This window comes from Amphiura filiformis, chromosome 19 (assembly GCF_039555335.1).
Source record: "Amphiura filiformis chromosome 19, Afil_fr2py, whole genome shotgun sequence".
Lineage (NCBI taxonomy): Eukaryota > Metazoa > Echinodermata > Ophiuroidea > Amphilepidida > Amphiuridae > Amphiura > Amphiura filiformis.
The window spans coordinates 54373635-54445723 of NC_092646.1; the positions used below are offsets into that span (position 1 = coordinate 54373635).

General features: G+C 36.8%; 2 protein-coding genes across 2 annotated transcripts; both read left to right on the forward strand.

Annotated features, from left to right (window-relative positions):
- The first annotated feature begins 22168 nt into the window (after positions 1–22168).
- Positions 22169–51474, forward strand: LOC140141498 (G-protein coupled receptor-associated protein LMBRD2-like). Its single transcript, XM_072163383.1, is given in 14 exon segments — positions 22169–22231; positions 31047–31417; positions 32128–32420; positions 33460–33627; positions 35637–35847; positions 38113–38271; positions 38743–38895; positions 39568–39816; positions 40696–40829; positions 41842–41950; positions 42734–42938; positions 45325–45371; positions 45373–45502; positions 50463–51474. Coding segments are annotated over 13 exon segments (2277 nt in total). The 5' UTR covers positions 22169–22231; positions 31047–31243; the 3' UTR covers positions 50708–51474.
- An 11503-nt stretch (positions 51475–62977) lies between these two features.
- Positions 62978–69062, forward strand: LOC140141499 (patched domain-containing protein 3-like). The gene is made up of 4 exons (XM_072163384.1): positions 62978–63092; positions 65180–66140; positions 66274–66436; positions 67151–69062. The coding sequence occupies exons 1-4, from the start codon at positions 62992–62994 to the stop codon at positions 68224–68226; spliced, it is 2301 nt and encodes a 766-aa protein (XP_072019485.1). The 5' UTR covers positions 62978–62991; the 3' UTR covers positions 68227–69062.
- Positions 69063–72089: the final 3027 nt, after the last annotated feature.

Sequence of the window (72089 nt, forward strand, 5' to 3'; positions counted from 1 at the left end):
GAAGCGTAAATGATGAGAAATATGTGAAAAATGGATATACGATTTCCTCGGAAACAACAATAGAGTTCAACAAAGATTTACAGGATTATACCGAATATAGTTTCAATGTAAGCGCTCATACAGAAGTCGGGACGGGACCAAATGCCAGTATCATCGTTAGGACTGCAGAAGGAAGTATGTATTTTATATCGAAAGTGTGTTTTGAAACATAAAAAACAGAGATATCTGCTGTTAAACAGCTCTTGTATATATAAACAGTAGATGGCTATTAACTCCATCATAAAATGTGACGTGTCATGTCAAAAGGAGACACTTTTGGGCAGGTTATCAATTTTGAGAGTAGGAATTAGGCCTACCTTGAAAAATATCTCAAAAAATACAAGATGGCAGTTATATTCCGGTCTGAAACTATCAGACAAAATTTTTTTAACATTAATAACATCACAAATTTGCAACAAACAATTGTGAAAAAAAATCACCCCGGGCAGATTTTTGGCTATTTCTCCATTTACGATCCTGCCCAAAAGTGTCTCCTTTTGACACGACACGTCACAAATATCAAATATCTGTATTAGACATAGGTATAACATTCTAATGTTGTAGCTTGTATAATGCCGAAAGTACTAACCTCAGCACTGATGCCTCTTCATAAAAACGACTAATAATACTTCATCAATATCAAAAATCGGTATAGACATACAGGCCTAGGTACAAGTACAACATTTTATTGTCGTAGCTTTTATAATGCCAAGAAAACCAACCTTAACTTCATTAGACAGAATCAAACTCCCTACGACCCTTGATTGGTTAGTTGCGCGTAAAATGAAGGCTGATTCATCTGGTCCCGATCGGAGAATAGGAATCGCAGAAAATGAAGAAAAATTACGGTACTTTCACAAGACAATCAGCTACTTTTCTACACATTGTTGACACGGTGCCTTCATGAAAGAAAGTTTCCTATTAAGACCCAACTTATGCGCCGGTTTGTATATTTGAAGGTACAAAATTAACCATAAGGCACGCTGTTTTACCGCCGCGTTCAAGAACGCAATCATCACGACACTCGTAAACAAACCGTGTCCGAGTTTGATTAAAAGATCACGTAAGACGCAAACTATCCGTTTTAATTCTGTCTTTGATAACAATCAATAATATCTGTAACCGATGAAGCGTTCCCAAAAAGTCCAACGTCAAAGATACCACTCGTAAAGAAAACAAGGTGCACCATTTTGTTCCGCAGAGAGGCAAGCGTTCTTTATAGGTTCATTATAAGACGGTTAGACCAATTTTGAGAACTTTTAATGGTTCTTTGAAGAACCTTTAAAAATAACCCCTGGATGACTGCCGAAGAACCATTACCACCCTTTTTCTAACGGGTCCCCGATATTTCATCAACAATATGTTTTTCGCTACTCCCTTTTAGCATTTTGACCTCTCCATCTTTCCAGAATCAGCAGCCCCTACAGGATTCACAGCGGACGTGAACTTCAACATGATCTCTCTAAAATGGGATCCACTGCAGGATGTACCTGGCAATATTGTGTCATATTATATCTATCATAAGACAGCCGATGACTTGTACGAGACACATACACGGATAACTGAAAGTAACCTGACGAAATTTGAACTTAAACAGTTGAAGGGAAGGACAACGTATATGCTTAAGGTAGGTGCACCGTATTCAGAAAGAACACATGATCAAAATACAGTTATAACATTATACACCAATCCGAGAAGCGTTTATTGTATTTGGCGTTTTATTCACGGCAACACAGATCTACCAGAGCGGGAGATTTAATTCGTAATTCAATACCATTGTTTATGTATTGAATATCACTGCTGTGTATAATTCCCGGGTACAATTCTGTATAGCACACAATAAATAATTGATGGAATCCCCGACTTCGGGACACCGCAGTTTTACATCGGGGACACCGCAGTAATGGCAAAGTCGGATAGGTGGCATGTATAACTGAAACTTTGATAACTGGAATCGTTCTTCCATACACTTTACCATATTTACCAACACAACTCTAGTTTTTGCTCTAGTACCCTTAACATGCTTATGGTTTGTTTGTCTTTTGTTTAAAAGATCGCTTCGTGCGGAACTACGCTTGGGTCGTGATGGGACCAGGCTGAAACAAAATGCTCAAGAAACAAAATGCTCAAGCCATTCTAAAAAGTCTATTTATAAGCATGCTGCAGCCCATATGGAAAGAAAAGAGAGAAGCAGATTAAGATTAAGGGAAAGCAGGTCACTGCTAACAAATCAAATGAACAATTTGACTGGTAGCCTCTAGATAAAGAGAGGAAATTGTAATCCAATCGCAGGGGCGGATTTAGAGGTGGGCGAACACCCCCTAATTTTTGCAGAGCGGCGCCTGCCTTTGTGTGGGCGTCGAGCTTGGATTCGCGCCTGAATCACTACCGTAACTGCCATTGGGGTTATATAATACGGTTATTCAATTATGCACTTTGTTGACCAAATAAATGGTTGAAGAGAAACGTGTTGTTATTTTGAAACTTCCTGGGGTGAAATATAAGTACATGATTCATAAATTTAGCATAAAATTTAAATCATAGTGTATATTTTTTCATTTTACAGATCAGGGTAGAAACCGGAGGTGGAATGGGGGACTGGTCTGATGAAATAAAGGTCACTACTAAATATAGTAAGTCAATGGGTCCCAAAAAGACAAGCAATCTTTTCACATGAAATTAATACTCTCAATATGTGAACTATAATTACTTATTAAGAAATGAAAGGGTAATGTTAAATAATAATAATCCCAAGTAATGTACCCGAGGCAGTAAAAACGTACTGCCGAGGACATATTGGGTGTAAAGGATAAAGCAGTAACTCTTTCAGATATTCAAAGATTAGATTCCCATAACGACAAAACAGTTATCTTTAGTGGGAACCTATGTAATTTTTAGATAGAATTTTCATAATCTTTTCGTCATTTATTTTTATTAAATTCAGAAAATATTTTGGCGTATATGAAATCGAAATAAAATTCTATTTTCCCTTCTTTATTTGTGCTTTATGTGCATATTATTATAGCGCCCTCAATATTTTGATCTTTTTTTGGGGGGGGTGAACTGGTATCGGAGTGAAACGTCTCGAATACACCGATTTCATTCATTGGCTACCCATAATTCCCGGGCGTGTGCAATTTCGCTAAAATTGGTAACAACAACTCGCCTGTTTTTTTCATATTTTCTGGGAATACATCGGATTTGGAGCGTCACATTTCAGGATGGTAAATGAGAAAAATATGATCTATTATATGATACCAAAAACTCATCAACAACGAGAAAATTTGGGGAGGGCGGTGAGGCTGTCGATCGGGTTAAGAACCTTTAACAATAAACAACATTAACGGCGGCGGACACGTCACCGTACAGTGATCCCTGTATTGGTACAAAGGTAATACAGCGGTAAAGTGACGGATAACGGCACGATATGCCTTGGTGCCCACAAATTTGCGATTCCGTGTTCGATAAAGATTAATTAACCCTAACAGTCATAGTCATAAGACATTATATATAAAAAAGCGATTAAAAAAAAACCCGCACACACAACACATTACTGATAAAGGTACATACAACTACGCGTTTTGCGCGAAAAAGAAAACAAACTAAAAATGATCGTGTGCTTGGCATGCAGGAGGTCTAAGGTTCGAATCCCGGGGGTGCCAAGTGACTTCTTTCTCTCCTTTTTTTCGTTTCTTCTTTAACTTCCGATAGCAAAAAGCATGGTTGGGTGTTAGGGTTGAAGGGACCAGGGCAAAAATGATACAGGTTGCTGCGATAACGGCATTCTTCCTTATTATCTCGTTCATGGTTATGTGTTTTATTTTCAGCTATTGCAGCAGTGATAAGCTTTAGCATTATCTTAGCATGTTTGGTCATAGTAGTTGTTGCTATTATTATGGTAATAGTGTATAAACGTAAAGTGGCTCCGTTACCTTTGACTATTCTGGACGGTTCTGGGCGATATAATCCGGTAGGTATACAATTTAAGGTTTGCCTGTTTGTGGTTGTGATTTGCAACCAAGGGTTACTCTCGCAATGTAAAGGATTGAAAATCAATCTTAAAGGAAGTCTCCGGCAATCACAACATTATGCCTTATGTTTATGCCAATCCATAACTTCGAAGATATGTTGTCCTCTCCTCTGACGCCCTCTGTCTCTCTTTCCATTAATATTCCCAGTAAGAAACGAAACAAAAACTTCAGATCTTCTTTCCTCATACAGTGGCCTAGGAAATCAAGTCGCAGATTCCGGCTCTTCTTCAGGAGCATACGTTGAATGACAGCTCTATTTGTCTCATTTGTGGTGTGCCTTGTCCAAGGGATCATCAACATTCGCCTGAGGAACCACATCTCAGTTGCTTGCAATCGATCTTCCATTGCCTTTAAAACTAACCAGCTCTCGCAACCATTTTTCAGAATTGGTAGTACATAGCAATCTAAGACCCTGATTCTTGTACTCATGATGATATTCAAATTAATAAGGAGGTTACTAATTCTTGTGAAAGTCTCTTTTGTCTTTGCAATAATTCTCCTATTGATTTCTCTGTCGCACCTCCCATCTCATGTGATCCAGTTTCGCAAATAACCCATCAACTTGTTTCGGACACTCAGTTTTCTTGCAGTTGAAGAAGAGTCCTTTCTTCTCACTTTCTGACACAACATTGTTGACTATTTGTTGAAAGTCTGACTCAGATGTAGCTATCAGGACAGTGTTATCTGCATACCTTAGATTGTTAATATTCTTCACAGCAATCTTCACTCCATGTAAATCCTCCAGTTCTCTCGGTATCCATTCTTTCTACAAATGGAATAAATCCAGCGAAAAAATACACCCTTCCCGCACACCTTTCTTGATTTCAACAAACTCCCCTACATTATTACCCACTCTGATTGCTGATGTCTGGTTCCAATACAAATTTCTGGTAATTCTCAGGTCTTTACCATTAATATTAATCTCACTCAAAATATTCAACAGTTCCTCACGTTTTACGGTGTCGAATGCCTTGGTGTTATCAATAAAACATTATAGATCTTGCTTCATTTCTATTGCCCTCTTAGATAACATTCTCAGCATAAAAAATTGAATTCCTGGTTCCACAATCCACCACAATGCAGATTTCACCATAATAACGAGTAAAAACAGTCTTCTCTCAACACGCGATATTCCAAATTGTCGGGCACCTAAATTGTCTTGGGCAATGACGTCGCGGTATTACAATGAAGGCTGGCGACAATTGAGCACAGATAATCATGACGTCATTGCCCTAGATAATTTCAGCGCACGGGACTTTTGAATATCGCGTGTTGAGATCCGGCTGTTTTATTGGTTTCTATGGTCAATAATATGAGTTTATTTTAAATAAAACCACGTGATTCGTGCTTGATAATTATTTTGTAACATACAAGGCATAATGTTTTGATTGCTGGAGACTTCCTCTATTAAAATAGTCATATGAGCGACCAAATCAGGTTTCGCAAAGATACAAAAAAGTATAAATAGCCATAATCATGGCAATGGGTTTGATGTGAAACACGCCTATATTTTCTTACAAAATATGATTTTTCATACATTTTCTAATTTAGGGTCCTAGTAAATTGCATTTAGATCCTTTTGCTACGAATATATGATTTTTTTTTTGCACAAAATGACTGTCAATAAACGTGTTGTGATTCTTTCTATTTTACTTTAAAAGAAGGAATAGAATTTTTATTGAAGACATTTTTGAAAATATCAAAACCCTATTCGTATGATGAGGTGGTGATATATCGCTTTCTCCTGTAGTATGGTATCGGTGTTCCCGGTGAAATAGCATGGAATAAACTGTCCCTGGGTCAAGAGATTGGTGAAGGACGTTTTGGCAAGACATATGACACGATGTTAGTCATGGGTGATGGGGACGACAGGCATCAAGTTGTGTGCAAACAATTCACATGTAAGTTGCAGAAGTGTCTTTTATTTCGTGACTCCGCTTATGCTTCAATAAAGTCCAAACGTCCAAACCTTCAAATCTTTATTGCAAGACGACTAGTTTCTGCGAGTGATGTCAGGTGCATGTGTGGTGACCCAACAAGTGCAAGAAATAACTGAATAAATTCACTATGTAGGCTTACGATATGATAACCACTTGTAAGAATGGAAACTCGTTTAACTTTTGCTGCTGCGACATAAACTGAGCTCAAAAAGAAACTTATAATTTGCACAACTTGTGAATCACAAGGTCATATCTTAAAATCCTGTCCATCAAAATGAACCAAAATTACACACAACAGCAAAAAGCACTAACACGGAATAGATTCCTGGACCACTTTCACCAACCAATATTTGGCACCCAGCACAAGAAATCTGCACAGATGATGAAACGGCGCTGGTTTCTGCTTTTCACGCACTTTCGTCAAGAAACAGGTCTTGTTTTACACTATTACACTTTGGGAATTGTGCAAGGATCTAAAAACTGCCGCACTGACAACATGACGAACGGAAGTCTTGAAAAAAGCTATTAACAATTGCAATTGATAAATAAAAATAGCACCGTGAACGGAAATGACATCGTTTGTCGCAACAAAAAATGCGCGTGCAAGCAGGTCATAATCATAATAATACTGGCCCTTGATCTTTTTCTTAACTATTTTTCTTATGTTTATGTACTTATTTTTATTTATTTATTTTGTCCTTGAATTTACAGTCAAGATCGACGCCGATAAAGACGAAACTTGTCGTCAAGTATCGCGACTTTGTCAGGTGACCAGACACTCACATGTGCTAAGAACAATGGGTTTTTGTCAAAGAAAAAGTACGTATTCTAGTATGGCTTTAAAAAAGCGTGATCCGATTTTCATGTTCTGCTTTCCATCATACATTGAGGCCTACCATTAAAACAATAATCGTTAAATTGTGACATTTCTATTGCTCCAGCGGGTTTGATATGAAAAGCGAAAACGTGTATTCCCCACAAATCACTAGGTTTGTGTTCACACTATAAAACGAAAAAACATCTCGGACGTTAAATTTCACTTGGATAATGAGAATAATATGAGCTTTCTTCTGATATCAAAATCTCAATTTTGATGAAGAAAATGGGGACGAGGCTGTCGGGTCGGGTCAGGAACCTTTTAATGTGAAGTAATATATCACCCCACCATTGCGTTCGTGTTAATAACGAATCACGTTACACGAAATTGGACACTAAATTTTAACGTGTGTGGACTCCTCGAGCTGTATCAAAAGCTTTAAATCAATCAATCAATTTTATTTGCAGATAGTCTCTATGTTTTAAAGGTGCATGCTAACAAGGGCAACCTATACTCATACGTACACCGTGATCGTCCGTATGGAATACCGGAGCTGTTCAAATTACGGGTATCAGTCGCAGTGGCTCACGGGATGCAACATCTAGCTACTCATATGGTAAATGTACTAAATAGGCAACATGAATCTTGAACGTGCCTCGTCCTTTGGAGGATTCATGGGGTTTATGCGTAGAGTCCATGCCCCTCGTGCCGGGCAAGGAACAATGGGAATTGCCGACAAACTGACAGGCAATGACGTCACAAGTCGAATCATCTAATAGATGAGTTGGTTTATGACGTCATTACAATTTCCAGTATCATCACAATCTCCATTGTTTTTTGCCTATATTTTGTTTAGGACCCGTGATTTTAAAACTCCCGCTAATATCACAATAAAACCATTGAACAGTTTAGTGGTTATATGCAGTTCACTCAAGCATATCGATAAACCAGTCCCTTGCCTTTGTTAATAAACATTGAGGTCAAGCCTACATGGCTACTGTCCTCATTCTATTTAATGATGTAATAATCGATGTTTTTAAACACCGTTTCAGGTGGTACATGGTGATCTCTGCTTGAAGAAGGTTTTACTCACAGATAATGGTCGAGAATGGGAGCCGAAAATTTCAGGGTACGGCATGTCAGAGTGCTCTAATGAATTCCAGATATCTGAAGACGAATCAGCTTCTTCGAGCTATATCAGCGCATGGCCGGTACATCAATATCCCCCGGAGAAGATTGAGAGGAATATCTTCGACACTAAAGGAGACGTGTAAGAAGAAACTTCCAAACATCATCCCAATTATTAATTAAAATACTACATATCATTATGTTTTAGATACAGTGACAGGGATCGACACCACTAGGATTAGGGTACCGGGTTCGAGCCCCGGCAGTTCCCGACGACTCAAGTTATAGTGTAATTGGTTTCCAGCCCATACACGCTTCCGCAAGTTTTATCCGGATTCTCTGATTTTCCTCTGATTCTAAAACTGGACTTTCTTCCATGATTGTAAAGTTTCCTATTGAATATGATTGAAGGTACCATCATATTTTGTATATCAGAACAGAAGGACATTCCTCGTATTCAGAATGCAATTTGGTGTGTCTGATGTGCTGTCATGCCCCACAAAATATACTGTGCAAACGTTGCTATCCGATCACTTTAAAAAGTGTCATACATATTGATTTTAATTCCACAGGTGGTCCTTCGGTGTTCTTCTTTGGGAATTTTTTCACAGAAAGTAAGTATGCATGTATTATCTGATGTAATAATAACCCATTTTAATATAAAATAAATCCAGAAAAATATTGCATACAAAGAAACCAAATATATCTGCGTAAACAGAGAGAAAGAGAGAGTACAAGAACAGAGGAGTAGGGGATGGTGAGAAGAGAGTGGGGGATAAAGGAGTGTGAGATAGGGTAAGGGTTGAAACACAGAGTATAGAAACTAGTGGGGGAGAGCGAGGGGAGGGGAGAGGGAGTGAGAGGAGGGAAGAATAGGGAGAGGAAGATAGTAAATAAATAAATAAATTTCGGAATTTATATAGCGCTTTTCCCAGAGGATTCAAAGCGCTGTAATTTCGCTGCGTGGTGAATCATCACATTCAGATCGCATCAACTAGGCTAGTTGCAGCCGAACCCGGCGCAAACCTATCCGCACTTAGATTGTAACATCCACCCATTTTCAAATTCCATTGGGTGAAGGAAGTTTTTGATAACGAAACAACTAATCACCGATTTTGAAAGCAGGAGGAAACCGGAGATCCCGGAGAAAACCTGCGAGAGCGAGCATGAACCTCGGGACCTCAGTGGTGCAAAGCGCGGGAATTACCGCTGCGCTAACTCGCCCTCCCTAACAAATACAATACAAATTGTCATGGTTTACCAATTCAATAAGGTGTGAAACAATCACATTATTCAGAGGTTTACAGCAATATAACAAATAAACTACAACATTATAAAATGAATGTAGTAAGTTTTATACGGTGTGTTCGTGAAATTCCATTTCTGTACCAAGTTTATATTCAGTTACACGTTATAATTTGTATAGGTCCTGCTCCTTCAATCTTGAAAACGGGACGTATCATGAAATGTCCGGTTACCATTGACGACAGACTGTAAGTGAATTTAGTTGTGAATATTCATTTTGTTACGAGTCGTACTTGACTCGAAGGCCAAAATCACCATTTACCCAAATTCACACGAATGCACAACACAAATACACTGTTTGATTAAGCTAACAAAACCTAAGTCTTTAATTGAAAGCACGTTATGATTGGTACAATATATGACAACAAATGCACATACACATAATCAAATATAATCACTCTTTATCTATTTAGTACTTAGCCAGCATTCTTCTTCTTGGTGATCATAAAGTTCTTGCAATGTTCTGGACGACTGATGTAATATATCCTTATTCACTTGTCCTGCGAAAATCAGCAAAGTCCTTTGTACACTTGCATTGATAAATATCCTTTCGAATAAAATCCTCACACAAAACTCTTATCTCCTTGCGCCGTTCTCCAAACGCCTAAATCCTTGCGCTGCTTTCTTCAAACTTGGTGCTATTTCCACCTTTCACACAATATCTTCAGGAAGCAGGACTGCGATGCAGTTGTCCCCACTTATATTGACAGTTGCGTTGAATCAAAACACCAGACTTCAGCAAGTCGACAGAAGAATATATATTCCTTACTTTGAAGAATAACGTTCTTTGACGTATTCTAGATCTTCTCCGACAACACTGGTAAATAGTAGTACTTTGACTACATAAAATATATCTGGTTTGCAATTTCCTTTCTTTGAAGGAATTGGACTGTCAGCATATTAGCTAGCTAGCCCAGATCAACACTATAAACTGTGTTAATAATTGTGTTTACATTTTCTTATATGTCAAGCACTGGAAAACCCCCCATTCTATCAATAGGCTATTACTACCTTCACACTATTCTGCAGTCTGGGAAATTCCCAAGTCTTAATTCGTCGGACGCATCACATACTGGTATATCTCTAAAAACACGCATTTCGAGAAAATCGCAATTGAAAATCTTCGTATTATTACTTTTCTATTATTTAATAAGACTATGGATTTTCACGAAAGTGGTTTTAAATTAAATCATACACTTAAAAGATTTATTTAAGTGGAATCTTGAATTATATTTACGTATGCAATATTGCTTAAAACTACACTAAAGTTGTAGTTCTGTATGTGAAATAGTTAATTTCCCTATATCGTATTTAAAGTGCATCACATACTGGTCTATTCTTGTGGGCTATCTCGAGTTCGCGAACAGTGACGTGGCTTTAGACGCATCACATACTGGTCTATCTCGAGATAGACCAGTATGTAATGCACTTTAAATACGATATCGGGAAATTAACTATTTCACATACAGAACTACAACTTACGTGTAGTTTTAAGCAATACTGCATACGTAAATATAATTAAAGATTCCACTTAAATAAATCTGTTAAGTATATGCTTTAATTTAAAACCACATCCATGAAAATCCATAATCTAATTAAATTATAGAAAGGTAAACTTAATACGCAGATTTTCAATTGAGATTTTCTATAAATGCGTGTTTTTTTCGAGATAGATCAGTATGTGAAAACCGTATTTTGTAAAAATCATAGATAGTTCAAATTTAATATTTTATAACTAATTATTTAGGAAAAATTGAGGTCTGTAATTTGTTGAATTGGAAGAGCTTCGTAAAAAAGAACTATATACCAATTTTCTCAGAAAAGTCAAAAATTCAAGATAGACCAGTATGTGATGCACCCGACGAATTATACCATTAACCTTTCACATTTCATCACTTCCTGAGGGGAATCCCCTGACATCACTTCCTGAGGGGAGTCCCGTGACATCATCTTCATTTACAATCTCTAGGGGTATTCCCATATGATCCAAAATTAGAAATGATTCAATTTGTTTTTGATCAAGTTGATGCAAGAAAGGGGAATCCCTAAAATGTCTCATGACATAGATTTTAATAATATTGTAAACAAAGATGAATAATCAAATCAAATTACTCAGGGCACATCACAATTGGGGCTGTCGACAAAGCAATTTGTCTGATTAAGATAAGCTTAACGTCGCCATCATTATTTACCATGAAATAACTGCATCAGTCTTCTATTTTCATTCGTAAGTGATTATCTTTCCATTACAATCCCAATATTCTGATGCTTATTACATGTATATGTAGTTGAAGCCATATTATAACATTTGCTGAGAAGGACGCCCTCAATATTTTTCAAAATTCTGTTTTTAGACGATTATATTGTAGCCTACTTTATTCAACCAACATTCCGAGATTTTGAATAAAACACAGGAACCGTCATTTTATTATTACGATGGAAATATTAGTCGAACGCATACGCGATGTTCATAACACAGTACGTGCATGGCGTGCGGGGGGACGGGGGTCTACACAACAAAGGATCAGAGAAAGGATCGTACAGTAACAAGCCCGAAGGAGTGATACGTATTGGCGACATCGGCGCTGGTAGTAAATTCCAGTTTTCTTTGCTTTGCCTTAGTTGTTCAGCTCAAAATTAAAAGGGGATATATCTGACAGTTATGGCAAAGAAATGCAAATCTATTTTGTATGAAAATGTTATAATATGGCTTTAACGGTAATATTTTGATATAAATAAACGACGCATAACGTGATCTCTAGACTTTATTGATGTATTGCTTTGTCGACAACTTGTCGACGTCAGATTTTGAGCTATGACTATTCTTTGATAATCAATGGTGCCATGCATGCAGAGTTACAGCATACGTCGAGTGCATGGCAAATTTGGCAATATATTCAAAAATTGTTTTCACGTATCGCTATGGTAATTAATCCAGCCATTACTGGGTCCCGCACCAAACTGTTGGTGTGACTGCCCAATTGTTTGGATAAAAATCGCTTAAGAATCGATCTTATATTTAATTGTGTTGTAAACCTTCATCATGCTTTTTTGTCTACGTGTATAACACGGGTGGAGGAATTGAATGCAGTCTAAAATCACCACCAATACTGCATCATTTCACAGTTCAGGTGGGATGGAACCCTACAATGTCTGCCTTGCGGTGTAAGATATCGTGAAATTGGATTCATCTAGTGTTGCATACTTTGCTGTCTGTTGTAGATATACACTAGTTAGCTAGTACCGGCTCTAATTATACAGTAGCCATTCTGCTATCCACCGTAGATAGCATTATGTGACTTCCACCTACTCCTATAGCAAATATATAATATTAAAGCTCCTTGTTTAAGCATAGCATTTTAATTTTCTTTCACGTACAGGTACAATATTATGAAGCATTGCTGGTTGGCAGATCCCAGAAAGCGCCCACAGTTTTTCGATTTGGCAGATGCACTGGCGGCTTTCCTTACAGCGGACAACAATGTAAGCGGGAATGTAAGAAAGAAATGGTTTGACAGTATTATACTATAGCTCGAAACCATCTTGCAAGATCGATGACCAAAATTGCTCAAATATATACACAATTAACACACTAAACAAAACAATCACTTATTTCTGCATGGTCACTGGTCAGTGCTTGTACCATATACACTAAGCAAAAAAAGAAACGATTCTCACAGATTTCTTGCGCTGGGTGCCAATTATTGGACTGTGAATGTGGTCCAGGAAGCTGTTCCATGTCAGTGCATTTTGCCGTTGTGTCGGTTGGACAACTGCTTGGTTACTGACATGTGTTTAGAAAAGAGTATTGAAGTAATCCTGTGTATAATTTTGGTTAATTTTGATGGACAGGATTTTAAGATATGACCTTGTGAAAAATTATGTTTCTTTTTTGGCTTAGTGGAAAATCATACAACAAAATTACGACTTTCTGAAGTAATGTCTATAGTTCAAACGATATTAAACATTCTTATGGCACTTAAAATGATGTTACTTTCACCAGAGTTATTACCCGGCGTCTTGTTCTCGGTATAATGTTTTGTTGCACTCAAAGTTTCAAACGATATTACATATCATAGGGCCCCTAGGGATATGTAATATCGTTTGTTATTAGGCAATGATCACACTCAATATGATTTACGTTACCTTACACCAGAATCACCCCTTACTCTTCAGGAACAGTTTGTTTGTCCATTCTCTTGCACTTGAATCCTTATTTCGGAATACCTGCGCACTTTGGCGAAATCCAAAGTCTCCTTCTTTCAGTGGCTGAATATATCAGTACCATCTTGGTTAAATTCAATTTGACTGATTCCATGTTTTCAACTGTGTGAACACGTTGGTGTACTTGCTGTCTGATGAGCTCTCATGTCCCACAAAAAGTACCTTCCAAACGTTCATACCACACCCTTTAACTAAAAAGATATTTTTTCTTATCGCACCATGATTTATAGGATGACGAACACCCATATGATATCTTGAAACCCTTAGAGCGTCGACGATCATCGAGCTATCGAAGCAGTAGTACTTTCAGCCAGCCGCGGGTCTCCATATCAACAACCGAATTACCGCGTAGTTTTATCACCTCACGTCGCATCCCTAGCATACCTAGTATGCCACATGAAGATGAGATGAGGTTGATGCAAGAAGATGAGGGAAGGGATGATATGGGAGTAGAGGGACCCGGAAGCCGTAACCTGTCGGAAAGGGTGGAGGAGAATAGGTATTCGTGTAGAATGGATAGCATCATACCCGGGCATCATTTATCTCTCCCGACTGTACAAACTATTGAGGAGGAAGAGGAGGAGGAGGAGGAAGAAGAAGAAGGGCAGGAAGAGGAAGGGGAGGAGGAAGGGGGAGAGGAAGGAGAAGAGGAAAAAGACTCGGAGGAAGATGATGACACAAAGGTGTAAGTTGAAAAGTCGAGAGGATACTCAGAACAGATGTTCGTGTCAAATGAATGCCATCGTCATTGATCATGTAGATAGATCATTGATCTACTCCACAACTATATGCATCTAAACTTCTCAAAAAAGTTTGGAAACTTTCCAAAACGGCTATATTTGCTTTATATTATTTTATATCAATACAAACATCGTTCTTTCCTATCAAAAATGACAACAAATTTGTGACCAAAACTTATTCCATGGTTGAGTAACTGTCTTTGAAAGACAAGGAGGTCTCAAACAAAATGTGCCAAATCTGCCATTTGTCTGCGCGGCATTTGCATCAGTAAACATGAGTAAGGAATATCACACTGTTTCAATAAAAACAGTTTCGAAGTGTGCCTGCCTGATGTACCGGTCTTCTGCAGCAGTTGTTTTTCTTGGGCGGCCACTTCTGGGTCTGTCTTTGACATCTCCAGTCTGACGAAACTTGGCTTTTAGCTTGGATGTCATACTGCGGGCCTTATCGAGCCTTATCCAGATCTGATAATTGAACCATGGTTATTTTCTTGCAAATGACCACTATGAAGATGTGACCAGCAAGAGAGATCGACTTGTGTGGATCCATTTGAATCCACCTAGTAGAAATCCCATCCTAGCACTAGCACTTTCCAATGAGATGAGCGCGGATGGTGGTCAGTTTGGCACATTTTCTCTGTCTTTCAAAGAAAGTTACTCAGCCGTGGAATTGATTATCGTCACAAATGAGGTGTCATTGTTGACAGGAAAGGGCAATGTTTTCACTGATATGAAACAATCTGGAGATAGATTTCAAACATTTACTGATATAAAGCCGTTTTTGAAAGTTTCCAAACTGTTTTTGAGGGGTTTCATTAATAAATTGAAGCATGGAGTAGACGCGAATGAAATCCTACTAGTAAGGAATATTTCTGCTCTTGATTTACTTTAAACTTGTACAGTTGTGCAAAACAAAAGGTGAACATGGTGAAATAATGTTGTGCTTTCGATTAACATGATTGTTTGATTAATCAGGTAAGGTGAAAGGCACAGAAGAAATTAACAATTAAACGTAAACCAATGGAATATTTATATATATATCGTTATGAATTCGGTGAGCATGCAAGGGATTTTAAAACGCTTTAGCTCAAGAGGGCAGCATATCAATTGGGTGATAAGCCAATAATCGTTGACCGTACTGAGGTGCACCGTGCCGCTCTCTTTCGTAACATGCTGAACACCGTTGCAAAATTGATATACTGCCATCTAGAGCTAGAAGTGCTCGATCCCTTGTTCTCTATTAAAAAGAATTTATGATGAGTTTAGGATCCTGACTTAAATTAATCATAATCAAGTTTTTAATGTTATACAGGATTTCGAATAACATGGACATAATAAACACGTGTAAAAAATGGAGGCATCCATACTATATAAAAATTATTGACAAGTTGCCTGGTGTTACAAGTTACTGTGGGAAATATCTGGCAAATATGTCTGCCTGTATGATTGCACATCTAGTTGTCATAATACAGACTTGATATTTAGCATGGAATATTTTTTCACAAAATTCCAAGACTGGTCTGGAAAGGGTCTGCATAAACCGCACGGGGTAAATATCAATTGGGGTGTGTCGGAAGATGGTTTGACAGAAAATGTGCTTTCCATTTGTTTACATAGTTTTGTAGTGAAATAGCCTAAAATGGCGCATTTAAGGAGACTGGATTTGATTGGGGTAAAATTTCTTAATTTGAGCAGCATTATTCTGATATTATCAAATTTATCGAGTTTTGAGGTGAAATTTATTTACTGAACCTAAATACCAATAAGTGTTCATCAGACCTGAAGTGCACTTGTCGTCTATAAGTTTTGAAAGTGGGAGGAGATAAAATATGGCTCTAAAAAGTGGTAGGCCTACGCACTCAGAAAGCTTGAATGGTCCCCTGGGGCCAAACGTTGTAAGCTTACTGTACATAAAGAACATAGGGCCTGCACTTTGGCTCGACATTTGAAAGGGGCGTGAAATCATTTTTGGATACGCCCCTATTATAATTAGGTAATACTCGACTCACACACATTCCCTATATGTATATACATGTACCACATGTAGTCAATCTGTCTGCTTTATCTGTATTGTGCCGTTCTTAAGCAAATACGGTAGTTAAACACGATTTCATCAAACATTATAACAATAGCTCTTTTACAGTGTGCAATCATCCCGGGCAATAATTGGGCAATAATAGAGGATGTGCGTGAAATTATTGATTGGCTCCATACAAAGGAATTGAACCGGTGTCCTTCACCGTAATCATGGCACAAGGCAGTGCATTCAATCAAACGTTGTCGTCAACCTATTTGATCGTATTTGTGCATTTGTTATGTGTGTGAGACGAGCTGTCGCGGTAGATTGCAATAGCTTGTAATCATGCTTTTGTTGAATGAATTTGAGTACTCCGCCATATTTACGGTATGATACGTCATAATCTAGGTGATTATTTGCATTGGATGTCTTGAATACGCTGGCGAGGTTGTGTAATAATCGGATTAATGCTATAACAGTAGGTGAATACAAGTTTTGAATATATCGCGTTGCAAAGCCCCATTCAGTGATCCCAGCGAAAGTGAAAAAAAAATCAAATTGTTACTTTTATAAAAAAAATTTAATGAAAAAAATTGCCACAAAACCCAAACGGCACTATTGACGAAGTTGAAGCCCCATTCAAATACATGTAGCTAATTTATATATACTGTCAGTATATAAATTACAGATTCACGTAAATGCATTATTTTTGTCTTAAATGGGCCTACACGGCTTAGGGCTGAACCACTAGCAGAAGACACCAAGTTGATGTTTTATGACCTTTGACATTCTTTTGTGGCGAGTGACATGGTCAGTTCAATTCACGCCGAGTGTCCTTGACAGGTTTAACTCTGCTTCGGTGGTCATGAAAGAATTCAAAAGATAACCTCTGCCCCAACAATCCCAAGCAATTGTCTAAAACTGCTCTTCGGATGATGTATCATAAGAACTCAGTCGTCAAATGATGAGTCATATAATGACCAAAAGATTATTACTGACTATATCATTGAAGACTGAGTTCCGCATCTTGTACAAAATCTGAATTTTGATGATTTTTACGATCGTCCGGATGAAAACAAATCACTGAATGGGCCGTTAGTTCCCTCCTCTCCTTACACTGGCAATATGGATCAAAGAAAAATAAAGAAAAAAATAAAGAAAACAAGGGGAAAAAAAGAAAGAAAAGAAACAATAAAAGAAAAACAAATATGAAAAGTTCGAACAATATTTGGTTTATAAAATTAATGTGACCGTGATGAGGCTCGAACTCACCACCTTCCGATATAAAGTTCGAAGCGCTAGTGTACCAAATTCTGATGCCTTACCAAGTGAGCTGTGCTCCTGAGATACGAAATAAAAATAAAATAATACACTGTATACCTGCTTGTGTCGGTAATTGATTTGCTCAAATTCTATAATGGTACAGTGCAACAGAGCAAAAATGCCCAAAATTTAAAAGCTATATAATTTATGACCACTATACACTACACATAAAAATACTAATACAAGGGAATTTCAACGTAAGAATCCAAACAATTAAGTACCAACATGCACAGCTTTGTCCTTATATCACATTTGGGTTTTTAACAAAATGTTATCAAACCTCTACTGTGATTGGCAGCTGCACAAGGCATCTCTTTGATAGCTGATCATGGCCATCCATTCAGCAAGTGGCTACTAACTGACCTTGACAGGCTTGAATGAGCACTGTCATCTGCTACAAAACCACCACACTCTAGGACCTGGTCACTCCATAATGCTACAGGGAGCACAGTACTTTGACAATGGAGTGAAAGACTATTATTATTGATTAGGCGCGGATTTTAAAAGTACAGCTCCTATGCGTGTATAGCAAAAAATTGGAATAGAATGTTTGGAATCATGTAACTAAAGTACTAAATGCATTCTGCAAAATGCGCTCTGACCAATTTATAAAGCATTTCGTTAGCTTTAATTTGACATATTGTTTGACATATTTGGAATTATGGTAAATCATTAAATAAAATATTTATTAATTAATCAATTATGTCAATTAATTAAAAATTTAATGCAAATATGCATATTTTCTCTGACAGAATTGTAGGATTTGACAAGAGCCACCTTTCTTGTAAGTTTGATTCTTATAACATACCGGTATCGTATTGCGTCCCGTTATAGTTGCAGAAAAAAAATACGCGTGCAGGACACACATACGCACACACCCCCACACACCCAGAGGATCGTACCGTTTTACAATCGTATAACATTCATTGGCGCTAGTAGTAGTAAATTTCAATTTTCTTTGCTTTACCTCACTTGTTCTTCTCAAAATTAAAGGGACATATCTGACAGTAAAAGCTTACATTTTATGGAAATTATGTTTAACTATTTGCTTAAACAGCACAAAACAGATAAAGCAGACAAATTTACTATACATGGCCTGCCTATACATGTATGGTATCTGTATGCCAGGGACTGTTTAAGAATATAACGCGCCGTGTGTCTAAGACAAAAAAATAATGCATTTACGTGAGTCTGTAATTTATATACCGGTACTGACAGTATATAAATTAGCTACATGTATTTGAATGGGGCTTCAACTTCGTCAATACTGTCGTTTTCCTGTTTTGTTTTTTTGCCATTTGTTTTTCATTAAAAAATTTATAAACGTAACAATGTGAGGTTTTTTTTTCACTTTCGCTGGGATCACTGAATGTGACTTTATAGCGCGGATTATTCAAAACTTGTTTTTACCTACTGCTATATAGTATTAATCCGATTATTACATAACTTTGCCAGCGTATTCAAGACATAGGTTATGTAGGGATAAACTGTACATGGGTATAGAAGCCCTGCATGCTTTTATCGATTGGCTCCAAACAAAGGATTTGAACCGGTGTCCTTCACCGTAATCACGGCGCAGTAGCCTACAGTCCATTCAATCAAATGTTGTCAGTGTGCGAGAAGAACGATGTATAAATCTGGAGGTCACATCATCACTTATCATGCTTATTGCAAAAAGTTTGTCCAATGCATAATACTGTGTGTATTGTTCCCGGGTATTGTCAATACAGTCAAGCAAACAGGTATTATATTTTGAAAAGGCCGCTATAGTATATTCACATGGGTGTCTTGAATGGCCAATCATATGGGACATAATCAAATTGCAGTGACTGCTTCCTTTGTTACCACATGTCAGTCATCTTGTGATTATTGGACCATGTAAACCTGCAAAAAACGAGCCAAAGTGCAGGCCCTATGAACAGCGTTAGTTCGTTGGACAAGCGTATTTCAGCTGTGACGAATGCCAATCGGCTGACGAAATTTAGGAAATATCACCTCAAACTCCTATAAATTTGATAATAACAGAACAATGGTGCGCATAAAGTCCGAAATGGTGTCCCCATCAAAGCTCAAATTCAGCCGCCCTAAATCCGCCATTTTAGGCAAATTCGCTACATTATGAGAACCATAATGTAAACTCATGGAAAGCACATTTTCTATCAAACAATTATTTTACACCATCTCCCGACACGCCCCAATTTTGCGAAAAAATATTCCATGATACTAAAGGTCAAGTCTGTAGTTATAGCTTATTATACCCGGTCATGTAGTAAATCTGAATAAATCACAATCTGTGGTCACCACAGTGACATACAGAAAACCTCATGGGAACACAAGTGAAGTGAAAATGACCATTAGTTTAAGAGATTTTTAACGTAATAACTTCTAGCGCCCATACTGCTGCAGCTCATCCTCATTTCTCAAATTCGGCGCCACAAAAAACAACTCACTGAAATATTCATAGCCAGGGGCCAGTTTAAACAGGTGTCCCCTGGTTACAGGTATTTAGGGTAAGTGGGACAATTAAGGACAGGGCCGTTCCGACCATTAGGCCAGGTAAGGCGGTCGCCTAGGGCGGCAAACGTACATGTAGAGGGGCGCAAAAAAGGCGAAAAAAAAACGGGAATGGAGAAAGAAAAGGGAAGAATAAATGAGGGCGGATAAAAGAAAAAGTGCGAAAACAGTGGCGAAAACAGTGCGAAAAAACCCAGTGGCGTAGCGATGGGGGAGGTGGGGGCACGTGCACCCACGTGCACCACCCTTATAGGGTGGCACCCTTGAGGGGCGCCGAATTGACCAATTCAGGATTGATTCTGCGCCCCTCCAAGTGATGAAAGTCCAGATTTTCGCGCGCTTCGCGCGCATTTCGTACAAAATCATTTGAAATATCATTTTAAGACAGATATTCAATTTCATTATAGCCAAAATTTATTAGTGGTAAGCCCTATTTGTGCAAATTTTTGCTCGCTCCGCGCGCAATTGTTTCAAGAATTGGGGGGGGGGGGGGCGTCAGTATGTATCCTTAGCCCGGGAGTTTTCAATTCAGGGGATAACCCCCTTAACACTTTTTGATATGCTTTGGTGGGGCGGCAGGGAGAGGCTTTGCCTAGGGTGGCAAAATCCCTAGGAACGGCCCTGATTAAGGATATTATTGGATATAAAACTTAAGTTATTTTTTTATAATTCAAGTATAATCCTAGGATAATGTCTGGTGTAGTTTTGGGGCGATACTCCAATTCAGTGCAAAATGGCGGGGCCAATTATGCAATGACTCAACTGCCCCACTTCAACCCCAACACTTTGGGGTTAGTGGGACACATAATGGGTAGGGGTAAATTTGACACATATATGATCGGTATACCCAATGATCGTAAGTGAGGGTATGCTGAGGTCTATACTTTGAATTTGTTTCTTACGCTCACCTGTAATGGGTTTGAGCACTTTTAATTCCAAAGTTAGTCACCTGAAAAACAATACTTGTTATATGATATTATTACATTAAAAGAACATATTTCACAGCAATACATATTTATATTGGAGCATTTGGGCATTATTAACATAATTATACCAAATAAATAGTAATAGGCCTACTATACTATCACTATGTTTATTAATTTCATCTGAATACAAGAGCCTTTTTTTTTCTTGGTTTTGGTGACAACCCCCCAAAAAAAAAAACACGATTTGCGATTTTCAGCCACAATGAATCAATAATCAAGTCATTTAAAGGAGTATTTCGTGATCCTAGCATCCTCCATTTATGTCATTTTTCATTAGATATCCACGAAAAAAACCTATTCCCAAAATTTCAGTTGATTCCGATTTTGCGTTCGCGAGTTATGCATGATTACACTGCTCCATAGATGCGTTGTAATTTCGTTCTGGTGCACCAGAACGAAATTCAAATTTCACGATATCTTTGCTATCTGCAAGAAATATTTTGTACATAAACATTACCGTATGTAGCCAGAGGTTTCCAGTGATATAAAAATCTCAACTTTTTTTGAGAAAAGTGGGGGAATGAGGCTGTGGATCACGAAATGCCCTTAGGCGTTTTCAGTATTAATTTAATTTTTGAGCTTGTTGTATGCAATTTAACTTAGTAAGTTTGTTATTTTTTGCAGCGCACGAAAATTTTGAGTCACCAGCCCTTAATAATTCTATAACCCCTATTTTGGGTGTTAAAAATTATAATCCCCATATATTTGGTCTAAAAATTCTATGACCCCCCCCGTATATTCATAACCCCCCCCCCCTTCCGAAGAAAATGACAGCGCCTTCTGCAATGAAGATCTAGTATAGTAAGTCCCACTTACCCCATCTTACCCTACTTGAGAACCAGGGACCTTTTGGGGCTTTACGAGAACCAAATGGTCGGTGGTCCTGGTCCCCACTTATTTCCCAGCCTGCCTTTCAAGGAGCTTGGCGAGCTGAATGAGCTCTTTCACAAAGTTTAGTTGGTAATCTGTTTGACAGCGTACAGTGTCTTCATCGTACATGTAATTTTAACTTCCATTGGGAAATCGTATATCGTAGTCATTGCAGTACTGTATCAGAGACTGTTAAATCTAGCTTGAAGAGGTCAGAGTTCACTCCACTTTGGTTTTCTCAGTCCGATTTTTGAGCGTTTAGCATATTTACTTGACAGCTTTTATCGAATTTACCAGGTAAGAAACATGGTTTTCTTTAATTAATTTGCTAACATATTGAGGAGAGTGTACACTATAATAGTGTAAATGGTAGTGTTGATAAATCTTGCGTAATGATGATTTTTGCCTCATGAAAAAAGGCGACTACGTGGCCGAAAATGACATTCATGAATACACAGACAGATAGGTAACCCAGGCAAACCTTAGTTAACACATTTGCTGGTCAGCCAAATTCGCCGACAATGTCAATGCATTTTTACATAGAAATTTAAAACTTGTGCCCGAAGAAAGAAACCTACATAAATATGTTTCCTATACTTCACTTGACCCAAATATATGATTTTTTATGGTGATAAGTCACCCGCATGCCGCATGGAATTTTAGAGGGATTTTGATAGCAGTTCCATTAAAAAAAGCTGCTATCGCCATGAGACTAAGATCTAGAAACACCCCTGAAATGCCGTTTTGGGGAATTTTGCTAGCTGAATCTTTTTGATGAAAGTCAGTCTTTGACAAGATGTAACTTTGCTACGGAAAGTGCTATGAAAAAAAGGTTTTCAGTTTTGGCTTTGTTTACTCAAGGAAGGGCTTTAATTTGATATATAAAATGATGCAGTTTGATGGCAAATTTGAATTCACCTAGCATACCTAGATATTGTATGTAGATACATAGCATTGTCATGATATTGCTCGAGAAATCTAGCCAAGAATTTGCCACCGACAGCTTCACATTCTAGGCTAGAGACCTTTGCATTCAAAATCTAGTCGGATTCGCTGAAACATGACACCGTGTGAAGCAATGGAAGTTCAGAAGTAAACACAGCCGACCACGACAGGCGATTGCATCAAAAATGTATGTTGCTATAATTACACAAAATGGCCATCTTCTCTTAATGTGCCTCCGCTAAAAAAAAACCCCTAGCTTACTGAAAAAAGTTCTTACAGACTACGCTAAAATGCGTGATGGGTTTTAACATAAAATACCAAGTACCGGTATGATGCTAAAATGAGTGACAACAAAAATATTAAGTATACCGTACAGTAGTCCGAATAATCAGACCCAGAACAAAATATTAATTTCTGACATGAGGTCGTGTGTCTTGAGCTCGCCACCAAAAAAAGGTGGCGACGTTACATTTTGCCCAAGTCGACTCAAAACAAATGATGATATCTCTGTCAAGCAAGAAGGTATTGTCATGCTTGTGGTCTCATTTTATTGCTAAATAAAATCCACTTTCAACCCTGTAAAAAGAAATACTTGAACCTTTTTAATACTGACACTGTGCTTCATAGAATTCAGAATGGGCAGGGTGGCGGTTAGCTCGAGATACTCTAGCTAAAATACAGGTTTACATAAACTATCTTACATTATCTTGCTGTATTTCAGCTAGAGCTCCAAACGACAAGCTTCCGGGTTTTTTTGCAGAACAATACTGTTACGTAAGATGAAGAAGAAACCCGCCTCGGATCCCGCCCTACTCATTATTTCATTGTACTTATTGCAATTTGCCTCCACACATTACGTAATCAACACAAAGCTTTTGTAAGGATTAGTGAGTGGATAAGAAATTGACAGTGGAGGATACGAAGGACACGCCGATTGTTAGTTGTCAATTATACCTGGTCTCATGTACCCATACCTAGTGTATGGGTACATGGTATAACCAGGCATTCAAACAGGCACGGAGAGAGCTGTCAAAGAGTGTATATTTCAAAACGTGATAACTGCACCAGTTATAAAAATTCCCACACACATACCACTTTCAAAATGCACTCAAAGTCCTTATTCCATATCTGAAAAATATGATCCCCAATTTGTACTTACTTTATTGATTAAAAGTCTAAATATCCACATGACAAATTCAGCTGTACATGTCCATTGTATATGTTCACAACATGACCCAAAATCATAACCTTTCAGACCTTAGACACATGCACAAAGCCTGCCATGTGTAGTCAATAGCCCAATTCATGCTGAACAAGAGACTGGTTGAGAGTCCACATGTTCATTCACCTGCACATGGTCAGCACATGCTTCAACTGCTGATGTGTCATTAGTGATGTCATGATATCAACCTCATAGTCACAGTCTCTGTTCTGTGGGGTATTGGTAGAATAACACATGTCTTTATGAAAGGTCAAAAGTTAGGGATTGTTTTGTCAGACATTTTGAGAGCTAGATTTGATCAACACCATTTGAAGCATGGTGTAGCTTACAAGCAGGACACATAATTTCAGGATATTGACTACAAATTTGGACCAATAAATTTCCAGAGACATAATACAACCAAGGAAGCTTACTTCAAAGATGTTTAGGGCAACAGTGACATGGTAAGTGAAATAGTTAGGGAAGAATACCTTGGTGTACATTTGAAATGTAATTCTGGTCTTTGTACATGGACTTCATGTCTCCCTATTCCACACATATAGTTGTCAATCATGAATTGCCGCAACATATTAATATTTTACTGCATGGCATTCCACAAACACCAAGACAAATTATGCCATATTTTCTCAGATCATCTCATATGAAGTAAGCTGAATGCGATCTGTACTTTTGTAACATTCCGATCACTTTTGATCACCTATTATCGGCGAATTTGCTCGAAAACACGTGAGTTCATGTTGCGTAAACATAATTAGCATCTACACAAATGAAATTACGATGCAATACAATGCAATTTGAATGCGCAGCAGATCTATAGAAATAACGTTGCCCGGTTTTATGCAGAATTAGACCCTGTCTGGTGGCGGTGGTGGGGGGATGTGGTGGTGGCCGGGGGATGTGGTACACTGTAAACTCTATGGGATTGGTATTTTAGTGCGTAATCTGCTTCTGTAAAGGCTGTAAATTGGATTTGGACTCTATTTAGCATCTGAAACACTCATGGCCTTACAGCTAAACAATTCTACTAATTGTTTTTAATAATTTATGATTGGTTTAGTCTAGAAAATACAAATTTTTCCATACAAAACTACCCGTTGTCATATTAGACACTAGCTAAGTAATGCAGATGTCTTCAAAATCTAAAAGTTACTGTAAAATTTTAATTACTTATCCTATCATAGTCAAAGTATAGATTTTCTGAAGGGAAATTTGACGAGGAATCTATATGGACATATTTTTTCTGTATGGGTTAGGGGGAAATATTTAGGTTCAAAATATGTTGAATTGTAAACAAATCTAACATACTTTGGGACACCCTATATTCCTAGATTACCAAACAGCTGTGATTTTGGTTTCTTCAAAGTCAGTTGGCTCTCCATATCCTCTAAACCAAATGAATGTTGTTTACTTCCAGTTTATTACTGTAAGTTGGTAATAAGCAATGCATTGAGTGACCCATTTTTTATCAAAATCTTTTTTATTCCACCCTGTATAACTTGCAGGTCACCCTGTATAATGAATTGAAATGTATATATTTGAATTGCTTATGCCTTCAGCTTTCCAAAAATGTATACTTTTCCTAGTTTAGGGTTGATGATTGTCGAGATAATCTAATTAGAAACCCGGTTACCGTAGTGTAAAAATTCATAATATTTGTCATGTAACGCTAAGGATGGCGAGTTCAGGACACACGGCCGTGATCTTTTACTGGGTCTGAACTGTTTCCATGAAATCTTGATGGCAAATTGGACAATAGAAGCACATGGTTCTACAATGTACGTGACAGCTTTTTAATCCCTATTCAGGTCAATCACGCTATTGTGGACCATCCTTCTGATACTTAAGTGTTTGGACACGCGAGCGCTTTTTTTTTGTCTACCTCTCTGTTTGTAAACAAACCAGGAGGTCGAAATAAATCCTCCTCGCCGAATCGAAAGTCAGCGTAATAGTACGGCACTACCGTACAGTAAACATTTATATTACGAACTGTAAATGCCGAAAAATTGTTACATAAAAAAATAAATTCTTGGCGGTGCTGTGTATAATAATTTAAATTAAACCTTGTTAAGGGTTAGTACTACACCCCTGTCCAATTTTATGCCTATTTTTGCATTTTTCTCAAAAATTATAGCACATTGGTGACAAGTAAGATATGTATATTATAGGGGCAAGGACTACCAACTACTGTACTGAAAAGTCAGCAACTCAAAGCAAGTAGTTATTGATTTATTGATCAAATATTGGTTTTCCCTCATTTTTGACTGTAACTCCACAACTATTGTCTGTGCTGAAATAAAAATTTCCAGTGCAGTAGTTGTAATCCTTGCCCCCATATCTTACTTGCCCCCAATGCGCTATAATTTTTGAGAAAAATGCAAAAATGGGCACAAATTTGGGCAGGGGTGTAGTACATTTGTACCCCCTTAAACATTGTATTTATTGCATAGTGAACTGTCTATATACTAGCTCTCTAATTAATATAATGCCTATAAAATCACCAAACATTTGGCTTGCAGGTGATTTTAATCTGGCCGGAGTAAATTGGGCTACTCAGTCAACTTTACCACTCTGCCCCAAACCCGGGCTCTGCTGGCAGTTGATAAACATAGCAAATGATTATGGTTTGGAACAAATTGTGACCAAACCCACAAGAAGGGAGCTCTTATTTACTAATAACAGCACCCTTGTAGAAAAGAATACAGTTGTGCCTGGTATCAGCGACCATGACGGTATTCCGTCTGTGACCATAAATATAAAACCAAAAGTCAACAAAAGTAAACCTAGAAAGGTCTTCCTGTACCACAAGGCAAACCAAGATCAGATCAAAAGTGATCTGACCCAGCTCAGTCAGGATTTTGAAAGCATGGATGTGGATCAACAAACGGTTGATCAGTTATGGTCCGATTTTTGCGATTCAATAAATGAAACAATGGATAAAAACATCCCATCCAAGTTTGTGTCTGGTAGTAAGATCTCTCCATGGATAAATGGTAGGATCAAGCGTAGACTGAAACAAAAACAAAGAGCATACAATCATGCAAATAAAACTGAAAATCCTGACGACTGGGATAGGTTCCGCTCCCTCCGAAGAGAGGTTTCCAAAGAAACAAGACAAGTTTCCAGAGGCGATTTTACCGTGTTAAAGGTATGGGAGGGAGGCATATTAGAGAGCTTATATAGCGTCTTCCAAAAGATATCGACACTATACTAACTCTCTAATATGCCTCCAGATTCTGATTTTACCGTGTTAAAGGTATGGGAGGGAGGCATATTAGAGAGCTAGTATATGGTCATTTTCACAGTAAAGGGTGTAACTTTTGAATTTTTGGGTCAAAATTTCAAACCACTATGTTTCTGTTTACTGAAATCATGCATAGAAGCAACTTAAATTCCAGTAAAATAATGTTTCAAGGCTTAAACCTTAAAAAAATTTGACATTTCCATAACATTTTGGTTAAAATCTAAGAAAAAATGTATTTTACATAACCTCAGAAAATTATGACATGAAAGCTGGAATACATGTGAAATCCCATTCCAAAGTAAGTCAACAGGTATAAGTTAAATTTTATACCATGTTTTGCTATATGTTTGTAATTGCAGTTTTGAAATTTTTAACATCAAGTGTCATTTACAATGGAAATTTCCAAACCTTAAACATATTTTTAAGTTTTAATTGGGTTCCTAAAATAATTTGAATGTCTAACTTCATGTACAAATACTACTTGATGAAAGGAACCTCCCAGCCAAGTTTCACAGAAATTGGAGTTATTTTTAGAATTGGCAATTCAAGCGATTTGTGTTTCGGAGGCTTCAGTTAACAACACAGGTGATCATAAAAGTAAAATATTTGGCTAACCACTACAAGTTGACATAAAAAAATAGGTAAAAATATCACAATTACCAATTTTCATGCTTTGCTTCTAAGTATTGAATTTCAGTTGTGACAAAATTAAATTATCACAGCAAGTCATTTTTTTTTGTCTTGGAGGCTTCATGTTAACAATTGTTAAACATTGCAGAAGTAGTTTTTTTGAAAACAACAGTGTTGGGCTCATCTAAGCTGTTATTTTCTTGTGTATATTGAATCAATGATTCTATGCGGCAGATATTGTAAATTTATCACATGTTAATTTTTTCACCCATTTGTTAAGTATGGTGTTTTTTGCATGTGAAGCCTCCGAAACAGGATTTTTTGGATATCAGTATATTTTTCAAACATTAACCATAATGTCAATTTTTTTTTAAATTTATGACATTCTGCACATATCAAGTAATAATTACAATGCAGATATCAGTATGAAACACACCAATTTAGATATGCATAGATGATAATTAATCTTATTGTTGTTTGGAGGCTTCATTTGTTTCGGAGGCTTCAATTGTTAACGGAAAGTTTGTATTGGGTCCCATTTTCAAACGGTGATATATATCTCCACGATTTAAAAACATGTGACTTGAGGATCTACTTTGCTACATTTTGATAAATAGATTTGATGAGCTCTTTTATTTATATTTGCACAAGCTTGCTGAACAGTTTGTTTCGGAGGCTTCAAAAATGTTAACGGAAAAACGGCCCTTTGAAGTCAAGATTTTGTAAAAAATTTAAAAGCTTGCAAATCGACTAATTTTTGTTACCCATTTCAAGTTAAGATAACAACTGTTATGAATCAAGAAGAAGTGAAGAAATAACCAAGAATTATGAACCAAAGCTACACCCACAAAGTTTGTTTTAAAACAATTGTTAACGGAAAATGAAGCCTCCGAAACGACAAATATCGAAGTCCGGTTCTCAAAAATACAGGGCTGTTCACAATTAAATCTAATGTGGCAGTGTTTACTGAACATATGACTGTACTTTCAGGATAAGAAAAATTATCCATGAACTAACTGAAGAAAACACAGGGTTTTACAAAAATGTTACTGTTTTTTATAGTTTTTCAAAATGGCAATATTAAGTACATTTAAGCCTGCTAAAACTGACACAGTAACTCCCAAAGGTAGCTGCTAACTAGATGATTTACATGTATGTGGCCAAAAATCATGGAATTCTGTGGCTTTATTAGAACACTACGGATTAAAATGTTAAAAATCCAAAGTTACACCCTTTACCGTGAAAATGACCATATAGAGAGAGTCCAAATTAATACCCGCCCGGAGGGTGAGAAAAGGGGATTTCTTTTGGGGGATAATCTAAGCTGAAAGAGGGGCTTGGTTTGTTTTGGGGGGCAACTGCAAAGAAGGGTGATCTACTCGCAAGAAGATTTTTTTTGCCCGAACTAATATGCCTCCAAAAGTCCAAACTAATATGCCTCCAAAAGTCCAAACTAATATGCCTCCAAAAGTCCAAACTAATATGCCTCCAAAAGTCCTAACTAATATGCCTCCAGATGCAATTTTACTGTGTTAAAGGTATGGGAAGGAGGCATATTAGAGAGCTAGTATATAGGCCTAGCGTCTTCCAAAATATATCGACACTCTATACTAACTCTCTAATATGCCTCCAGAGGCGATTTTACCGTGTTTAAGGTATGGGAGGGAGGCATATGAGAGAGCTAGTATATAGCGTCTTCCAAAAGATATCGACACTATATACTAACTCTCTACATGTAATATGCCTCCAGACACGATTTTACCGTGTTTAAGGTATGGGAGGGAGGTATATTAGAGAGCTACATAGTATATAGAGAGAGTCCAAATTAATACCCGCCCGGAGGGTGAGAAAAGGGGATTTCTTTTGGAAGATAATCTAAAGCTGAAAGAGGGGCTTGGTTTGTTTTGGGGGGCAACTACAAAGAAGGGTGATCTACTACTTAAGAAGAATTTTTTGCCCGAACTAATATGCCTCCAAAAGTCCAAACTAATATGCCTCCAGACGCAATTTTGCCGTGTTAAAGGTATGGGAGGGAGGCATATTAGTTTGGACTTTTGGAGGCATATTAGTTTGGGCAAAAAAATTCTTCTTAGAGCAGATCTCCTTCTTTGTTGTTGCCCCCCCAAAAACAACAACAAACCAAGCCCTCTTTGGCTTTGATTATCCCCAAAGAAATCCTTTTTTCCCTCGGCGTGGTATTATTTGTACTCTCTATACTCTCTAATATGCCTCCAGAGCTTTTACCGTGTTAAAGGTATGGGAGGAGGCATATTAGAGAGCTAGTATATAGAGAGAGTCAAATTAATACCCGCCGGATGAAAAGGGATTTCTTTTGGGGATAATCTAAGCTGAAAGAGGGGTTTGGTTTTGTTTTGGGGGGGCAACTACAAAGAAGGGTGATCTACTTGCAAGAAGAATTTTTTTTGCCTGAACTAATATGCCTCCAAAAGTCCAAACTAATATGCCTCCAGGCGCAATTTTACCGTGTTAAAGGTATGGGAGGGAGTTTGGACTTTGGAGGCATATTAGTTTGGGCAAAAAATTCTTCTTAGAGCAGATCTCCTTCTTTGTAGTTACCCCAAAACAAACCAAGCCCTTCAGCTTTGATTATCCCCAAAAGAAATCCTTCTCATCCTCGGCGGGTATTAATTTGTACTCTATATACTAGCTCTCTTTTCCAAATATTAAGTTTTTTCTTAATATCTCAAAAACAGTTTTGATGGAGTTGGGCCCTTCTTACAATCAGGTATTCAATTGTCAGAAGGAGATGGAAAATGCTGTCGCAGTCGGTCAGTCAGCATTTTGATATCACTAATAGGCTATGATGTCATTAATAGAGTATGAATGATTCTAGCATTTACAATGTAGGTCTAGGTCCAGGGACACTAGAAAACCGGGAAAAAAAAAAGATTGGTGTTTTTTGTTTTTTGGTGTGTTTTTCGGGTACCTGGGCAGGGAATTTCCTGCCCGGGTAATAGGATTCTTGGGCAGGACTCACTCACACCCTTAGTTTATACTAACTAGTTTGTTATCTATTTTTTGTAACAAGATGCATATTTTTCAATATTTTACAGGTTATTAACAAACAGATCAGATATTCATCATGTTGTGGATTGGAGTTGCTGATTGAAGAAAGTGCAATGTATCAGAATATTAATGTTTACAAACACTGAACACAATGAAGCCATTAATCCAATGAAAGGACCTAATAATTTTTGTATGTAGAGAGCATAAATTTACATGACGCAAGTCTCACAACTGTCCAGTCAAAATGAGTGTGGGACCATTGATAGCGGATATCCTGTGTGTGTTCCTACTCTCTGTCTACCTCCTGCATAAATATGGCGACTGGCGCAAGCAGCATTTGTTGGTGACGCTCACAACATTTGTGTCATGGTACTTCTGTCTTGTCATCGTTTTCATGATACCACTTGATGTGTCTTCGGTAAGTTCATGGGCTTGATAAAAATTTATTTTGTAAATGGTAGCATGTCATGGTGGTCCAATTTCCAGAACATGGTAAAAATCATTTAAAATGTATTTTTTGATGTCGTAGGATATGGCACCTATAATATAACTTATGGGTCCATTTCTGGCTGGTCGAAAAGGGTATGTGGCCAAGCAATGTTTGGCACACATTATTGCGGTACCTTTTATGCACTAAAAAGGCTTGGAAAAAACAAGAAAAACGTTCTAATATATGCAAAATGTCCTGCTCGCTGTACTTGTATCACATGATAGAACCAGCCAGTGACATTGAAGATGATATAGTGCATGTGATATTTATTTACATGTCTACATGTAAATTTTATCTTGATTTTTGTTTTTAAAATGGAGCGCACTTGCTTCCCAGTTCTTTCATAATATCATCATAACCTAATTGCCCAGTCATTTTTTGAGGTTTTTGAGTTTTAAAACTCAATCTTAATGACAATTGCCACCTTGCTGAACTTCAAGCTCTATTATTATCACCCAATGTTGTTAGCTGTGAAGGTTTCTTTGAAATGGTTTTGGACCAACATAATCAGATAACGTCACACTAGGTGATGTTACAGAAGTGATGTCACAAAGAAACTATCAGAGCTATACATGTAAACATCGGCTTACTATTTGGAATTTGTTGCCAACTATTAAATATCTTAATTTCGTTCACAGACATTCTACAGACAGTGTTGCGAAGAAAATCAACTGCCAACTGTTAATTCTCCTTCTGCTACCGATGCATCCCCATCTGGTAATGCAACATTCTCACCGGCGGCCACACCTAGTAACCTACTTAGCAACAAGACCACAACGCCCTCTAGAAATCTTACTACTAGATCAGTGCAGTCACTTGAGTTACATGTATTATCGGATTGCCCTTGCGAGCAGCCATGGAGTTATGTACCAGCGAACATACTACCAGATATCTGGCAAATCATATATTGGACCACTTTTGTTTTAACATGGTATGACAATATTTTGTAATTATGTGTAAATATGTAAGAAGATCCTTTCATACACTCCTAGACAGAGAACCAATCAGAGCAAATGTTAGGAAGATACAAAGCATTGATTTGTCTTGCAGGTTGATGCATTTATATTTGCTTGTATTTTCCAACATTTTTAGCGACAATAATTTTGTTATAAAAATTCATGGCTGAGATGTACTGAGATGTAGATGCGTCTAATGTACCCATAGCGCATGCTGCATCATCATCTCATTATGCATGCATTTTGTACAATTTCACTCCCAATAAGTGATATGCAGAAAGGTAATCAACAAAAATGTGTGTTTCTTTTTTAGTAAAATAAGCTTTAACTAGAAATATGCGGTTCGTAATTAAGGTGGCTCCCACACAAAAGTGTGTAAATAACAAAGGTTTGTAAATACAAATAACATGCAATATGCAAATAAACTCATTAGTATTCATAAATATGCAAATAATATGACAAAAACTATACAGCATTTCAGGGCTATAATATGCTTTCACAATACCAAGTTGAAATCGGTTATTGCGTTTAAGCTGCAGAGTGGATTAATGAAAATGTAAGCAAAATATGCAAATTAGCTCATTAATATTCATAAGAAGCATATAAATCAAAAACATGTCAGGTGACTTTTTCTGGGTTTTGTTGGAGTGGGTCACATGTATGTAAAATGAACATATCTGCTACTTTTGATCATAGTTTCCAATATCTACCTTGAATTTTTTTAAGTAGCATGTCAATTTCAAGCTAACATTATAGGGCAGATAATGCAGGCCGAAATTTAACTCAAAAAGTAAGTAAATATGACGTTTATCGGCTTTTGTATCAGAATTCTTGAATGTATAGTCCATGTGGCTTTGCAAGAAAACAAAATCAATGTTTTTTTGTGTACTAACCCATCACATCTGTGGATCAATGAGTGGACTGTATATGAAAGCAGGCGTGTAAAAAAGAAAAGAAAAAAGTATACATACATTTGTATTCATTTGTTAATCAATTGTTTTGTTCACCTGACAGGGTCATCATGCCTATCATGAAATCTTACAGCAATGCAGGAGACTTTACAGTACGGGGTAAATTAAAATCAGCTCTAATAGAGAATGCTATTTGGTATGGTAGCTACTTGCTTATCTTTGGTGTATTGCTGATATATGTAGCTGCAAACCCACATCTCAAAATTGATGGGTGAGTATTGGTCATCAGAGGACATTCTGGTGTGGAGTATTTTAAAATCAGCTCTAAATATTGGCCATTAGAGGACTTATGAGCCTTTCCGCGATTTCAGAAATCTCGGACTGCACATCAACATCCGGGTCTGTTTGAGAGATAAATAACACAATCTTCTGCATTTTCATGATTTTACTTTCCTAGTTTCACACTAGCAGTTTCTAGCTAGCTCATCAATACTTTCCTTGTCTTGAACAAAGTGTTCAGAATTAAGACGTCAACACCAAAAAAATATGTGTTTCATACAAAGTGCAAAGTTCACCCTCATTGAAATACTGAGTCCTCAATGTTTATCTCTTAAAAGTCTCATGGATACCCACAATGTATTTTGATTGGAAACTGCAAAAGGGCTTATTAATCATGAATAAACTGCTATTTCATGGGTTTCCAGTGCACCAGACTTATTCATTATAAGACTGCTTTGCAAAATTGAAGTGCTGATTTGACAAAGCAACTTTTCAATTTTGAAAAGCAGTCTGAAAATAAATAAGTCTGGTGCACTGAAAACCCACTTGATTATAGAATATTATACCCAAATAAAGACTGCATCATCAATGGGCTATTCCAGTTGAAATACCTATACCCCCTATGGAGGACATGATCTTAATCTCCTACATGTGTGAAAGATTAAGGTCATGTCTTCCATATGGGATGTATGGATTTCAACTGAAATAACCCAATATCTCAAAGCAATAGAGTGTGATGCAATCGAGCAAAACAAGTAGCTTGTCAAGCAAATCAAATTCACTTTTCAATTTCATTTCATATGGCATTTTCAGAGGTGAAAACTTAATTGAACTTGGACTTATTGTTATTGTTTCAGAGATATAGTTATTTCAGTGTTGCTCAGAACAATAAAATACAAAGGAAGTTGAAGACTATATCTCAAAATCAGTATTGGCAACAAACAACTCATTTAACTGGATCCAATTACATATATGTGAGTGGACGCGGGCGAATCAGCCGTAAACTCGGCAAATTGTATTCTGAGTTAAAGTGTAAAATGTATGTGAAGGTCGTATTCATATGTGTATCAATTCGTTGTGACAAGTATCTTATCAAACGCTGTTTAAATCAATCAATAATACTACTGCTGAAGAGGATAATAAGCTTCTACCTATTTCTATAGAATAGTTCTTGTCTTTGGTTCCTTTGGCTAAATCCTGTTCAAGTGGTAGATAACAAAGCATTGTATTTTGTCTAGGTATGTATAATCAACAATGAACAATGAGAGGATATTACTGAAGCTCGTTGACTTGGGGATGATTTGAAATGACCGCCAATTATGACTGTTGGATATTTATTACCAGAAATGTAGAAAAAGAGACACATGTATAACCGATAAAAAATACAATTTTGTCGAAGGAACAGAGTTCAACAAATCATAACCCCGCTTTTGGATATCGTTTGAAGTCAAATGATATACCATTTTAAAGCTTATGGTATATATTTTCTAAACACGAAATAAAACAAAATTGACGGGGGCCGACTTTACGGCTGATTCGCCGCGTCCAGTCACATATGACCAGCGTTTCTTAGACAACACAGAATGTCAAGCAAAACCTTTTTGTGCCATTTGCAATGCTTTCTAATCCTAAATACAAACTGCATCATTGTTCTTTGCAGATAAAACTTTTAACTTCCTATTTTTAAAAGTTACAATACATCGGGTTCATCACATAGTGATGTAAAATGTATCGTATACAATACGCCACCATGTGATGTACTTTTTCCGATGTTTACAGAAAAGTGCATCACATAGTGGCATATCACACCTATTTAATGACTAATTAATTACTTAATTTTCAGCTTTGTGACTTGGCGTAATTGAAGAGAACGATCGATATCTAAAACCAAATATTGCCAAAATTACCAAAAATCATGATACGTAACTATGTTATGAACCCGATAAAAATATTAACTCCATCTTTATCTTAAAAGAGTGACTACATCTTTGTTCTTTGCAGTGAAAAACTTCAGATCATCGGTATCACAGCCAGCAATACATGGGGTTTATTTCTTCTGGTTCTCCTTCTCGGTTATGGCTTGGTAGAGGTACCCAGAAAGTTTTGGGCAGAGTCTAAGAAAGGATTCTTGCTATCATACACATACTTCCAATTAGCCAAACTGAGCACAGAGAAGTCGGAAGCAGAGGAATATCTGGAAGATATATTAGAGGTGAGAGGTTTGTTTCAAATGCGTGCTTACATATTGCCTTTGGGCTATTCCAGTTGAAATCCATACACCCCCAATGGAAGACATGACCTTAATTTTCCACACACGGAGTGTAAATTTTAAATGGGATTAACTGAATCAAGGTGTTGTTTTCCATAGGGGGTGTATGGAATTCAACTGCAATAGCCCATTAAATTTTGTGGTGTAAAAGTTCAGGAGGATCATATGGACTCAAAGTGACTACCGACCACTGCAAAATCCAACATGGTGTTACTCAACTTGAGACGAGACAGACTATAGTTAGACAATGACCAAAACTCAGGTATTCGGTCCTGACCTGTTGATGTTATACCTGGGCAGGAACGGGCTACCCAAGGATCATTATTTGAATATGTTGACAAGACAAGCCTTGCCATAGTTCTTTAAGCTTGAAAGAAAATTTCAATGGCACCAATGAGGTGGTCTCTAGCCACAAAATCCAATTCCAAGAGGCCAGAGTTCAATTCCTGGTATAAGTAAACTACTAGGTCAAACAGTATCTGCACAAGCTGTTATAACATGAAATATTTTGCAGGTACATATTTCACTAGACTTCTCCGTAGTCCGCTTGCCCATTTTGCATACTCTGGCTATTACATGTAAGCATAAAACGCTGATTTGTATTAATTTGCATCCCAGATTTGCGTGCAATTGATAGATTTTTACATCTCAGCGACATCTGATATTTTCAATCACCGAACTCCCTCTGTTTGTTAGCTTCCCATGTGGACTACTTACTTTGACTTGCGGTTAAGATTCTTAACACAGGACTCTATGGAGAGTTAGGCCAGAACTAAAATTGGCCATGATGTAATGCATCTTTAAATGGATCTGGCTTGTGATTGGTCGCCCAGATCTCGCTATGGTTTAAATCCTCTGGGCACGAGCCATTACCATTAACTACATCGTACACAGCAATCTATGGAATTTGCAGCACGTTTGATCTGGCGCGAAAGTTAAACTCTCAGTGGTGTGTATGGACGTACATTTAGCGCGTCTTACTACCATGCTTGGTACTTGGTGTTTTAGAGACCAAAGTTCTGCTTAAAAGTCAAAGTACATCTAGTCGGATTTTTTACTCGGGCTTTCGCGATCAATAAACTGGTAGATTCCAAAATCAGAATTGCTCCATATTGAGTGAGCAATTATAATTATGCAAGATATGTTGCATTCAATATAACTTTTATTGTCACTAATCATCTAATTTATCATAAACCTCTTTATGACCATTTTACTATTGAACACTTTAATTCTAATAAACATCAGTATAATTTTGAGTTGAACGGAATGCGTTCATCATGATTAATAATAACATATTTTTTATCAAAATTCGACTATGGCAAAGTCTAATATTTCACCAAATACCATTGCTACTGACTCACAAATGTTTGGAGACAATTTATTAAAAAATGTGAGTGCAAATGTCTCACACTACTATGACTTAATCCATCACCACGGGTACTGGCCCGTGAATTACATAGCATATCCGGGCAGTGAATATTTACTAATTACAACCATATTGGGCTGCATAATGCTAAACACTAATCCTATCAGGTTTTCAGGTTGCAAAAAGAAATAATGCTCCTTGGCACATAATTACCTGTGAAGTCACACCCCTACTTTTCTAGTATTGTACCCATAGACCTGCTGAAACTGCAAACTCCATGAAAGTAAGGATAATATAATTATAATATACATTTGTCCTGTACGTGTAATATCCAATTCTCGATCATGAGAGCCAACTTGGGCACGCAGTTGCATCGAGCATACTACGCAAAGACCACACACTTATGGCGCAAGCACATCTTTTGATAATTGTACAATCACTGTCTTTGGTTATGTTGTTTCACGAAAAGTAGACTGACACAACAGCACACAGCAGACCTGTACATCCTCTCATGATCAGGAGTTATATATTTTGCCTATTGTCTTAATTGATTATTCCTTCTCCTTTTGTCCAAGTGTTGGTTATTCCTTTTAATTATACACATAATTAGGGTTAGGTTAGGGATATGATTAGGGTTTGGATTGGGGTTAGGATTAGGCATAATGTTAGGGTAAGCTTGCACGAAAAAATTACATGAAGGATTGACCAGAGTCTTACGGTGAAAGGCGATAGCATATTGCTTGGAATGGCTATCAAAGTTATGAAACAAAGGCAGGTTTTGTGAACCAAAAGAACAATTGCCAAGTATTATTGTGTTTGTTTTAATTGGTTTTGTGTTTCAGGATATCAGGAGAGCATCGGATGGAGTACGATACAATCACCCATTGCGTAAACATGTCAATACCATCATAGATAAATGCCCTACAACATTCCAAGACTCACTCACAAAACACTTAGATGACTTCCAGGATTACGACACTAAAAGTGGTAATACTCTTATGGTAAGTAAATTAAAAAAGAGTCCGAATGATTTCATTAAATGTAAATCACATGTACACTTGCATGATTAAGACTCCAAAAGTAACAGTAAAGAAAGCATGTAACTTGAGACACCATCATGGCATCTTCATTCAGCTGCATTATAGTGTTATCCTTGTGTCACATGACCACCTGATGAGTGGGTCAAATGTCAGTAGATCATCGTAGATGGCGGACAGGTTGTATCTGGCATCCCTGTTGACTGACAGTAGGTGGATTGTGACCAGAGAATTGTAAACACTACGCTCAATGAAGACACTGGCGTCGCAAGCTACATCACTGCCAAACCAAGACTCTAAAAAAGGTAACTTTTTTGGCACATTATAAGTCTAATATTAGTTTACATGTTATGAAACATGTTTTTGTTTTGCCTTTTAAAAAGTTTTCCTCAAGTTATTACACTTGTTGCTTTTTATCTTTTGTGAACATTACAGGTACCGAGTGATAAAGAGTTAATCCGACTGCATAAGAAGGTGATCTTTGCCCTACAAGCCAAGAAACGTACAGACACACAGTGGGATGTACTCTTAACTAAAGCTTATCATCTGGAAGATTTACAAGAGAATGAAAACGATCATAAAAAGTAAGTGTTATACTCCATCGCTAAGTGACAAGCGATTGGTATTTGACCAATGAGGTCGTGCACTCGTCCCAACGGAACAAAAAAAGCTCTATCTCATTTGCTAAAAACTAATCGCTATTGCGATCAATTCAGCTTTAGGCAAAAAAAAAAAAAAAATTGTTTACTCAAGTGTATAAGACAGGGTTGGGTGGTCAGATGTTTCAATATCAACAAGTGATGAAGAATGCCTTCAAGTTGACAAAAGATTTGGGGTACCAAAGCCAAAATTGAAAGAGGGCATAATGGCCTTGGTGTCCTCCCTGAAAATCGAGCTCTGGTGATAAAAATATGGATACAACTTAAATTTTGTGTTGTGGTAATATTTTTTTTTTTTTTTTTGTAAAATTAGCCCTATTTGTTGCAAAAGTGGATTGAGTTTGATTTAAAAAAACAATCAAAGTAAAGCGAGTGACAAAATTGGCAATTTTTCATCAGATATTGGTGATTTTTAGGGTTATTCCCAGTTGGTGAAAAATGCCCCAACATGCCCGACCAATTGACACATCTTGTGATTGCCCATAGAAAACAAAGGAATGCAATTACAAATGTAGAGTTTAAAGATTTAAACTTTTAAAATGCATGACAACATTTTGACTGTGTTGGTTGTTACCATCAATCTTTCTTTTATCAATTAAAGGAATTCCAGCATTCGTTTGATCCGGAATACACCGGTGTTAGTCAGTACATCTGCACGCCAACAGTGGAGTGGTATTTGAAAATCTGGATGATGCCGACATGTCTCAAAGTATTTGCACTCTTGCTGGCCGTTTTCTCATTCATGGTGGTTTGGTCGGAAGTGACGTTTTTTAGCACCGATCCAGTGCTGTCTATATTTGCAGTGTTCATTGATGCAGCTGCTGGAAATTATAATTATTTATGTTTAGAAGTAAGTTGTTGACTTCACTTTGAAATGTTATACACAGGGCGTAGCCAGCTTTCTTGGTCAGGGGGGGCAAAATAAAATTTTTGGGGCACAGACAAAAAAAATTGCAGTTGCATCATACAATACATATAGAGACTGTATGTCTTTGAGCTTCCCGAAAAAGGCCTTATTGGGAAAAAAAAAGGTATTTTACATCATTTTCGCCCATTATCCTACTGAAAAAGGCTATATTGTTACAATGTGCGCGCGTAGCGTGAACATTTTTTGTATTTTACACTATTTTGGCCCTGAATTTGGCTAGAAAAGGGCTCCTTGCCCTTTTTTTTCCTTTGCCCTCCTGATTTTCTCTTTCATTTTTTGTCAGGGGGGCACTTTTTTCTTTCTTTTTTTTTGTCAGGGGCACTCTGCCCCTACTCTGCCCCCCTGCCCCCCCCTACAGTATCTTAATGAGCATTGAGCGATTTCATAGTTTTTGTTTGTAGTACTTCATGTAGAATCACACATCTTGTAGAAGCAAGCACTATGTTAGCAGGCCTGATATTTTCCCGATTTATATCGGTTTCCCGATATTTTAGAAAATTGTTTTAAAAAAATCATGTGTTTTTCCATGATTTTGTATTTAATTGAATACTTTGGTCCAAATACACTACCTTACAATTAGCTACAGGATTTGAGTCTAGATGCATTGAAAAAGACCTGGTATCAGGCCTGGGTTAGGAATCAAAGTTTGTCAAGTGCATGGAAATATTCCAGAGATACACTATTGCCCCCCCCCTCACCACCATGAGTGACACATAAACATGGCAGAATCTATATACTCTCCTAGTCAAACTGCTCCTTGATACCTCACTAACTGAGACTGTTTCTGTTGTTTGTTTGCAGATATTATGTTGTATTATAATAGCTTATTTATGCTGGTGTTCATACTACACTGTATTCAAAGTACGGGTATTCAACTACTATCATCTGGCGGCACATCACCAGACAGACGAGAACAGCCTCCTCTTCTGTGGAATGTAAGTACCAGTTTCTACATTTTATATAGGAACATTAGGTGCCTTCCATGAATGCATGTATACTTGATTCAGTTATGACCTTGAAACGTTTGTCACTCATACTCATCAGTTTACTTGACTGCATTACACAGTGGACCCTGCATTGTGATTCTTATATTGTAGATCACTGAAGTGTGGAGAAACTTACTGATGGGTGACCAGATTGACAGCCCCGCCCCCTCACCCACTTTACCCCATCAAAATGCAGATTTTGGTGTCAGGTGAAAGCTCATATTTTTCTTATTAATATATTGAAATTAGGCATTCCAAATCAATAAATTTCAGAAGAAATCATCAAAAAACTGTTGAATTAGTCTTGACTGTAGTATACCACGTTCAAGACTAATTGGACAGTTTTTGGATGATATCTTCGGCAATACACCGATTTGGAACTATTTGCTAATGAGAAAAATAGGATCTTTCATTTGATATCAATTTATTACATGATTATCATTAACAAAATACTGTAGACTACCAGTATAACGCTGTATATATGTCAGTAATTCCATAGGAATTAGTCACATTTACAAAGAACTTTTACATGCTCTGTTTGCATGAATGCTTGAAAGGGACAGCATTTTATGTTAGGGCCCCTATGAGGTTTAAAAAATTTCATTTTCCAAATATATCTGGTCACCTTCCTTTGAAGCAGTGCTGTTATTAAATGGGGCCAGAGAGCTAATTATTGATCAAGCAGGGTCTACTTCTCAGTTTTAAAGAAGGAATTTTGCCTTTTAAGGATAGAAAAGAGGAAATGGGTAATCGGACGTGTTGTGGGGTTGTTGGAAGCCTATTTTATGATGTCCTGTCTGTCGGCCTGAAATAATTGTGATAATTTAAAAAATCATGGAATATTAAAATTGGAAATCTATGGAAAGTCTGCTTGATCTGACTCAAATTAGTGGAATTTCAGGATGACCTTTGCTTTATCTTATGCGATACCAAACAATGTCCATTACTTGTTTGTTTACAGGATGCTGTGTCGTTTAACACCACCACTCTGCCTCAATTTTCTTGGTCTTATTCATCTGGATGGTCATGTGACAGGCAAACAAGATATGGTGGAAACATCTTATACATCTGTAAGTATACACTGATCACACGGTCATCTCAAAACGAGATTCTACTCGCGAAGTCAGTGTTGCGTGTGTGTACGCCTGTCAAACCAGGCTTTAACTGCCGTGTACGCTTTGCAAAAGCCTTCTGACGTGTTGCTCAAAAAGCGTGAGAAATAGAAATGCACTTTTTGCACATGCGTTTGCAGGGAGGACCTCGTTTTGGTAGCAAGATGGCGGATGTGTGCAAAGGGTGAATAGAAAGCCAACACTGTAAGAGTGTGTTCCATTTGGCAACATGTTCCACAATTATCTTGTGTCAGATCTAGAATGGAGGTTGATACTCTGTGTGCTGGCCATAGACTTCAACAAAATATCAAAAGCTATTTTAAAGGAAATGTACGGCAATCACAACATTATGTCTTATATGTTAGAAAAATAATTATCAAGCACAAATCACATGGTTTTAAACAAACTCATAATGACCATAAAAACGAATAAAACCAGCCGGCTCTCAACATGCGATATTCAAAATTCCGGCACCGAAATTGTCTAGAGCAATGACATCCCAATAATACAATGAAGGCTGACGACAAATGAGCACAAATACCATAACCATGCCAGCAATTTCTGAACGACATATAAATCGGCAATGACTTGACCAACCAAGCGACAGATGTAGACTCAAAAACGCTACACTGTTGCAACTTAACTGATGAGTATAAGTCCTTCCAATTGATGTCAAAATTGAATTGAAGGACAGATAAAAGTTCTGTGCATGTAACACATTTGACTTTATTCTTTCTGCAGATTATGGGCCGGCACTTGGATGTCCTGCCTTTCATGGAAAAGGGTTTTTATATCTACTACCCTATCACAGTGGTTCTGCTTTGTGTAGCAACCTACTTCCATCTTGGTAGTCGGTGTTTATCATTCCTTGGATTCCAACAGTTTGTTGGAGATGAAGACATGACAACTGACCTGATTGATGAGGGAAAGGAATTAGTAAGGAGAGGTAAGGCAGTGTGTGTATTTAAGGTTTGTACCATAGAAGATGTCTTACACTTCCCACAATGCATTTCTACCATTTTAATTTTCTGTACTGATTTGCTGGTACAACATGGATTGATAGTGACAAAAAGTACCTTGATGAACAGAGCACATCCAGATCTTGCAAAATATGTTTATTTCTTGACTATATATATATATCGACCCATGTTTAGCCAGTCTATTTTCAACACAAAAACAAAGGGAATCTGTACAAAGTAATAGGAGTGTCATTTGATGTAATGAGGTGATACATCATGCTGCAAAGAATTATGGGAAATGTAAGATATCTTCTCTTACTTGGTATGTGAGTTGAAGCAAATCAAGCAAAATGGGCTATTCCAGTTGAAATCCATACACCCCTATGGAAGACATGACCTTAACACACAGGGAGTGAGACCAAAATGGATAGCTTCATTAAACATCTACACCCTGTGTGGAAGATTAAGGTTATGTCATCCGTAAGGGGTGTATGGATTTCAACTGGAATAACCCAATGGGACAATGTAGTGAAAAGCTCATTTTCAGATTTTATATCATGTTAATTACCTTTTAATCACCTTTCATTTGATGCAAATATGAGGGGCAGTCAATAAATTTGTAGAACAAGATATTTGACAGAGTACCAGCCAAATTCTTCCTCACTTTTGAACATGGTCACTGCATACCTTAATGCATCAAGCTCAATTTTTCTTGAAACCATCTGTGTCAACAAAATGGAAGTCTTCTGATTGCTCCATGAGCCACTCTTCAGTGAAGGCTCACCAGCAAACCTGATATTATGAATGTAGGACTTAAAATTTTAAAATAGATTTCACTATAACTGCCCAGCAAACACAAAACGTTTTCGACATCATTCGCAAAAGGTTATAAAAGGTTGTCAGAAAACGTTTAAATGTCGGGTTATATAAAGGGTATATTAAGAGTATAAAACGTTTTCATAATCTTAAAAACATTTTTTGATAATCTACTGCTCAGCAAACAAAAATGTTTTACAAAAAATGTTTAAATGTCGGGTTATATAAAGGGTATAAAAACGTTTTAATAACATTCCAAAAACGTTCTTGAAAGTTTGATACAAAACATTCTAAACAGAATGTTATTTTGGGGTTGAAAAAATATTTTAAAAAAAATGTTTACCCAAAATATTTTCAATAACGTTTTAAACACGTTTTCATGACCTTTATATAACCCGACATTTAAATGTTATTAAAAGGTTTTGAAAAAACATTTTAAGAACATTTCTGTGTTTGCTGGGTTCAAACATTTTAACATAATGTTATTTAAATATTGACACAATATTTGGCAAAAATGTTTGCAAAAATAGTTTACAATAACATTTTTTGAAAACATTAAAAAATATTGTTGTAGTGTGTTTTCATACAAAACGTTTTAAAACGTTATCATGATCTTTATATAACCCGACATTTTAATGTTATTAAAACATTTTACCTAAACCAAAAGCCAAAATATAACTTATTTAAAACGTTTTTAAAACGTTTTTGTGTTTGCTGGGTGGAGACCATGCTTGGACCACAATATGACCCCTCTATCATGAATGGCAGCTTGACAAACTGAGAATGGGTACAGGACACAATCTGAGAACAGTCCCATTCCTGCCACCAATTGCAACCTTCTTCACTTGATGACTTGCCTCAATTTTGCTATCAAAATTGTATGATTATTTACAATTTTGATGAAAAGTTCCCCCAAATTCATCTGCTGCACATTGATTTTATAACCCAACCGGTGTGCTCATATCTGTTCCCACTCTGTAAAATTGTGGTTTTTACACTTCAGTCGTTTAAAACAAAGTCTCAGGTCATCATATGTTGAAATTTTTGTCATTTGGGGATATAACCTTCTACTCTTAATTGATAATAATGTATTTTCACTGTGAGAGTTCCATGTATGAGAAAATTGTGCTTGAAAGGAAATGCAAGGGAGGTATGTGTATCTGTTTTGATTTTGATGCACAAAGATTTGATAACACATGATAAACACTTGATAGTTAGCATATGTGCTTCCTATCAAGTGCTTTTGAAAACTTGCAAACATGAAGAGCCCCATCCACAAAAGTGTAAAGGGTTTGAGCACATCATCGATATACATAGTTATATACGAACAAGTAAACCTGCAAATTTGTGTCTCACCCCCATTAGCTCAGTTGGTAAAGCTCCCGACTTTGGTACAATTTCATGTTTTCAAAAGTGCTCGATAGTAAGCACATCAAGTGCTATACTATCAAGTTTTTACGGTATCTCTGGTAGTTCTGCTGAATGGTGTCTTGTTTAACTTGCTTGGTTGATTGATTCAATCCTTACATGCGTTTCATTTATCCTTAAAATATACAGACAGAAGGAAAAAGCAGAGAGCTATTGATAGTGAAAATAGAAAAAAGAAGCTTCAAGGAAAAATTCCACATCCGAGATGACCAGGAGAATGGCCAGGGTCCAGTGAAGGGGTCAAGGTTTGGCCGTAGCAGGGGGAGTGATAGTGATACAAGCAGGGCAAGCTCTGGGTCCACAAGAGGTAAGGAATAAGTTTTCTTTATTCGTAATCAAAATTCCAAATGTTCAATTTCTCACACAAGTTGAGCAGGTGGCCATATTGTGTGAACAGCCTATTATAATAGCATGTTGTGACAAATTTGTTTGTGTTATTTACCATTTCATTGATTTTGGCTAACAATATACTGTAGAATTCCATCAACAAGCAACAAGGTCTCTTTAGTCAAAAAACACTCATTTAGAGACATACTATGCTTGTAGATGAAATTCTGTGGTATTAAGGGATCTGCAATGAGCGTTTTGAGTGTTTCCACAGTATTTTTTGTGGGACATGAGAGCACATCAGACATATCGAATTGCATTCTGAATACGAAGAATGTCTTTCTGATATCAAATAATTTTCATTTTTGAAATTCACGATATAATACAAATTTTATGACAAATAATTTAAATTCGATATTTTTCACATTTTTGATATATAACAGTCCTCAAAGTTAATTTTATAAATCTAATGATATATTCTTAAAGTGTATGTAGCTGGGAGGAAAAGCAGGCGATCAATTGAAAATTTTGACCTTTCATATTGAAGATATGGATTTTTTTTCCCAAACTAATTTTTGTCCCAAACTAAATTTTGACGAAAAGTCAAAATTTTCAATTGATCGTCTTTTCATCCCACCTACATACACTTTAAGTATAAATCACCAGATTTATTAAGTTAACTTCGAGTACTGTTAAATATCAAAAATATCAATTTTTAATCATTTGCCATAAAATGTGTATTGCATTGCTAATTTCAAAAATCTAAATTATTTGATATCAGAAGGACATTCTTCGTATTCAGAATGCAATGATATGTCTGATGTGCTCTAATGTCCCACAATAAATACTGTCCAAACGCTCATACCCCAGCCCTTTAAGAGATGCCACAAGTATCAGGTTTTCTGAGTGAAACTGAGTGGCATCTCTGCAGGGTTCGGTTTTTGCCGGCAAAAACCTGTTTTTGCCGTTGCCGGTGGCAAAAACTGGCAAAAACCTGTTTTTGCCCGGTTTAAACCGGCAAAACTGGCAAAAACTCACATTTACTCAAATATTATAAAGTAACAGAAATCTCATAAACAGTAGCACACAACCTCTAATTAATGAATCATTCAACATATTTTTTGTCTCATTAAGTCCTTAAAATGAAAAGGTTTTGAATTTGATATACGCCACATTTCACTTGAGTAATGAAAACGCATACCTTTAATATCTTAGTATGTTACTTATAATTACAAAATCTGGCTTTGTTACACTCAAAAATTTTTTTTTGTAACTTGATAATTTGTTTTGAGATGAAAAAACTAAACTCTAAATCACTTTTTTAGTTTTTGCCATTTTTGCCGGCAAAAACTGTTTTTGCCAAGCGGTTTGAACCACTGTTAAAACCGCGGTTTTTTCCACCTGTGGCAAAAACCTGCGAACCCTGCATCTCTGCTATTATCAGTTGTCATAAGCATTTTGTGATTTATGTGTTGTAATACCCGGTAGTTAGCTTCATTCATAGTGATCTGTCTGTATTCATTTAGAGGTTAATGACAGAATAGAAATCAATGTGCGCCCTGAAAAGTTTATATTGGCCCCATGGTGAGTTGATAAACCTTGTCTCTGTGGTCCCTAGCCACAAAGTCAAATTATATGAGCCCAGAGTTCAGAGGGATATTGTATTGTGTTATTTTTATTATTTAATCATCTTTATTAACCAAAAGAAGAAAAATATATATCCCTAAGATCAACTGAGATCCATACCGATCTCAAGCAAGGGTTAACACAATTACAAACAGCAAATACATATAAACAATGAGGAAATGCATCATGGCGGGAAGAAAAAGTTATATGACTTCTTGGACATTCCACTTTGGCTCATGTCTCAAGTTGAATATTGAATACGATGACATGAGAACAGACTTGGTAATTTGGTCTTTCAGTACCTTGAATTTTTGGGAGTGTTTTGTATACTTTGCATAAAACACCTACAAAATTAAGGGAAAGCTGGTTTGCAAATGTGCATATAATGTTAATATAGAGCGGCACAATAATATGTAAATCCATAGAGGTGAATTCTGAGAAGAGCATTCAGGGTGGCAGCCCATTTGTTGGATGGGTTTATTATTTGGTTTCATAGAGTTGACATGCCCAATGTGTAGTACCCATTCCATTGTAGTGATAGAAACATTCCATAGCAGTGTCAGTTGTGAATAGGCATGTATGTACATGATCCACCAGTGGAGCTTCTGCGACCCCTACGCAGGACTTCCGATAGTGGATTATTATCTGCGCACGGTGGACGCAAGGAATCCACTGACGGATTTTCGGCGCACGTTATGTTTTGTTTTTTAAACATGAAACTTGATGCGCAGAACTGGAACATATAGGCCCTTAATAATATTTCATACTTTCTACCATTTAATAATATTAAATCATAACAATTCATGAGATGATTAAAAGCGTGCGCGAAAATCCGTCAGTGGATTCCCTGCGATCGTGCGCAGAATTACTCCCCGGGGGTATATACGGAGGGGAGTTTCTGCGCACGTGCGCCGAAATCCGTCCGTGGATTCCCTGCGACCGTGCGCAGAATTACTCCACTGTTCTGACTCTAAATATATATATAATATTTCTTACTTTCAAAGTTATTTTTTAAACATGTTTTTAAACATGATACTTGATCATAGAACTGACTATAAACATATAGGCCTAAATAATATTAAATCATAACAAAGAATCGTGCGCCGAAAATCCGTCAGTGGATTCCCTGCGACCGTCGCGAGAATTACTCCACCGGAGCTATATACGGAGGAAGTTTCTGTGCACGCATACCGAAAAGTACGACTGTGGATTCCCTGCGACCGCAAGCGCAGAAAAATTCCACCGTTCTGACTCTAAAAATATATATTTTTTTAAACAAGTTATTTTTTAAACATGAAAAATGCGCAGAACTGAATCTAAACATATATGCCCTAATAATATTTCATACTTTCTACCATTTAATAATATTAAATCATAACAAATCATGAGATGATTAAAAGCGTGCGCCGAAAATCCGTCCGTGGATTCCCTGCGACCGTGTGCAGAATTACTCCACCGGAGCTATATACGGAGGGGAGTTTCAGCGACGTCCCGAAAATCCGTCATTCCCTGCGACCGTGCGCAGAATTACTCCACCGAACTATATACGGAGGGAGTTTCAGCGACGTCAGCGCCGAAAAATCCGTCAGTGGATTCCCTGCGACCGTGCGCAGAATTACTCCACGGAACTATATACGGAGGGATTTTCAGTGCATGCGCCGAAAAATCCGACTGTGGATTCCTTGCGTCCACCGTGCGCAGATAATCCACTATCGGAAGTTCTGCGTAGGGGTCGCAGAAGCTCCACTGGTGGATAGCTTACATAACTCGAATAGGTGTGTATGACAAATAGGTGGACCTTTTATAACTCATACAAAGATTCTTGCCATTTGATTGACCAATTACTATTGATTATTTTTTTCTATTTTTTCTATTTTTAGTGGCAGCTGCAAAAATACTTAAATTTTCCATTGCACTCATGCGCAGCTATACCATAGCAATGCTGACAAATGCGGAGAAATATAGAGTTTAGATGGTGATTTATAAAATTGAGTGGAAGAAAAGGAATTTATATATGAGTTATATAAAACAAATTTGGAATGTTTTTATCCGTTCAATGGAAACAATATATTCTTTCGGTAAAATGTGGACTGTTCCATTCAATTCGGCAAAAGCTAGTTGAATGGAACAATATTAATCCACATTTCACCTCCTGAAAATATTCTTACCATTGTACTCATAAACATTCAATATTACCACCTGTTTGTTGTCTACTGTGCACAAAAAGTATCCAAACACACAAGACGTTTTAAAGACACTAAATCTAAATTATAGAATAGTGATAGATAGATGGAGAATTTTGTTATGCGTACCCCATTCAGTATGGTGAGACTTCATCCCACTAAGTGATACGTATTTGAATGACCAAATTTGCATATTTCCTCCTTCCAGGCAATTTCCGCTGCCTATTGTTACAGGTTCAATCTAGCTTGACAGATAAAATTCTTTGATCTTTCACCTACAATATGCATGTTGGGCTTTCAGTCTTTGATAGCACCATACATTCTGTCTTCTTGCAATTTTTTTAACGCTCATTCCACTGTGTTCAATATCTTTGTGCTTCAAGAGAAAAGTCAATGTAAATATTCGTAACTTTTTGAAGACCTCTTTTCTATTCAATTAAAGTCATATTATGCCGAATGAGGTATCAAAATACACAGAACAAAATTCTCCATTTATTGACTACTTTAGTTTTAGTGTCCTTAAAGGGAGTCTCCTGCAATCACAACATTATGCCTTATATGTAAGAAAAATAATTATCAAGCACGAATCGCATGGTTTTATTTAAAACAAACTCATAGTGACCATAAAAACAAATAAAAACATCCGTCTCTCAACATGCGATATTCAAAATTCCCGGGCGCCGAAATTGTTGAGTGCAATGACTTCCCAATAATACAGTGAAAGCTGACGACAATTGAGCACAAATAACCATTATGTCATCGCACTTAGACAATTTCGGCGCGGGAATTTTGAATACCGCGTGTTGAGAGCCGACTATTTTTATTCGTTTTTATTGTCAATATGAGTTTGTTTTAAATAAAACCATGTGATTCGTGCTTGATAATTATTTTTCTAACATATAATTATTATGATTGGCGGAGACTCCCTTTAAGAAATGGCTTTTGTTTGGATACTTGTTGTGCTCATAGTACTGCTTATATATGAATGACAACTACTGGGTTATGACTGACTAATGATGGGCTGATTTACATACTGTTATTTATTTCCATGCATCCATACAGTGCCTGCTCCTACTTCTCAGAATTCCACTGTCAGTGCCATATCTTTTCCTTCCCAATCTACACCTACAGTGAAATATACCAAACGGGAGCCGGATGATTCACAGATCGAACTGCTCCGCGACAGCGAACCCATTGACTATAACGAGGACAGCATGTCGGAGTATACGGACGAATTGACCAGTTCGTCATCTTCGAGGTCGAAACCGATCATGGGGAGCAGCGGAAGGAGTTCACGTGGCGGAGGTTGGCAATCGGATTCGGACAGGGATTTCTTGGGGAATAAAAAACCAAAAGGAATTTTTGATGATGTATGATGACTTCTTACCAACTCTTTGCAAGGTAATCAGTATGATCTTCCTAGCTAGGATCACGCATGTTCCACACATTCCACGGATGTAGAATCTGATCCTCAATCAGGCTGAACCCCAGAAGGATGGTATTTCAATTTAAAAATGATCACCTATCCTCGGCAATTCAATTGAATAAACACGGCAGGACGAAGGTTGTTTATATGACACAGTAGATGTGTAAACTTTGTGCACATCTAAAATGGCACTTTGTGTTCAGTCAGTTGAATTTCTGAGTATCTTAGGCGTATAAAACAGTGTCATATAGCTAGCAACCGTGGACCAATTTTGGAATACCCGCACACTATCCTAACTATAACCCTAACCCTGTCCCTGACACCTCAGGGTGAACGGTTAAACCAGATTATGGACTTATTGAGCGCTATAGTTGGCTGCTGAATCCTGATGTATTATGGTTACATGATGGGCAAACCTCAATTCCTAACTAGGACACTGATATTAAGTCATTCTATGTGCATAATATATTTTGTGAAAAGCATCAAGAATGATAAGCCAAAGTAATATTTATATCAACTCCAATAGATGTTACTGCAGTGAGTAATCTTGACAATCATGTGTGCTACCAGTAGGGCTGATGTGACAAGCATGGACCAATTGTCAACAAAAAGCTAGTCATTAAAATATTAAGAGATAATTATGCTTTATAATATGTACGGGTGTAAATAAATGGTTATTTGTCTAACCGTTTAAACGGACCACAATCCGGTCGGTTAACCGTGTAAACGTATGTTTTTTTGGTTTTTTTTACGTTTAAACGGTTAGTGATTTTCCTAAACGGATACTGCATTTTACGGTCGGTTAAACGTGAAACGTGTAAACGTAGACACCCTTAATAATATGTTAAGCTTAACATCGCCATTATTTACCATGAAATAACTGCATCAGTCTTTTATTTTCACTCAACCATTGGGTTATTCCAGTTACAATTTATACATCCCCGCCTCCATTGAAGACATGACCTTAATCTCCAAACATGGAGTGTGAATTTCAAATAAGAGTTACTGTAAAGGGCAGCTCCATTTGAAATTTACACCCCCCATTTGGGAGATTAAGGTCATGTCTTATATAGGGGGTGTATGGATATCAACTGGAGCGGTCCATATTAATTGCTCCATAAGTTTGCTCACAGTGGTTTGCTAGAAGCCAGTGGCGGCGCCAGGAAATTTTTTTTTCGGGGGCATTAGGGGGCAAAGTGAATTTCAGGGGGCAAAATCAACAAAGTTTAGCGTAAAATTACCGTAAAAAGTGGAAATTTTCGTAATTTTGGGTTTTTCTGGGGGCAAGAGTTCTGACTGGGGGGCATTTACCCCCTCATGCCCCCTGTGGCGCCGCCACTGCTAGAAGCAAACAAAAAAGTTGACATTACGGCCCGTTTGTGGTGGACGGTCACATATTGTCATAATTTGTTACCGTAAATGCAAGTCACATATATGTTAGTTTTGACATTATACTTTGAGAGCATTATTATATAGAGCTCCAAAGTGGAAAAAAAAAATTATTTTAAATTGTCAAGAAGTTATTAGCAAAGCTTGTGACATTGATATGCTAATCCAACTTGCAGTTGAAAATTAATATATTATAATTAAATAAAAAATTGTGCAATTTTAAGTTTTAATTTTTCAAGTATATAGTGCCTTTTTCAGGTTAATAGAAAAGGTCAAAGGTTATTTTGGAAACTTTAGTTACCATGATAAGACAGTGTTGCCAAATCAAAGTCACCCAATTTTACAAGGAATTCAAAAATCCCCCCCCCCCCATTTTTTTTGACAGTTTACTGAATTCAGCAGAGAAATCACCTATAACCCATACATATTTCGAACACTGATGTCAGCTCAATGAAGTACACAGTGTCCAAACTTCAGCAACTCAAAACTTTTCGAACATCAGCTAAATAGAGGGAAAATACATTGCAATTTCCCACATATGCCACTGTGGCCTAATACTTGCAAAAATAGCCCAATGGTAGGCAAGTCATGTCAAAGTTTTGAGCTGTGGTAGATGATTGGGTGGCTAAACTGCAGGTATTGGCAACACTGTGATCAGATTCTGTTTTTTGGAATAAAGCAAAAGAGAGATGATTAAACAGCTCACGTTTCACAATATGTGATGCGATCAAGCAAAATCAGTCTGAACTCTGAAATATTGATTTTGAGATATAACCAAACAAAGGAAGTATATCTTTTTGTTTCCTTTTGTTTTGGAAACTCTTTAATTACTCATATCTTTGGAACTTGTTGTTCAATCTCAATACAGTTTTCTGCAAAATGCAGCGCTGTAAATCCCTTTTTACTATCCTATAAGAAACTGAACATTTAATATTTCCGAGTTCCGACTGATTTTGCTTGATCGCATCACATACATGTATATGGACATTGTATAGTTAGCGTAGATTATACATAGTTACTAAAAAAAGATTTATGATGCTTGAACAGCTTTGTCGGATATTTGATGTATATAATGTCAAAGGTCACGGTTTCTTGCAGTTACAATCTCTATGCTAATGTAGTATAGTATTCAGTTCCAGAGGCCACAGTTCATAATAATGACTCGCTGGCTGAAGTTATAGGGAGATGAGAGTAAGTGTATGCTTTAATTTATGAACATGTAAATATTTATGAGGATAGTACTTAATATTGTAGATATTTATAATTTAACAGGTGCATATTTATATTTAAAAGCATATTTATAAAAACCCACTTCCATATTTTTTTGAAGTTGATAACATTTGTGAAGTATGCTTAAAAGTGAACAGGGAGACCAAAAAAGTTATGAATTTGCTTAATTGTACATGTAGCTGTAAACCAAAATAATTTTTCAACTGCTAAAATTAACTTGAAGATGGAGAATTCATTTTTCCTTTCAACTAATAAGTAACTATGGCTCAAATTCTTTAAGACTTGTAGTGTATAGTAAACTGCTCACAGAAAGTGTCGTTTATACTTACAGGGGCATTGTCAGATTTTTGTCCCCGCCAAACAAAGTTTGGAAAAAGGGCAATAAAATGACCTCTGTATGTCGGGGTGCGCTCCTGCAATATACAGCAAATGCATGCTAAATGCACTTGCTCAAAACTGCGGACCATACATGTAAAAAATACGGTCAGCAGTCGATTCCGTTTCATATCACATGCACAAATAATCTGGCATTTTAGTCCACGGTTAGGCGATGAAAACCCTATACACGTCCGTGGTTGGATAGCAATACACAATGTTCATGGTTGGCGGTGAACACATGCAGGGGTGGGTGGGGGTGTGTGTCTGATGGTTGTGTGTCTGTGCAGAAAATATCAACCTTCTTCAAAAAGAATATGAACCCATGGCTTCTTTTGTTGATTTTACCCAGGACATTATGGCCCTTGGGTACATGGGCATGTGTGAGGTCAAAGGTCATCTAGGGCTCACTTGATGTCATTTTGCAAATATGTTAATTTTTTTTTACGAACCACAAAATCTTGAGAACTGCCCTTCTGGCGGGGATACATTTTATGCACAACGTAATTCACTAACTTAATCATTCATATTGTGTTAATTTTACACCTCAATTGAGGCCTGTATCAAAATTATCTTTAGTTATTTCCAAGTTGTGTATACAATTTTACAAATACAAGGAATTACACCCATTTCTTACTATGCATTCCAAGTGTGAGCGTGATTATGTTTGACATTTTCATTTCTATTATTCTTTCAAATATTAGACCTTCCATGTTGAATGCCAAGAATGACCAGTTTATCTAGCTTGAGTTTCTTGCAAATTATGTACAGTGTACAAAGGTTGCCATCATTCTGTTAATAATATTTATTATATAGATATTGTGCATTTGTAATAGAAACACTTCCTGTAACATATTCATATAGTATTAGCAAATGAGACCAAAATGTTGGTTCACTTTGAATAGTGACTTCAAGAAGAGGTAAGAAATAATGTTTGTAATAGCGCTGTTTTGAGAAAATTTATACTTTGGTCCAGTTATATCAACCTATTGATTGTAAGTCAAACTCATGGGCACAAAAAGTGATGTTACACTTAAATAAGCGGCAAGATCTTGATAATAAATCAAGCAATAAAATAATTATAAAAATTTAACACGAATAGATGAAATTATTCTATGTATTTTGATACATTCCTTGCCACAATGAAATGTAATTCTGTCACTTTGTATCCATTGAATTGTCAAAAGGTAGCGTTTTGTTGATTTAAAATGGTAGAGTTTGGTTGAACCAAAATGACTTTCATAAGCACCATGGGCGGTTAATGGAACAAATATGGTATGTGCTCATACGTTGTAGCCATTTGATTTTGTTTATTTTTATTGCAATGGCTGATGCAGTGTAAAAATCATAGACTAAGGAGATACAGACTAACCACAAGCAGCCAAAGTCCCAGCATCACCCGATTATGAAGGCAGATCGTTCCATGAAGTGTGACAAATGAAACTGCAATGCTAATACTGCATATTTTGCATCTTGCGCGTAAACACGTAGAACTACAGGCACGCAACGCTGCCGTGATTGTTAGACATGTATGATCAAAAGATGGGTCCTTATGAATATGCGAGAATTCACAGCATACAAAGCACGGGAACTTTGACTGTTGGTGAATAGTTTGCATTAGTGTATGGTAAAAATCAAGTGGTTACCATGGTTACACAATATACATCTTGATTATTATCTTGTCTTGTTTTTCCCATATCATTTATGTAGTTACATTGTACTAATACATTACTTGATTGAAGTATGTGAATTATTCAGTGGCATGGGGAAATATTATATGAGAACATGAGAATTTATGTGAATGAAATACCCAAAATGCTGCTCCTATCAGTAAGATGAATGATAAATAAAGTTTTATAATTATGCTCTACCATCTTGGCATTGAACACTCTTTTTCAAAAGATGGTCTAACTGTTATAAATGTTGATATATATAGGTGTAAGAAATTCTTATGCCTGTATATACATATATGTATACATATACCTTGTTGTTTCTTTACTTCTAATTTGTTGTTTCATTATAATTATCCAAATACAATTTATGTGCAATAAAATATAATGTATGGACGTATATATAGGCCTATGTACAGTTTACTTCTATATTCTGCGTGAATGCGGATGTCTGCAGACTTAACTGCTGCATAAAAGTGTAAAAGACTCCAGATGTAAAATATAATAGACCCGGGTAATAGATTCAACTGCTGCCTTGTGTAATATTTGTATTAATAAGAATAAAGCGTCGTCGGGCAGGGAAAACCTATGTGTCATTGACCCCTGAACATGATTAAAGCAAAACCTGCTATGTAATCTTTTGGCAGTTTTGTTTTAAACATGTTCAAGGGCCACAATCACGTAGGAGATTTTTCCTGCCCAACGACGATAGATAAAAAAATACCACCAGGCAGCTTGTGTAATATTTGATATATCCAAAGAGATTAAATTCTGTCCCCCAAATTGTGTTCCTCCGGTATTATTTGACAAAAGTTGGTTCTCATTGGGTCTCTTTACATATTTTGCATCTGAGCTATTCAAAGACGTGTAGAGCAGGGGTTCTCAATAGACAGCCTGTCAACTTAGTTGTGGTTGGCCCTAGTTCCAGTAACTGTAACTCGGCATACCGAGTTACAGTTCCCTCTATTAACATCTATTCCACAAATAAGAAACATCACAATATGTGGGCTCATTTTGGGCTCTAAGGATGTAGCTGAGGAACTCTCTCAAGGACAGTTTGGGCATGCACTGATGATTTTAATCCCATTGTACCAGGGTTTGGGCATGCTTGGATGATTTTAATCCCACTGTACTAGTCTATACTCACAAAGTTAAGGTGATTGATCTACATTGATCACATCTTTTGGGTGGGTTCAAAATTCCCTGAGTTGGCAAAACCTGCAATCTGCATGGGAGTAATTTACTTAGTGCAAAAGTGGTCAAAATATTGCTCTGCAAATTGTCTTAATTTTCATGATTTGGATTTATCATATTGAGCAGCATTCTACTTGTGATGTTTCTACACTGTGTAGAGAGGGTCTGAGGTAAAACTGACAAATACAAGGTATATTTCTTGATGCTTGAAGTTTAGATTTTTTAAACATACAGTGCATCCCTATGTATCGCTGCATGACTTCAGGTCCGTAGATGTCATTATGATAAAGACTGAAGTCTTGCTGGCAGGACTAGGTTTGCCCTTGAACAGCTCAGAAATGTACAGAAAACATAGCAAAACAAGGTCACATGTATTTGGCCTTCAAACACAGTTCCGTGAAAGGAATTGGCCCTCCGTGGCCCGGGAACAAATACAATTGAGAAACCCTAGTGTAGAGGGATGCTAGTGATTGTGTGTGCATAGTTGTGATATCTTGTTACAAATTGAATATAATTATTCCACCATTTTGTATAAAAATTCATCATGCTGGAACCTGTGTGCGTATACACGCTTACAAGTTGAGTTCAGTGTTTTGGAGGTAGCGGCTAAACATTGCCGTTTTATTCTGTTGTTTTCTTGCTGATAATCAACAGAGAAATCTCTGATCTTTTTGCAAGGCTGAGTGGCAATGCTTTACTATAAACATTCCGCATGAAATAATCATTTGAATTATATGATCTTTAGCTTGTTTTCGTTGTTGAAAGGGATTCAAACGTATCACCATTGTTCAACACCATTTTAATAACTTATGTCCTGCGCATCTGCGTGGTTTTAATGGCTCGGGCAGCAAAATAAACCACACAGACAACATGGACGCATCCTTCAGAACAACGGTGAAACATGATTGAATCCCTAAATCAAACACAGTTTTAAAAACATTGGATGTATACATTCTGTTTGGGCAATGCAAGCGGAGTTCCACTCAAATTGGACTTTTGACCAATTTGTAATGTTGTTGTCGTTTTTTTTTGTTTTTTTGTTTTTGCATAGTGATAAATTATGTGTGGGCATTATTTGGTGCTGTGGGGAAAATAATTTTAGCTCTGCATTTTATCACAATGTTGATGTCAATGATATATGATAAATATGAAATAGATAACTTAACAGTTGATCAAATCATTTAAGCGTATTCTCAACACATGGACCTAGCTTGCCTGCTCTTTTAAAATAGGGGTATACGAAAAACTTGTTCTTGAGCATGCCAACGCATTGTCCGCATCACATACTGTTGCACCTCAAAAGGCTGCCTTGTGTGATTTTAATTGTCATTGTTGTATTTCATATTGTTATTGTATATTTCAGCATGCTTCTTTCTTTTATGAATGAACATGGGATTGTAATATGTGATGCGATCAAGCAAAATCAGTCGGGACTCGCAAATATTGATTTTGAGATATAGCCAAACAAAGGTAACATTTCCTTTTCTTTCCTATTGTTTGGGAAACTCTTTAATTGCTCATAACTTTGGAACTGGTTGGTCTAATTCAATGGGGTTTTCTGCAAAATGCAGCTTTGTAAATGCCTCTTACTATCATGTAAGAAACTGAGAAATTAATATTTCCGAGTTCCGACTGATTTTGCTTGATCGCATCACATATTATGATAATACCTCAGATGTTAATTTTACAGTGTATCTTATCACAATTAGATGACAAAAAATCACACAAGGCAGCCTTTTGAGATGCCTATGTGATGCGGATGATATATTTACAAATGAGAACTAGTTAACCCAATAGAGAGTGTCCATGTATCCAAGAAGAACTGCCTACAAGTGTAACATGATCACACCCTCCTCATTTGACATTAATTAATTAATGTGCATGACTTGGAATTCAGGGTGTGTGCTATATTAGGCCAAATTAAAAATAGTAGGCCTGTGTCTCAAAACTGTCGCACACGTAAATAGTGAAAATATTTCTTTATGTAAGTGTTGAAACATCTTAAGCTTATTTTGGCTTGAGTTTGAGTTGGGGGGGGGGAGGAAAACAAAACACATTCCGCATTGCATTTGAAAATCTTTGCAAGCTTGTGAGACAGACTATTTTGTTAGCCTAATGAAATTCAAAATTACAAGTGTGTTTATTTGCTGCGAAAATTCACTGCTCATTTTTAATAGAAACTTTTTAAAATTGACAAGGGAATCTATTCAGATGGGGACATAACAGATTTCTCTTAAAAATGAATTGTATATCTCTTCAAATTTGATAAGATTGCTTTGTCATTTAAAAAAAATGAATAGATTCTTGTCAAAAATTGCCCAACTTATCAAATTTGAGTAGTCTATCTTGTCAGAGGGGGACTTGTCAAAATCTTGTCAAAATAAAATGGCTCATATTGTCAAATGAAGTATTGGCAATCTATTCATTTTGATAAGATTGTATCCCTGTAAGACATGTAAGATGGCTAATAATCTAATTATAACACATTCCCCCCTTCCCCCTCTTTACCATGATTCCAAAAAATGGGCTATTCCATTTAAAATACACACTACCCACACAGGGGGAGTGTGTATTTCAATTGGAATGAGCACATTAGGCAGCTCCATTTGAAAGTCACCCTCCCTCGGTGGAAGATTCAGGTTGAATCTTTCTCAGAGGGTGTATGAAATTCAAATGGAGCTGCCAAATGTGCTATTAAATTCCATTTAAGGTGGGACAGGTGTAATTGACACTTTTGTGTGTGGAAAGATCATAGAAACACTTTACATGATTCATTGTAACAGGTATAGAATTAAATGTAGAAAAACAGGTTCAATTCAAATTTTATGCATATTAATTAGCTAATTTGCATATTTAATTACTGAATATTAGCCGTTAAAAAAAGTAGCTCCACTATGCAATGTCCTATTGAGACACTGAGGTGTCAAAATAAAGCCCTTGCAAAGATCTAGTGCATGAGCCTATTTCCAGTAACATCAGAGGGGTAGGAGGTGTAGCACCTATGATTATAGGATAAAAGGACATCTTGTGTGTACCAATTTTGGTATATTTGGTCATCAGATTTTATCAATATCCAAGAAACATTTCAAAATAGGTTTTTGCACTAGATAATGGTATAAAGAACATAAATGCCAACTTTCAGGTCTATATAGGGGGTATACCTTAGGAGCTGCATTTTTTCAAATGTCGACTTTTGGTGAAATGTATGAAAAACGTCATGCAACGGGTTCGTAAACAAAGAAAATAATAAGATTCTTGTTGTAATTAGCACGCCTTTTATACAATTTGCATGTAATGAAAACTACATACATTAATGTATCTAAAAATGACAAAAACTAATTTTGATAAAATGATGATTTTGGCCTTTCTAATCATGTATTTACACCTGTCCCATCTTATGAAAATTCATACTCCCCCTGTGGAAGATATTTCCAAAATCTTCCACAGGGGTAGTGTGGATTTTAAATAGAATAGCCCAATACTGGCAATGAGCTGCACGTTTATATTTGTCTATTTATTGTCTATGTGATTTTCAAACGGTTTCACATGTTCTCATAGGCTGCGATAGTAAAAATATCAGCCTCATCGATTTTCAATTTATCAACATAAACTTGACATTCCGTACACCCAAAGTATTCTATCAGCTAAATAAGAGGTACTAGTTTATATCAACATAATAATTATATGAGTTGATTTGATTTGTAAATAAGTTTTTGTTTATTAAAAAAGATATAACCTCTTTATTGATATGAGAAATAAAGGAATATAATTGAGATTTGATTGAAAGAAGTCCAATTGTGGTTATGTCTGTCTACAATGAAAAAATCACACGAATTGAGTTCAGAAATGCAAAATTTGAAAAGGGGGGGGGGGAGCAGGTTGTTCAGTTCCCCCGAATGGAGTCTGATTAGGAGTGTAAGGTGCGGGCGAAATCAGTCATTTTGGGGGAAATTAATGATTTACCCCGAATGACCAACTACAGTGGGGGCGTGTCCCCAGCTCCCCCTTTGCGCACGCCACTAGGGCACTACCCCCTTGTAGCCCCAGGACCCCCGTTTTGGTCACTAACTTTTCGCTGGTGGTTGAACTTGAACATGTTTTATACTCGTGGAGCTAGCAGTACTGCCCCCATTAAATTTTGTAGGTTCCTTAGATGGCCTCAAAACACATTCTAGATGTTCCCAACATTTAAGCGCGTAGGAGTTAATCATAGCATAATCAGGAATATAATGATATAGTTTTTACCATTATTTTGTGCGATTTAGCGTTGCCATAAATCGCACCATCCATATTCCAGAAAATTACACTAAGCACTATTTTTTTTGATATGACTCATTTTAAGTCAGGCAGTTTATTTTTTTGAAAAACACATTTTCTAATATTTGTCATATCATGACCCAATTATAAAAATAAAATATTCAAAATTATTAGCTAATTCTTCGGCTTAAGGTGGTACTACACCCCCTGATAAGTGTGATTAATTTTACTCTTTGTTTTAAATAACTACACACTGGTAACAGAAGGTATTGTATATTATAGGGGCAAGGAATCCAATTACTTCACTGAAATTTCAGTGACTCAAGACAAGTGGTTCATTGTATATGTTAAGAAATGAGGTAGGCTACATTCTACCTGTACCGCTTTTCTTATCATAAATAACGTTACCGATTGTCTTTAGGCACTGGAATTCCAGTGTAGTAACTGGATTCCTTGCCCCATATGTTAAGGCGAGTGAAAGTCGATTCCGAGTTTATCGTCCCCCGCCCGCGTCACTTTTTGGTAACCAAAAACACCCGCGTCAAATTTTCAAAAATGCCAAAATAATTCATTATTTTCAAAGTATCAGTGTTTTCACCAGTTTTAGCAATTGGAAACACATAAATTCATAACTTGGAAGCAAAACGAGGCCCTTTTCTAACTTTTCTAGTCCCTACCCATATAAAAACATGTTTATAAATAACATGTATGAGTGTGGCTTTAAATCAACACGCATTTTAGGTCAATAATGAAATCTGTTGAAATAATGAAAAATGAAAAAGTCACCTCACCAACCTGGGAAAAAAAGGGGACGATAAACTCGGAATTAACTTTCATTGGCCTAATATACATAACATTTGTTACCAGCATGTAATTGTTTTTTGAGAAAAATGCAAAAATAGTCACAAATTTATCAAGGGGTGTAGTATTTTTAACGTTTAGACCTGTGCCAAGTCTAGAATTTTGTGACTGCAATATTATAAGAAAACATACAAAAATACATGTTTTTGGCCCATTCATTTTTATTTGACAAAACAAAATATAAATATTCCAAAGATTAGAAGTAGTGCTGTATTTTTTCTGGAATCAAAGAGTAGTATTCAGCAACCGATATCAAACATGAAGATTATAATATTTGAATGTAGAAAACTTGTACACGTATTGCAAGTTACAAACGAGGGACGATCATTTGAAAATTTTGACCTTTCGTATTGAAGATATGGATTTTTTTCCCAAAAACACCAAAAAAACTTTAGGTCTTTTGGGGAAAAATGTATATCTTCAATATGAATGGTCAAAATTTTCAATTGATCGTCGGCATCACAGCTGCCTATACACTTGAAGTAGGCCTACATATCATTAAAGTTTACTTCGAGGACAGATCAAAAATGTATACAAAAAATTGTCATAAAATTTGTAATATAGGCCTATCGCAATTCGACATGCCTGGTGTACTCTCAGCTCCCACAAAAAATACGTGAAAACCGTCGCTAAACGTTAATATCAGATCCCTTAATGTTGTGAAAAAACGCAAATGTACGTAAAAATAAACGTCTTTTCCAGATCTTTTCCCGATGATATTCCTTGATACGAAAATGCCATCTTTTTCAATTTTGCTAATATACCGTCAGAGAAGATGATACCGTATACTTGATAAGCATAATATTAATAAGTATTACCTTCATCATGCTTGATGATGCTTTGAGAGAATCGAGACACCAATATCTTTAAAAGGTAGCGTCACGATGCTATGGTTACCAGATTAGACTTGTTGCAGTCTTGTTGGATGGGGTTGCTAGATATGCTGAAGCTGTGTGTGATGAATAGCTCTTTGTACGGGGGTAGAGTCTAGCTGGTACGGACATGTCCTTCAGAATCAATTATCGATTGTTATATTTATATAGTATGAATGAATATTGACTCCCATCATCATGTGCTTTTATATTAATGCCGATGAACAAAAATATTATATGCCTAGATAAAATAATCAAATTACATGACATGCAGACCAACGTCAATATGTTCTGAACTACCATGGTGAAAGAAAACTAAACATAATAGGCCTATATATTAGAACTGGAATATAATCGTTTAACAGTATCACTCGCGACCCTAAGCGATGAAGCTCGGTATAATACGTAGATTCCTGCCTTCGACATCGTACAGTATACTGAATGCCGATGGAGACGATTTGGATGAAAAGAGTGATCCAGAATATAGGTGAGTTTTAGTCCGAATAATCAGACCCAGAACAAAATATTAATTTCTGACATGATCGTGTTCTGGGTGAGTTTGGGTTAGTGAGCCAAGTTATTGAGGAATTGTTTTCTAAATGTGGCCAGAGGAGATATAACTGTACATGTGGTAAACCTGAACTCCTTCCTTGAAGATGATCTCATGTCATGTTCAACTCTGGACAATCATACATACATATCACCATCAACAACAAGCTCAGTTGGAACAATCATATCGTCAATACCATCTCCAAAGCTGCTGTAATAAGATGTAAAAGCCACGACATATAATAAATGCTTGTCAGACACCAGTTATAATATTTTGCTACCATATCTGGGACCCAGAATTACATTGATGTGGAAGCTGTCCAAAATTGAGCTGCCAGATTTGTCAACAGAGATTTCCGCCCAGATAGCATGTGTCTCATCCATGGTTCGGGAGCTTGAATGGAAGCGCCTGGAAGAATGGAGACTAATACATGTAAGCGCTTTAAAGCACAAGTTATTTCCTCCTGACATACTGGAATGTACGCAGTATGTCAGGAGGAAAGATTGAAGTTGTGGAGAAGGAGATGGTTGTAAACAATATTTCCTAGGAGTAACAGAATTGTGGTGGCTTGGATAAGGGAAGTTTACAGATGATGGAAATATGTTCCTCTCTTCTGGAAAAGATACTGGAAGGAAACGAGGAGGTGTGCGTTTCATAATAGAAAGAACCACAGCCAAGTGTGTTTTGAGATATAATCCAATAAATGAGAGAGTGATGACTGTAAGACTGCAAGGACATCCTTTAAATATTTCTATCATACAAGTTTATGCACCAACATCATGAACATCAGATGTATCAGACAGCGAGATGACAGACTTCTATGGCCTGGGTCATATCCGTCCAATCGTCAGTCAACATTAGGTAAATTTTCACGGGAACATTTTCTGGAATGACCAATGCGTATCAATGTGAGTGTAACCTCGAGCCCGATCCCTGACCCCCGGCGGTGACCTCGCTATTATAAGTCTTAGTAATTTTGAACTGGAATAGTATTCTTGGCCGCAATTTTGATAGAAATGTGTGCATTGCAAATTTATTGAATATCATGTGATCTTAATTTTTTCACAATATCATCAAAACGTAATTTCAAAAATATCTACCTACGGAAAAAATATTTATCTACGGAAACTCTTTCCATAATATTATTAACTTGCGACAACTAACTTATTTTGCATCAAAGGACGAATTCTTCATATTCAAATGCATTTGGAAGACCACCCGTTGTGCTCGGGGTCACATTCCATAATGCTAATATGTCTGCGCCCATGGGTGTCACGTGTCCAGAAAAAATTCCCGTGAAAATGTTCCTATTAATTTTGACTGATCGTTGAATACGCCCCCCCCCCCCCCTCGAAACATCACTAGTCATGTTAGTGGAGTCTGGTCCAGAGGCAGTGGCGTATATAGCCAGGGATAAAAGGGCAGGATGTCTTATATATTTCCTCTTGATCAACATGGTCAATGCTGTTCCACTTTCTCAAAATGACGCGGCCTAGCTAAACCTTCCAGGGCTGTGTCTGACTTGATGGACTAACAGCCATTTTCTTCAGATTTTCTTTAAGTTCTCTATTGGGTTCAAGTCTACTTTTCAGCGATTTATAATCAAACACACGACAAATATAATTAAAATGAAAATGGCGCGGCGCGCACAGTTAATATTATGTACCGAATTGTAATCTATGCAGAATTCTTTGTATAATTATATGGACTTCTGCAACTTTTGAAATCCAAACTTATGCCATTAAAATGCTTGCAACTTTTTTCAACAAGATTGGAGAGCAACAAATGAGGTGTCAAAATTTGACGTATGAAATGCCGCATTTAGCGAGTTTAATTAATTTTTCAAGTGTAACGATACCACGCCCCTGTGTGCTGGCTGGTATTTTGTCAAAATAAAAAGCGTGAGTCCTGATTTCCAAGCATTGTTTTACCATAACTATCCACATGTCCTACTCTCCATAGTTCCTCCACATGCTGCAATGTATTCTTTCACGATCATCTAATAATTTGCCTTTTCATTTCAGTGTCGTTCAAGTCAACATTGACGATCAAACTACGACAGACGTTCAGATTTTAGACCCTGACAACAACAACTCGGAAACAACTCGTGAAATCTGTTGCAAATCATGCGGACCCTTGGACTGCATCGACCATCGTCTTCGCCATCTCTTCGCCGCCTGGGGACGCATCGTCGCCCGTCATCCATGGCCGATACTTCTCCTTCCAATTCTGGTCACCATCGGTCTATCAGTAGGGTTCCGTTATGTAACGATGGAAACGAACCAGGAGAAAATATACACACCTCAAAATGGAAAAGCTAAAACCGAAAGAAAAATTGTTGATGAATTGTTTTCGTCGGTGTCGTGGGAAGACCACGCGACTCCGGCGAGATTAACTGAACTTGGACGCTATATACAAATCATATTTACAACGGACGATGATCAAAATGTTCTGATATTAGCGCTTTTAGACAAGGCTTACGACGTTCACCAAATGGTTTTAGATCATATAACAATCTCAGGAAATGTGTCATACAGGTATGAAAATCTGTGTATCAAGTGGCACGATTCATGTTTAGCTAACACTGTACTCACTTTATACGAAGACAACGAAGATTATTTTACCGACAATAACATCTCATACCCGTATAGTTTCTTGCCAGATGGCAACGTGGGTTTTCTCGGTGCTGAGTTAGGTGATGTCGAACTGTGGATGGAAGACGAGATTGAGACACAGTTTTCACCCGTCAAATCAGCGAAAACGTTTCGTCTTCTGTATTATCTAAAATCAGAGGGAGAGTTTGATGAAATTAATTCAAAGTTTGAGTCTTTTGTCATTAAAAGAGTGCGCAAAATGTCGGCAGATTGGGAAGATGTTAATGTGGTAACATTTACATCAAGGACTCCCGATGACGAGGTGAAAGCAGCAACTTATGAAATGATTGTGCTCTTCCCAATAGCCGCTGCTTTACTGCTGATATTTACGGTAAGTTAGTCCATATCATTTGTAAATCCTCGCACATCTCTCAATAGTATATATAGGTCTGTTGCCATAATGGTGTAATACATAGCCTACCTCAATTTTTAACAATTTCTCACATCTGTACCTATTTATTCAGGTTGGGTCTTGTATGACGAAGGACCCTGTCCGCAGCAAGCCGTGGTTAGCCATCGCAGCCTTAGTCTCAACTTTACTGGCAATGCTGTCAGCTCTTGGGGTTATGTTCTTCGTGGGAGTGCCTTTTGTGGATATGGTAGTCGCAATGCCCTTCATCATCATCGGTAAGCTTGATCTTCAAACGACATTTTGTATTTCTTTTGAAGTAACACCGGCTGGAGTCGATAGAGGACCGCATCTAGGGGTGTTATTTTTTTAGACTTTGGGTGTTATTTTTACACTCTTGGTGTTATTTTGCGCAAAGATTTTGAAGGTTAAATAGCAATAACACCAAAAGGTCCTCCATTGACTCCAACCGGTGTTACTTTTAACACCCAAGTTTTTGCAATGCATGGCCAGATTTACATTTGCCGCTTGCATCTTCCTTTTTACCCCGAAAACAACTATATTTTGGACCAAAATAGAATAGAATTCTTATCGCGTTCCCTAACCCTCATGACCCTTCAAATAGTAAAATTCACCTTGACTAAAATAGTCTGAAATTGATTTTGTTTCATCATGCGCAAATGTTCTTACATTGGAACTAAATATGCTTGTCCGCGTCTAAATTCCAATGCATCCGCTGCCACTGTCGATCTTTTACATAAACCAAACCCAAACCTTGGCCACCTTAGTGCACATGCCTTCCTCACGGCAGTATTGGGGGTACCTCCAAATTTTGGCCTGGCCCATGGCCCCCCAAAAGGTAAATTCGGCCCTGGCCAGAAGACTGAGCGTTTTAAACAATCAGCGCAAAGAATCCGCTCGTGCCAAAATGACCCCTAATGTCTTCAGCTTTCTTCACCAGTATTATCTCATTTCGTCATTCCATTATCCAGGTCGTGGTCTTGACGATGCTTTCATTATGCTGGCAGCGTGGCGACAAACAGACACCAACCTGCCCGTCGAACGTCGCATGTCTTTAACCCTTGCCGACTCCGTCATGTCTATTACCGCAACTACCGTTACGGACACTCTCGCATTTACGGTCGGTAGCATCTCAAGCTTCGTATCAATACGGACGTTCTGTGTCTACACCGGATTAGCTGTCGTGTTTGACTACATTTACCAGATTACGTTTTTTGCCGCCTGCATGGTTTTCAGCGGTCGACGCGAAGCGGCTGGGCGACATTGTTTCACGATGAAAAGAATACAAAAGCCTTATGCCATTGTCGCGACGAAACGGGACGAAGTCACAGATTTTGTTTCAAAAATGGACAAACAACCAGACAACACTACAAAGTCTTACGGCCAAGAGGATCATGCATTTATGACTTTCTTCCGCAATTATTTTGGACCATTTATTTTGAATCCGTGTATGAAAGTAATAGTAGTGTTCATCTACCTGGGTTACATCGGTGTTGCGATATGGGGATGTTCTATGGTCGAACAAGGTTTGACCGAACAAGATCTAGTCCGTCAAGGTTCAGAAGCTAGCAAGTTTTTAGATCTTAAATATAAATATTTTAAGACTTATGAACCAGCAGTTAGTCTTGTTATAAAGACCGAGCAGAATTACTGGGAGGCCGAGACACAAGAAATCATCGAGAGGACTTTGAGTAAATTAGAAGAAGATAAACATTTCCACGATTCGAGTATGACGATATCTTGGCTCCATGAGTATAAAAGATTCCTGGAGCTTGTTGGAATTTCAAATATCACCAAAGATTTGTTTATGAGCATACTCCGTGAACAATTTTTACTAATCCCTGCCTTTGAACCTTTCCAACTAGATATTGTATTTGATGAAACTAATACATCGATCAAAAGTTCACGATATTTTGTTCTGGGTAAAGACCTTTTTACTTCCAATGACGAGAAAGCCATGATGCTGAAAGCTCGGCAGGTCGCTAAAGATTGCGAGTTGATGCCATTGCTTACTCCCCGGCGTTTATTTACTTCGATCAATTCGTAGCTGTTATACCGACAACAGTTCAAAATATGATGATCGCCATCGGCTCTATCATTTGTGTCTCATTCCTACTTATTCCGAGTGCGACGTGCTGTGTCTGCGTGACAGTCTCCGTCGTCTCCATTCTCGTAGGAGTCATCGGATATATGACATTTTGGAACGTCAATCTGCACAGTGTGTCGCTGTTAGCACTTATTCTGAGCGTCGGTTTTAGCGTCGATTACACTATCCATATAACGTCGGCTTACGTGTCGGCAAGAGGGAGGAGGAGAGATCGTGTGATTCGTGCTTTGTACTCTGTCGGCATGCCGATTATTCAAGGAAGTCTTTCAACTATGTTCGCTATATTCATATGCGCGTTTTCATCGCATTATGGAATCCGCGTGTTCTTCAAATCTTTAACGTTAGTGAACTTATTTGGAATAGCTCATGGTTTAGTCTTCCTTCCAGTTATTTTATCGGTATTGGGACCATCTCAATAGGATATGCCGATAGTTCAGTTCAATGCCGACGTATAGACCTATCTCAAGATACATGCATCATTTTTCTCTTAAAGGAGTCTCTAGCATCTTCTTTTTTATGGTATGGTGAGATTTTTTAACACACAAACATTATGTAACCAGAGATTTCCGGTGGTCTTAAAATTATCTCTTTTTAAAAAAGAATAGTGAGTGATGAGGTAATACTCCTTTCAAAACAATGCTTAATATGCTTAATGTATAGAATATGAGGAATTTTGAAAATGATCTATGTTTTAAACAGATCAATATCTGGTCAATATGCCTTTTGTCAGACATATGGTTGTCAGTGTCTGTCATAATAAATGTAATTATTTTAAATATCTACGTATTGTATTGTTTTTATTAATAGGCTAATCCACGTATTTAATGAGCTAATATAAGTTATTTGGGAAAAGGCAATGTATGATTCACAGAATATTGTCTTCAAACCCCAACTTCAAACTTGGTCAAAGTGATCCTAGTAACTTCCAGATAATTTATGCATAATGAAATAGCCGCCCCATGTAGCTGTGTGCTGCTGATTAATTAAGTTAATGAAGTAGCCTACCATATATAAGACTTTTACATTTTTAGGTATATGTACATTAATTTAAATGCTAACTACTGAAGATAACTGCTTTCATTTAAACTGCTATCTACTGCAGATAACAGCTTTCATTTAATTAATTTAAATTGATATCTATTAAAGATAATTGCTTTCATATAATTTAAATTGCTATCTGCATTCCTTAAATTAACTTAAATTGATATCTACTGAAGATACCAGCTTTCATTTAATTAATTTAAATTGCTATCTACTGAAGATAACACCTTTCATTTAGTTAATTTAAATTGCTATCTACTGAAGAAAGCAGCTTTTATTTAATTAATTTAAATTGCTGTCTACTGAAGAAATCATTTAATTAATTAAATAATTGCTATCTACTGAAGAAAGCAGCTTACATTTAATTAACTTAAATTGATATCTACTGAAGATAGCAACTTTCATGTAATTAATTAAGTAATTGCTATCTACTGAAGATAGCAGCTTTCATTATTTAATTAATTAAATAATTGCTATCTGCTGTGTGCTGCTGAAGATGACGGTTTTCATTTGTTTAGTAGTTTAAATTGCTATCTGCTGAATATTACGGTTTTCATATAATAAATCAAATAATTGATATCTACTAAAAAGAACTGCTTTCATTGAGCTAATTTAAACTGCTATCTACTAAAGATAGCAGCTTTCGTTAAATTAACTTAAATTGCAATCTACTGAAGATAACAGCTTTCATTTAATTAATTTCTACTGAATATATCAGCTTTCATTTAATTCATTGAAATTGCTACCCAGTTTTGATTTCAATGCCTTTGCAACAACTTGCTGTAGAGTCATGTTAAACATCAAGAGTGTGGATCGGATTCCAAATGAAACCATCTACAATCTGACCAACACCACTCCACTGGTTGCCAGAGTCAAGATTCATCAACTCAAATATCTCGGCCATATACTGCGTCTTGAAGACGACGAGCCTGTGAAAGAATATGCCCTTTACATTCCACCACATGGGAAGAGGAAACCGGGACAGCCGCGCACACTGTACTTACAGTATGTCCAGCACTTCCTGGGAGATACTGAAGGGATGCTGCAGCCAAACAAAATTGTTTCGCTTGCCCAAGATCGCAATAGTTGGAGAAAGCTTGTAGGCCTAGTCGCCTGCTCCGCAGCCGACTGATGATGATGATGATTTTATTAATTTTAAAATGCTATCTACTGAAGATAGCGGCTTTCATTTAATTAATTTAATTGCTATCTACTGAAGATAATTGCTTTCATTTAATTAATTTAAATTGCTATCTACCAGTGAAGATAATTGCTTTCATTTTATTAATTCTAAAATGCTATCTACTGAAGATAGCGGCTTTCATTTAATTAATTTAATTGCTATCTACTGAAGATAATTGCTTTCATTTAATTAATTTAAATTGCTATCTACCAGTGAAGATAATTGCTTTCATTCAATTTAAATTACTATCTACTGAAGATAGCGGCTTTCATCGAATTAATTTAATTGCTATCTACTGAAGATAATTGCTTTCATTTAATTAATTTAAATTGCTATCTACCAGTGAAGATAGCAACTTTCATTTAATTAACTTAAATTATTGCTATCTACTGAAAATAGCAGCTTTCATGTAATTAATTTAAATTGCTATCTATACTGAAGATAACTGCTTTCATTTAATTAACTTAAATTGATATCTACTGAAGATAGCAGCTTTCGTTAAATTAACTTAAATTGCTATCTACTGAAAATAGCAGCTTTCATTTAATTAACTTAAATTGCTATCTACTGAAGATAACAGCTTTCATTTAACTAATTTAAATTGCTATCTACTGAAGAAAGCAGCTTTTATTTAATCAATTAAATAATTGCAATCTACTAAAGATAGCAGCTTTCATTATTTTTTATTAATTTTAATTGATATCTCCTGAATATAACAGCTTTTATTTAACTAATTTTAATTGATATCTAGCGAAGATAGCAGCTTCGTTAAATTAGCTTAAATTGCAATCTGCTGAATAACTTTCATTTAATCAATTTAAATTGCTATCTACTGAAGATATCGGCTGACATTTAACTAATTTAAATTGCTACCTACTGAAGAAAGCAGCTTTCATTTAATTAAATAAATAATTGCTATATACTATATATAGCAGCTTTCATTATTTTTTATTGATTTAAATTGCTATTTTCCGCAAATAGCAGCTTTCATGAAATTAGATAAATCCGCTATGTACTGAAGATAGCAGCTTTCATTTAATTAATTAAGTAATTGCTATCTACTGAAGATGACCGCTTTCATTATTTTTATCAATTTTCATTTGCTTAATTTAAATTGCTACATGTATCTACTGAAGAAAGCAGCATTTTTTTATAATTAATTTAACCATAATGAACTAGCCGCCCATGTAGCTGTGTGCTGCTGATATAATTAAGTTAATGAAGTAGACTTTTACATTTATAGGTATGTAGTGTATGAAAAGTACAGCGTGTCTTGTCCACAAAATTCTAATTCCGTGGTCTCGTCTCAAGTTGAAAGCAACGATGAAGCGGTACTATAAATAAACAGAAAATTAGTTACAGTTAGTTAGTTATAGTTAGTTACAGTAAGAAAATGAAAACGGGAATAAAAATAGGCTAAAGAAGGAAAGAAATAAACTAATCAGGAAATGTAAGGGAAAAAAAGCTATAAGAAACTAATCAGAAAATATGAATTAAAAAAGCCAACTGCGAACAGAATTAAATAAATAACAGGGAAACGGGAAATCACAAGCTAAGCAGCAAATACAAAATAAGCTAA

What these genes read in the sequence shown, in the direction of transcription:
- LOC140141499 (XM_072163384.1), top strand. Translation starts at nt 62,992, where the DNA reads ATGAAGCTCGGTATAATACGTAGATTCCTGCCTTCGACATCGTACAGT. An exon ending in AAGAGTGATCCAGAATATAG is followed by an intron (nt 63,093 to 65,179) that starts GTGAGTTTTAGT and finishes TTTTCATTTCAG; the next exon opens with TGTCGTTCAAGTCAACATTG. An exon ending in AATGCCCTTCATCATCATCG is followed by an intron (nt 66,437 to 67,150) that starts GTAAGCTTGATC and finishes TCCATTATCCAG; the next exon opens with GTCGTGGTCTTGACGATGCT.